This window comes from Cibotium barometz, chromosome 1 (assembly GCF_041138505.1).
Source record: "Cibotium barometz isolate CiBa-2024 chromosome 1, ASM4113850v1, whole genome shotgun sequence".
Classification (NCBI taxonomy): Eukaryota; Viridiplantae; Streptophyta; class Polypodiopsida; order Cyatheales; family Cibotiaceae; genus Cibotium; species Cibotium barometz.
This window is the reverse complement of record NC_141046.1, coordinates 70,370,191-70,442,279: the sequence shown is the minus strand read 5'-3', so window position 1 is coordinate 70,442,279 and position 72,089 is coordinate 70,370,191.

Sequence of the window (72,089 nt, the reverse complement as noted above, 5' to 3'; positions counted from 1 at the left end):
GAATTCATTGATATCATAATCATGTAAGGGATTACATTTCCGCTTCTTCATCTTCTACCCATCTGAATATCAGTTATGCGCCTTCTTATGATCAACTAACTACATCTCTTCATATCTCTCCCTTCTCACGAATTCCTAAGCAACTACCCAAAAGGATCATTCACATACATAGAATTCGGATATTCCAACTTAGGTAAAGTTAACCCCTAACACTCATCCCGATACTACTCAAGTTCTTGCTTGAATTGTGATAAATTGATGAAGAATTGATCTCATAGATCACTTTGGGAATGTAGGAAGAGGTAGGAACCAAGTACACCTTATCCTTTTGCCATAGGAGACCATTACAAAGCTTGTAAATTCTCCATCATCTCCTTGCTAGAATTTCCTGTAAATATAGGTAGCATCTTCATTGTTGATAAGATATTCCACTTGAGTTCCTTTGATCCATTCACACTTCCATAATTGAAGTCACAGTGTAGTTATGTGACCATGGAGATTAGATCATGCTTACCCTTAAGCTATTTGTCTATACAGTAGTATCTGTACAAGCCCACATTCTTGACAATGTGTCCACAACTACATTGTCCTTCCGCGAGTGTGTAGGATATCTCAAAATCATATCCTTGAAGGGTAGCCAACTATCTTTTGTTTGGGAGAAAGATTGGGTTGGGAGAGGAAAAAACTCAGCACCCTATGATCGCTTCTCACCTTGAGATGTGCAACACCATAAAGACAGTGATGCCATTTCTTGATTGCATGAAGTATGGCTAACATTACTTGCTCATAAACGTGCAACCCCATCTCCTCCTCGGAAAGCTTTCTACTCTCGAATGCAATGACACCATGCTCTTGGTTTAAAACTGCCCCAAGCCCTCTTCCACTTGCATCCATTCTCACATAAAATGTCTTTGGAAATCGGGGCAAACAAGAATAGGAGCCGATGTAAGCAAGGTTTGGAGTTCATTGAAACTCTTGTTGGTAGATAGCATCCCAAAAGAAATCTTTCTTCTTGAGTAGATTGGTAAGAGGTTCTCCAATAGAGGCATAGTGCTCCATAAATCTTCTATAGAAAGAAGACAATCCCAAAAATCCTCTCAATTGAGTTGTATTGCTACAGGTTGGCCATCCTTTAATGCATGCTACTTTCTTTGAATCAGCCCTAATGCCCTTCTCTCCCACCAAGTGTCCAATCCACTTCATTGAGACCATGAATGCACATTTTCTCTCCTATACAGCTTATGCTTCCTCATTATCTCAAACACTTGTTTCACATGAGACAAGTGCTCTTCCTTGCTCTTGCTCTACAGATGAAGATATTGTCAAAGAACACTAGCACAAACTTGAATAGAAAGTGGCCAGGGCATTTATAAGGCCAAAGGGCAAAACCATAAAGAGAAACCATCCCCTTTCGATCCTAAATGCTGTCTTCCTCCTTCATTCGTATTTGATGGTAACCTGATCTTGAATCAATCTTGGTGAAGAATTTTGCACCTTTGAGCTCATCAAAAACATCATCAATGTGGGGTATTGGATACCTATTTTTTATAGTGACTTTGTTCAAGTCACGGTAATCAATGCACATACGAAAGGACCCATCCTTCTTCTTCACCAACAATAGAACGGGTGATGCAAATAAAGATTGTGAGGGTTGGATAAGACCCATAGTAAGCAACTCTTGTACTTTCTTTGCCGCTTACTCTCTTTCCACCTTAGACAAATGATAAGGAGGCTTGTTCGCAACCTTTGCATTTGGTTCAAGTATAATAGCATGGTCAATCTCCCTCTTAGGTCTGGCAAACTCTTTGGCACTATAAAATGGTCCTCATACTCTTTGAGAAGAGTCACCATATCTTTATCCATTTTCTCTATGTGTGACAGTCCAATACCATCCATCCCCTCTTGAATATGTAACACATAGATAGTACCAAGAATCTTGAGCCCCTTCTAGAGCATCTTTGGAGTGATCAAAGAGGGCCCTTCCAGCCAATACCACTCTGTCCATCATGCGACCTTGTTCAAGGTTCATGTGGAAATCACCAAGAGAAGCTAACCAATCACATCCCATAATCACATCAATGGGACCCATGTCCAAGACCACCAAATCACCTTCCCAAGCGTATGAAGAAGATAATGTCACTTGTGTAGAAGGGCTAACCAATGTAGCTTTTCTCATAATTCCTATTTGCCACTTGCACTCAGAAGAAGGTTATGGGTAGCTCCGTTGTTGGAGATAGTTTGAGAAAGTTGATGGATTTAGAGTTGATGAAGCTATTTGTACTCCCAGAATTTACCAAAATGTGTGCAACTCTCCCATTAATGGTTCCCACTAATCTCAAATTACTTGGGCTCTTGCACCCTGCCAAAAGCTCTCGAGAAATAGAGCATACGCTAGCTGTGTTTACTGCACTTTTGGGTGTATCACATCACCTCCCAAAATACTCGCATGACTCCCCTCACCGAGGTCAAATGGAAACTCACCCTCTTCTTGGATGAAAGAGGTATCATCATGTGTCTCTTCAATGCAATCTTCATATTCCTCCACCTCATGAGATTTCCTCTTCATCCATAAGAATCATAGTAGCCATCACCTTCTTTGACTTGCAAACATGCCCGGGTAACCACTCCTCTTTGCATTTGAAACATAAACCCTTGCTCCTCAACTCTTCAATATTTGGATCATCCATCCTTTGCATCTTCTTGAAAGGTTAAAAAAGTATTCTTTCTTGTGACAAACCCATTGTCTTTCTTTACATCATTTTGAACTCCTCTCTCGGGATGTCCACCTAGGTCCAAATGATGATGAAAACTTGGAGGTAAAAGTGGGTGCTGTGGAAGGGAAAATTTCACTAATATTTGAAGAAGTATAGGATGGTTTTTGAGAGGGTATGATGGTATGAGATTTCCTATACTTAGTAGGCTCATAAAGCTCGCTAGCCTCATAGCCTCCTTGATGGTGCTAGGTCTTTGTGCCAACACATCCGCCTTGATGTAGGAATCCAACCCATGAATAAACTTCCTCATCTTCATTTTCCCTTTTGAGAAATCTCGTACCATTGCTCATGGTATCTATCAAGCACCAAAGGTGAGATAAAAGTCAAGTTCATCTCCCTTTTCAAATCATCCCATGAGTGTGGTACATTCCCATGATTAAGCATATGTCTCCACCATTGATGAGCATAATCTTCCGAGTGTAAAGATGAAGAGTGCACTTTATCTTGCTCACTCTTAGGGGGGTGAAGTCGGGAATAAGTGTCTAGCTTGGTCATCCACTCCTCCCCAACTCATGCAAAGCGGAACCATCACCCTTGAACTTGGAGAGCCTTGATATCTTTAGAAGCATTGGAAGTAGGATTCTCATTACGTGGCTTGCCCTTTTGTGATTGCATATAAGCATTCGCAAATTGAGCAAAGTCTCCGTACTCCTCAATCCATCCCAGTAAAAGGGAGTCATAAGCAGAATCCATAAACATGAGGATGGATCCAAATCCCTACAAAAGAAAGTCCAGGAATCCATAGACCTGTATACCATAATCCTTGTATACCATAACTCTTACCACATACTCCGTGCTAACCACACACCTTGGAGTAGAGGTGGACTTTATCCATAAAAGCATCATATCCATGAGATATCCAAAGATTGCTTCTCTATAAACTCGGACAGATTCGTCCATAGAAGTTGCTTGTGAAGCCCAATATCTATATAAATCTCGTCCAAGAAAGAAATCTCCATAGATTTCATCACTTTCCTTGAGAAAACAATAATTTCACCGCGCCGCGAATTTTGGTATAAAGAACAATAGCCTCTCTTTCTTAATGTCTTTAAAGTTAACAGTAAAGATTGATAAAATCTTCTTTTAAACAATGACCAGGCTAACTTGGTCATTATTTTTTTGTGGGGGCTGATGGGGCGGTATCTGGAGCAACTTCTTGAGACCCGCCGCCGTTGATGTGCGGCGCTCTCGGGGTGATATTTTGGCGCTTTTGCAAAGGAGCCATTCTGCCTGCCTTCTTGTAGAGCGCGATGCCACGAATCCAAGGCTTCAGTCGGATCACAATTTGGAGCTCGTTTGCTCAAGTTATGAGCAAAAAAACCCCTAGTAGGTCTGAATCACCTCTAAGAGACTAAAATCCTCCCTTACTAAAGTTATCGCTAATGGGGGGGAAGGTGTCCTTAAACTGAATTTGGAGGGAGACGCTTGCAACGAGAGGGAGAGGAGGAGGAGTCCTCCCCTTAAGTCTATTCACACACACACAGGGGAGGGGGAGGGGGAGGGAGAGCAGCTAAGGACACTCTAGCCTGAAGGGTGAGAGGAGGCAAGAAATATCCTCCAGAGGCCTTACTTGGAGGTAGTCAAAAATGGCTTGCTGGAAGGCTACCCGGTATAGTACGGCGGTTCAGTACCACGCAGGGAGCTGGGTGCAAAGACTGGTAGAATAACAAGTACGAGCACAACAGTGGGCTAGGGTGTCTATCGGCCCCACGAGGTATTGGGGGGTTTATATAGGTGTAGGTAGGGGTATGGGTGCAAGGAAAAGGAGAGCAAAGCGTGCGTGCAAAGGACGGCGGGGTCAAAGGCAACATGGGCATCCACGTGGCGGCCTGTGGACCGTACACTAGGGCGGTCGGCCTTTGGTCCTTGCGCAAGAACCCAGGTGTGTGTACGATATTTTAAATTTGTCGTATTTTAAGTGAAAATAACTTTAAAAAAATACGTATAGGCTCAATCATCCAGTGTCTGTTTTGAATGCTGTAAAATCCTACATTAGGGTAAAATCGTGCGTAGATTCTGAATTTGGACTCAAAATTCTAAGATTCTAAGTGGAAGCAGCTCATTTATTAAAATTTTTGATTTTTTTTTAAGATTCTAAGTGGAAGCAGCTCATTTATTAAAATTTTTGATTTTTTTTTTACATCACAAAAGACCTCAAATTCATGGGCAACTAGTGTTATTGAAGATGGACATGTTACATCCTTCCCTACTTTAAGAAGTCAAGATGTCCTCATCTCGTCATGAATTCGGGGTAATCCTTTAAGAGTGTCGCTTCCTCTTCCCACGTTGCGTCTTCTTCAGGGTAATCTTTCCATTGTACTAGATGTTCTACCTGAGTTCTATTACGGAGTTGCCTTTCCCTAGAATCTATGATCCTACTAGGTTGTAACTCAAGGACTCCCTGACTTGGGATTACAACTCGTTCATCATCAAGAATATGACCTAGAGACTAGCTACACAAGGCTTTAATAAACTTACATGAAACACGTTGTGGACCTTGATATGTGCTGGGAGTCATTCTGATAACCAATAAAGCTTGTTGGAGTAGAGCATCGACCCCAGCAATGGACCTCACCAAAACTGTCCAGAAATTACAACACACGTATAATCCCAAGTATTGCCCATTTTCTCCATACAAATCATGCCAATCGGTGAAGCAACACCTTCCTCAAATAGGCCATGTTGTTGTTGTACATACTCTAAAGATTGCCAAGTAGCCTTATTCATGGGTAATTTCTTGCACCTACTAACAAGGAATTCTTTAATGTTTCTATTCCTAAACTCCCTTGTCCTCTTGTCCACAATCCTTTCCGACTCATGTATGATCTCCCCTTCTTCATCCATGGGTTACCGGTAGCTCTTCAATCTCTTGTGGAAGAGTGCCCACAAACCTCTTAAGGTCGGACACACGAAACACATCATGAATTCTTGTAGAAGAAGGCAAATTAAGCTTGTCAGCCAAGTCACCTACCTTCTTGACTACCATGTATGTCACGGACCATAATATCTATGAGCCAATTTTGGATTGGAAGACCCTTTTAGGATGTTATGTTGGCTCTTAGGAAGCTTTAGTAGCACATAGTCACCTTCTTCAAACTCCATCTTATGCCTACGGTCATCCGCGTGTTTGCCTTCATGACCTCTTCATGTTGTCCTTGCAAAGTTGAAGAAGTTATCTCATCCTTTCCAACTCTTCCGTGGCCAAAGGATTAGCCATTTTGTCCTCCATGGAAGACAATATATGTCACATGCACTTGATACTCATCCCGATACTACTCAAGTTCTTGCTTGAATTGTGATAAATTGATGAAGAATTGATCTCATAGATCACTTTGGGAATGTAGGAAGAGGTAGGAACCAAGTACACCTTATCCTTTTGCCATAGGAGACCATTACAAAGCTTGTAAATTCTCCATCATCTCCTTGCTAGAATTTCCTGTAAATATAGGTAGCATCTTCATTGTTGATAAGATATTCCACTTGAGTTCCTTTGATCCATTCACACTTCCATAATTGAAGTCACAGTGTAGTTATGTGACCATGGAGATTAGATCATGCTTACCCTTAAGCTATTTGTCTATACAGTAGTATCTGTGCAAGCCCACATTCTTGACAATGTGTCCACAACTACATTGTCCTTCCCGCGAGTGTGTAGGATATCTCAAAATCATATCCTTGAAGGGTAGCCAACTATCTTTTGTTTGGAAGAAAGATTGGGTTGGGAGAGGAAAAAACTCAGCACCCTATGATCGCTTCTCACCTTGAGATGTGCAACACCATAAAGACAGTGATGCCATTTCTTGATTGCATGAAGTATGGCTAACATTACTTGCTCATAAACGTGCAACCCCATCTCCTCCTCGGAAAGCTTTCTACTCTCGAATGCAATGACACCATGCTCTTGGTTTAAAACTGCCCCAAGCCCTCTTCCACTTGCATCCATTCTCACATAAAATGTCTTTGAGAAATCGGGGCAAACAAGAATAGGAGCCGATGTAAGCAAGGTTTGGAGTTCATTGAAACTCTTGTTGGTAGATAGCATCCCAAAAGAAATCTTTCTTCTTGAGTAGATTGGTAAGAGGTTCTCCAATAGAGGCATAGTGCTCCATAAATCTTCTATAGAAAGAAGACAATCCCAAAAATCCTCTCAATTGAGTTGTATTGCTACAGGTTGGCCATCCTTTAATGCATGCTACTTTCTTTGAATCAGCCCTAATGCCCTTCTCTCCCACCAAGTGTCCAATCCACTTCATTGAGACCATGAATGCACATTTTCTCTCCTATATAGCTTATGCTTCCTCATTATCTCAAACACTTGTTTCACATGAGACAAGTGCTCTTCCTTGCTCTTGCTCTACAGATGAAGATATTGTCAAAGAACACTAGCACAAACTTGAATAGAAAGTGGCCAGGGCATTTATAAGGCCAAAGGGCAAAACCATAAAGAGAAACCATCCCCTTTCGATCCTAAATGCTGTCTTCCTCCTTCATTCGTATTTGATGGTAACCTGATCTTGAGTCAATCTTGGTGAAGAATTTTGCACCTTTGAGCTCATCAAAAACATCATCAATATGGGGTATTGGATACCTATTTTTTATAGTGACTTTGTTCAAGTCACGGTAATCAATGCACATACGAAAGGACCCATCCTTCTTCTTCACCAACAATAGAACGGGTGATGCAAATAAAGATTGTGAGGGTTGGATAAGACCCATAGTAAGCAACTCTTGTACTTTCTTTGCCGCTTACTCTCTTTCCACCTTAGACAAATGATAAGGAGGCTTGTTCGCAACCTTTGCATTTGGTTCAAGTATAATAGCATGGTCAATCTCCCTCTTAGGTGTGGCAAACTCTTTGGCACTATAAAATGGTCCTCATACTCTTTGAGAAGAGTCACCATATCTTTATCCATTTTCTCTATGTGTGACAGTCCAATACCATCCATCCCCTCTTGAACATGTAACACATAGATAGTACCAAGAATCTTGAGCCCCTTCTAGAGCATCTTTGGAGTGATCAAAGAGGGCCCTTCCAGCCAATACCACTCTGTCCATCATGCGACCTTGTTCAAGGTTCATGTGGAAATCACCAAGAGAAGCTAACCAATCACATCCCATAATCACATCAATGGGACCCATGTCCAAGACCACCAAATCACCTTCCCAAGCGTATGAAGAAGATAATGTCACTTGTGTAGAAGGGCTAACCAATGTAGCTTTTCTCATAATTCCTATTTGCCACTTGCACTCAGAAGAAGGTTATGGGTAGCTCCGTTGTTGGAGATAGTTTGAGAAAGTTGATGGATTTAGAGTTGATGAAGCTATTTGTACTCCCAGAATTTACCAAAATGTGTGCAACTCTCCCATTAATGGTTCCCACTAATCTCAAATTACTTGGGCTCTTGCACCTTGCCAAAAGCTCTCGAGAAATAGAGCATACGCTAGCTGTGTTTACTGCACTTTTGGGTGTATCACATCACCTCCCAAAATACTCGCATGACTCCCCTCACCGAGGTCAAATGGAAACTCACCCTCTTCTTGGATGAAAGAGGTATCATCATGTGTCTCTTCAATGCAATCTTCATATTCCTCCACCTCATGAGATTTCCTCTTCATCCATAAGAATCATAGTAGCCATCACCTTCTTTGACTTGCAAACATGCCCGGGTAACCACTCCTCTTTGCATTTGAAACATAAACCCTTGCTCCTCAACTCTTCAATATTTGGATCATCCATCCTTTGCATCTTCTTGAAAGGTTAAAAAAGTATTCTTTCTTGTGACAAACCCATTGTCTTTCTTTACATCATTTTGAACTCCTCTCTCGGGATGTCCACCTAGGTCCAAATGATGATGAAAACTTGGAGGTAAAAGTGGGTGCTGTGGAAGGGAAAATTTCACTAATATTTGAAGAAGTATAGGATGGTTTTTGAGAGGGTATGATGGTATGAGATTTCCTATACTTAGTAGGCTCATAAAGCTCGCTAGCCTCATAGCCTCCTTGATGGTGCTAGGTCTTTGTGCCAACACATCCGCCTTGATGTAGGAATCCAACCCATGAATAAACTTCCTCATCTTCATTTTCCCTTTTGAGAAATCTCGTACCATTGCTCATGGTATCTATCAAGCACCAAAGGTGAGATAAAAGTCAAGTTCATCTCCCTTTTCAAATCATCCCATGAGTGTGGTACATTCCCATGATTAAGCATATGTCTCCACCATTGATGAGCATAATCTTCCGAGTGTAAAGATGAAGAGTGCACTTTATCTTGCTCACTCTTAGGGGGGTGAAGTCGGGAATAAGTGTCTAGCTTGGTCATCCACTCCTCCCCAACTCATGCAAAGCGGAACCATCACCCTTGAACTTGGAGAGCCTTGATATCTTTAGAAGCATTGGAAGTAGGATTCTCATTACGTGGCTTGCCCTTTTGTGATTGCATATAAGCATTCGCAAATTGAGCAAAGTCTCCGTACTCCTCAATCCATCCCAGTAAAAGGGAGTCATAAGCAGAATCCATAAACATGAGGATGGATCCAAATCCCTACAAAAGAAAGTCCAGGAATCCATAGACCTGTATACCATAATCCTTGTATACCATAACTCTTACCACATACTCCGTGCTAACCACACACCTTGGAGTAGAGGTGGACTTTATCCATAAAAGCATCATATCCATGAGATATCCAAAGATTGCTTCTCTATAAACTCGGACAGATTCGTCCATAGAAGTTGCTTGTGAAGCCCAATATCTATATAAATCTCGTCCAAGAAAGAAATCTCCATAGATTTCATCACTTTCCTTGAGAAAACAATAATTTCACCGCGCCGCGAATTTTGGTATAAAGAACAATAGCCTCTCTTTCTTAATGTCTTTAAAGTTAACAGTAAAGATTGATAAAATCTTCTTTTAAACAATGACCAGGCTAACTTGGTCATTATTTTTTTGTGGGGGCTGATGGGGCGGTATCTGGAGCAACTTCTTGAGACCCGCCGCCGTTGATGTGCGGCGCTCTCGGGGTGATATTTTGGCGCTTTTGCAAAGGAGCCATTCTGCCTGCCTTCTTGTAGAGCGCGATGCCACGAATCCAAGGCTTTAGTCGGATCACAATTTGGAGCTCGTTTGCTCAAGTTATGAGCAAAAAAACCCCTAGTAGGTCTGAATCACCTCTAAGAGACTAAAATCCTCCCTTACTAAAGTTATCGCTAATGGGGGGGAAGGTGTCCTTAAACTGAATTTGGAGGGAGACGCTTGCAACGAGAGGGAGAGGAGGAGGAGTCCTCCCCTTAAGTCTATTCACACACACACAGGGGAGGGGGAGGGGGAGGGAGAGCAGCTAAGGACACTCTAGCCTGAAGGGTGAGAGGAGGCAAGAAATATCCTCCAGAGGCCTTACTTGGAGGTAGTCAAAAATGGCTTGCTGGAAGGCTACCCGGTATAGTACGGCGGTTCAGTACCACGCAGGGAGCTGGGTGCAAAGACTGGTAGAATAACAAGTACGAGCACAACAGTGGGCTAGGGTGTCTATCGGCCCCACGAGGTATTGGGGGGTTTATATAGGTGTAGGTAGGGGTATGGGTGCAAGGAAAAGGAGAGCAAAGCGTGCGTGCAAAGGACGGTGGGGTCAAAGGCAACATGGGCATCCACGTGGCGGCCTGTGGACCGTACACTAGGGCGGTCGGCCTTTGGTCCTTGCGCAAGAACCCAGGTGTGTGTACGATATTTTAAATTTGTCGTATTTTAAGTGAAAATAACTTTAAAAAAATACGTATAGGCTCAATCATCCAGTGTCTGTTTTGAATGCTGTAAAATCCTACATTAGGGTAAAATCGTGCGTAGATTCTGAATTTGGACTCAAAATTCTAAGATTCTAAGTGGAAGCAGCTCATTTATTAAAATTTTTGATTTTTTTTTTACATCACAAAAGACCTCAAATTCATGGGCAAGTAGTGTTATTGAAGATGGACATGTTACATCCTTCCCTACTTTAAGAAGTCGAGATGTCCTCATCTCGTCATGAATTCGGGGTAATCCTTTAAGAGTGTCGCTTCCTCTTCCCACGTTGCGTCTTCTTCAGGGTAATCTTTCCATTGTACTAGATGTTCTACCTGAGTTCTATTACGGAGTTGCCTTTCCCTAGAATCTATGATCCTACTAGGTTGTAACTCAAGGACTCCCTGACTTGGGATTACAACTTGTTCATCATCAAGAATATGACCTAGAGACTAGCTACACAAGGCTTTAATAAACTTACATGAAACACGTTGTGGACCTTGATATGTGCTGGGAGTCATTCTGATAACCAATAAAGCTTGTTGGAGTAGAGCATCGACCCCAGCAATGGACCTCACCAAAACTGTCCAGAAATTACAACACACGTATAATCCCAAGTATTGCCCATTTTCTCCATACAAATCATGCCAATCGGTGAAGCAACACCTTCCTCAAATAGGCCATGTTGTTGTTGTACATACTCTAAAGATTGCCAAGTAGCCTTATTCATGGGTAATTTCTTGCACCTACTAACAAGGAATTCTTTAATGTTTCTATTCCTAAACTCCCTTGTCCTCTTGTCCACAATCCTTTCCGACTCATGTATGATCTCCCCTTCTTCATCCATGGGTTACCGGTAGCTCTTCAATCTCTTGTGGAAGAGTGCCCACAAACCTCTTAAGGTCGGACACACGAAACACATCATGAATTCTTGTAGAAGAAGGCAAATTAAGCTTGTCAGCCAAGTCACCTACCTTCTTGACTACCATGTATGTCACGGACCATAATATCTATGAGCCAATTTTGGATTGGAAGACCCTTTTAGGATGTTATGTTGGCTCTTAGGAAGCTTTAGTAGCACATAGTCACCTTCTTCAAACTCCATCTTATGCCTACGGTCATCCGCGTGTTTGCCTTCATGACCTCTTCATGTTGTCCTTGCAAAGTTGAAGAAGTTATCTCATCCTTTCCAACTCTTCCGTGGCCAAAGGATTAGCCATTTTGTCCTCCATGGAAGACAATATATGTCACATGCACTTGATACTCATCCCGATACTACTCAAGTTCTTGCTTGAATTGTGATAAATTGATGAAGAATTGATCTCATAGATCACTTTGGGAATGTAGGAAGAGGTAGGAACCAAGTACACCTTATCCTTTTGCCATAGGAGACCATTACAAAGCTTGTAAATTCTCCATCATCTCCTTGCTAGAATTTCCTGTAAATATAGGTAGCATCTTCATTGTTGATAAGATATTCCACTTGAGTTCCTTTGATCCATTCACACTTCCATAATTGAAGTCACAGTGTAGTTATGTGACCATGGAGATTAGATCATGCTTACCCTTAAGCTATTTGTCTATACAGTAGTATCTGTGCAAGCCCACATTCTTGATTATGTGTCCACAACTACATTGTCCTTCCCGCGAGTGTGTAGGATATCTCAAAATCATATCCTTGAAGGGTAGCCAACTATCTTTTGTTTGGGAGAAAGATTGGGTTGGGAGAGGAAAAAACTCAGCACCCTATGATCGCTTCTCACCTTGAGATGTGCAACACCATAAAGACAGTGATGCCATTTCTTGATTGCATGAAGTATGGCTAACATTACTTGCTCATAAACGTGCAACCCCATCTCCTCCTCGGAAAGCTTTCTACTCTCGAATGCAATGACACCATGCTCTTGGTTTAAAACTGCCCCAAGCCCTCTTCCACTTGCATCCATTCTCGCATAAAATGTCTTTGAGAAATCGGGGCAAACAAGAATAGGAGCCGATGTAAGCAAGGTTTGGAGCTCATTGAAACTCTTGTTGGTAGATAGCATCCCAAAAGAAATCTTTCTTCTTGAGTAGATTGGTAAGAGGTTCTCCAATAGAGGCATAGTGCTCCATAAATCTTCTATAGAAAGAAGACAATCCCAAAAATCCTCTCAATTGAGTTGTATTGCTACAGGTTGGCCATCCTTTAATGCATGCTACTTTCTTTGAATCAGCCCTAATGCCCTTCTCTCCCACCAAGTGTCCAATCCACTTCATTGAGACCATGAATGCACATTTTCTCTCCTATACAGCTTATGCTTCCTCATTATCTCAAACACTTGTTTCACATGAGACAAGTGCTCTTCCTTGCTCTTGCTCTACAGATGAAGATATTGTCAAAGAACACTAGCACAAACTTGAATAGAAAGTGGCCAGGGCATTTATAAGGCCAAAGGGCAAAACCATAAAGAGAAACCATCCCCTTTCGATCCTAAATGCTGTCTTCCTCCTTCATTCGTATTTGATGGTAACCTGATCTTGAATCAATCTTGGTGAAGAATTTTGCACCTTTGAGCTCATCAAAAACATCATCAATGTGGGGTATTGGATACCTATTTTTTATAGTGACTTTGTTCAAGTCACGGTAATCAATGCACATACGAAAGGACCCATCCTTCTTCTTCACCAACAATAGAACGGGTGATGCAAATAAAGATTGTGAGGGTTGGATAAGACCCATAGTAAGCAACTCTTGTACTTTCTTTGCCGCTTACTCTCTTTCCACCTTAGACAAATGATAAGGAGGCTTGTTCGCAACCTTTGCATTTGGTTCAAGTATAATAGCATGGTCAATCTCCCTCTTAGGTGTGGCAAACTCTTTGGCACTATAAAATGGTCCTCATACTCTTTGAGAAGAGTCACCATATCTTTATCCATTTTCTCTATGTGTGACAGTCCAATACCATCCATCCCCTCTTGAACATGTAACACATAGATAGTACCAAGAATCTTGAGCCCCTTCTAGAGCATCTTTGGAGTGATCAAAGAGGGCCCTTCCAGCCAATACCACTCTGTCCATCATGCGACCTTGTTCAAGGTTCATGTGGAAATCACCAAGAGAAGCTAACCAATCACATCCCATAATCACATCAATGGGACCCATGTCCAAGACCACCAAATCACCTTCCCAAGCGTATGAAGAAGATAATGTCACTTGTGTAGAAGGGCTAACCAATGTAGCTTTTCTCATAATTCCTATTTGCCACTTGCACTCAGAAGAAGGTTATGGGTAGCTCCGTTGTTGGAGATAGTTTGAGAAAGTTGATGGATTTAGAGTTGATGAAGCTATTTGTACTCCCAGAATTTACCAAAATGTGTGCAACTCTCCCATTAATGGTTCCCACTAATCTCAAATTACTTGGGCTCTTGCACCCTGCCAAAAGCTCTGGAGAAATAGAGCATACGCTAGCTGTGTTTACTGCACTTTTGGGTGTATCACATCACCTCCCAAAATACTCGCATGACTCCCCTCACCGAGGTCAAATGGAAACTCACCCTCTTCTTGGATGAAAGAGGTATCATCATGTGTCTCTTCAATGCAATCTTCATATTCCTCCACCTCATGAGATTTCCTCTTCATCCATAAGAATCATAGTAGCCATCACCTTCTTTGACTTGCAAACATGCCCGGGTAACCACTCCTCTTTGCATTTGAAACATAAACCCTTGCTCCTCAACTCTTCAATATTTGGATCATCCATCCTTTGCATCTTCTTGAAAGGTTAAAAAAGTATTCTTTCTTGTGACAAACCCATTGTCTTTCTTTACATCATTTTGAACTCCTCTCTCGGGATGTCCACCTAGGTCCAAATGATGATGAAAACTTGGAGGTAAAAGTGGGTGCTGTGGAAGGGAAAATTTCACTAATATTTGAAGAAGTATAGGATGGTTTTTGAGAGGGTATGATGGTCTGAGATTTCCTATACTTAGTAGGCTCATAAAGCTCGCTAGCCTCATAGCCTCCTTGATGGTGCTAGGTCTTTGTGCCAACACATCCGCCTTGATGTAGGAATCCAACCCATGAATAAACTTCCTCATCTTCATTTTCCCTTTTGAGAAATCTCGTACCATTGCTCATGGTATCTATCAAGCACCAAAGGTGAGATAAAAGTCAAGTTCATCTCCCTTTTCAAATCATCCCATGAGTGTGGTACATTCCCATGATTAAGCATATGTCTCCACCATTGATGAGCATAATCTTCCGAGTGTAAAGATGAAGAGTGCACTTTATCTTGCTCACTCTTAGGGGGGTGAAGTCGGGAATAAGTGTCTAGCTTGGTCATCCACTCCTCCCCAACTCATGCAAAGCGGAACCATCACCCTTGAACTTGGAGAGCCTTGATATCTTTAGAAGCATTGGAAGTAGGATTCTCATTACGTGGCTTGCCCTTTTGTGATTGCATATAAGCATTCGCAAATTGAGCAAAGTCTCCGTACTCCTCAATCCATCCCAGTAAAAGGGAGTCATAAGCAGAATCCATAAACATGAGGATGGATCCAAATCCCTAGAAAAGAAAGTCCAGGAATCCATAGACCTGTATACCATAATCCTTGTATACCATAACTCTTACCACATACTCCGTGCTAACCACACACCTTGGAGTAGAGGTGGACTTTATCCATAAAAGCATCATATCCATGAGATATCCAAAGATTGCTTCTCTATAAACTCGGACAGATTCGTCCATAGAAGTTGCTTGTGAAGCCCAACATCTATATAAATCTCGTCCAAGAAAGAAATCTCCATAGATTTCATCACTTTCCTTGAGAAAACAATAATTTCACCGCGCCTGTAAGATCCCTGTTCCCACCGAGCAACAGATTCGGAGTACTGGCAGCGGAAGTGGCGCTTCTCGCGCGGAACAGGGGTCTCACACTCGGGGCCTCGCCCACGGATATCCGAATAAGTGACTAATCCGTCGGTTGTTCCAGAACCGAACCCGAAAAAACTTCCTTTACCGGAAAGCACGGGCGATTCCACCAGGATAACTTTTTACTCTAACGTAGTCAAGATCATTTCTGATCGAGATGATCCAATTACTTCTATAAGATACTTAGTCAGTTCAAGGAAGAAACTTGCACTTGGATCATTGGGATCAACGCTTTTTTTCCCATTCAAGAGGCACAGCCGTTGATTCCTATCCATAGAACAGTTACTGTCCGGGATTTTTATTTTTATTTTTTTCTATCGTAAAAACAAAAGTTTGAGTCTCGATTTACGGATCCATCAGCCCAGCCTAACCCCATCCAGTCCCATGGGTTAGCCAACCGCCCAACCACTGTAGTGATGGGATCCAATTAAGAATTTGGTTAGGTTTTGTCCCGGGTACCAAGGAAAAGAGTTCCAAGGCCCCCTAGCCGGATGTTCATGCAAAATAAAACTAGTCACACCACTCACACACCCAATATGAAATTACCTTTTTCAACCAGATTCAGCCAGTTTAAAACAATCCTTTAATAAAACCATAGTATCACTGATCACAATCTTCCAATTTATCCCATTGATTCTTAATATCCCATCATTCTTTCATCAGAGTATATATGGCATCATTGGCAACTAGAACGCTCAGGGGCCGTTTCGATAGTTCCTAGCCCTTAATACTCGGCAATATAATCACTTATCAAGATGGACTCTCGTTGAAGATCAGCAAGATCAACCAACAGATCCATATAAGGAGCCATGGACTCATCCATTGAAGACCAGCAAGGTCAATCAACCAGATCCATGCTCGATTTCAGAAAACAACTCCAACTCAGTTCCAATATCTTCCTCGACGCACGCGTGGGTATCCTAGGCGACCCAGAGCCCGAGCACCGTATGGTCAGCACCCTCTAGGATCCTTCGCAGGTAACCTAGCGCTTCACGCATAGGCCGCTTCCTTGGCCCCTCATCCACCGTACCGGAAGCTCACCATTTTAATCGCACCGAGGCTGGTCAAGACCTCGGCCGACCTTGCTATGCGAGACGTCCTTCATTGACTCCCCGTCAGCAGTTGCAACTTTCTCATCACGACCTTAATCACAAGACGGTCAAAATGCTCCCCCCAGCATTCTTGACATAAAACAATCATTTACAAACAGCATTTACAAATAGTTTACAATACAATTTCTATTTTAACTTTCATTTTTCCACATTATCCCTCCTCAATCTACATTACTTATTCCATATTCCATTTATATGTATACTCATCCCATCACATCATTTCCATCTCATCACTTCAGATTCCCTCACATCACAATCGTATATTCACATCCATACATCCACAACTATATGCGTACATTCACATCTACATGCATACATCTACATCCCTATGCATACATCCACATCCACATTCACATTCACCTCCATACATCTACATCTACATGCATACATCCACTCCACATTCACATCCACATCTATACATCTACATCTACATGCATACATCCACCTCTACATCCACATCTACGTCTATACACCTACATCTACATGCATACATCCACATCTCCATTCACATCTACATCTATACATCTACATCTACATGTATACATCCACATCTCCATTCCCATCTACATCTATACATCTACATCTACATGTATACATCCACATCTCTATTCACATCTACATCTATACATCTACATCTACATATATACATCCACATCTCCATTCTCATCTACATCTATACATCTACATCTTCATGCATCCACCCACCTCCACATCCACATTTACATCTATACATCTACATCTACATGTATACATCCACATCTCTATTCACATCTACATCTATACATCTACATCTACATGTATACATCCACATCTCCATTCGCACCTACACCTATACATCTACATCTACATGCATCCACCCACCTCCACATCCACATCTACATCTATACATCTACATCTACATGCATACATCCACCTCCACATTCACACTCACATCCATACCTCTACATCTACATGCAAACATCCATATCTCCATGCATAATAATATTCTTTTAATTAATCTAGGATGATAGTTCCTAGGATATGGTAGGAAGTCCTCTTTTTATACTTTGAATGAATTTATTTTATGCGTGATTTCTATAAAAATTTTGCCATAGCTCCGCTACTATGACTGATAAATCTCAAATTTTTTTTTTCTAAGGGATAAAGCTTATCATTAAGGAAATAATTAGAATGGTCTCTAATTGGATCATCAATCCATAATGGATTGAATCATCAATGTGCATAAACTAAAAGCATAGCAAAAAGCCATTAATTTGGCCTCAAGCATAGCTTAATTTTGGATTAAGGAAAAGCCTTATGAAAAGCTTTATGAAAAGCTTCATTTGGATTGGGAATGGGTCATGAGTATGGCTATTTCTTGAGTGAGAGAGAGTAATTACATAAAAAACCATTAGAATTTAAACACAAAGGGAAATTAACTTCAATAGCATTTATTAAATTATGTAACTCTTCACTACTTTTCACCAATTAACTTCAATAGCATTTAAAAAAACCATACCAATTAAACTTCTCAAGCTTGAGAGGGGTTGAGAAGAGAGAATCATTGAGAAATTATAGAAAAGATCAAAATTCAATATACTTACCTTACGGTTTGCTTGATTCTTTATTCACGGTAGAGGCCCCCAACCAATCAATTGGTTTAGTATGTTGATGGAGCCACCAATGGGGATTGAAGAAAGAGAGAAGTATCAAAAACTAGTGAATTATTAAAGAATTCACAGTTCTTGGCTTAGGTAGAGTAGAGTAACAATGCCTAAGACACTCTATATTTTGGCTTAGGTGGAGTAGAGTAATAAAGCATAAGACACTATATATTTTGGCTTAGGTCGAGTAGAGTAACAAGCATAAGACACTATATATTTTGGCTTAGGTGGAGTAGAGCAACAAGCATAAGACACTATATATTTTGGCTTAGGTTGAGTAGAGTAACAAGCATAAGACACTATATATTTTGGCTTAGGTGGAGTAGAGTAACAAGCATAAGACACTATATATTTTGGCTTAGGTGGAGTAGAGTAACAAGCATAAGACACTATATATTTTGGCTTAGGTGGAGTAGAGTAACAAAGCATAAGACACTATATTTTTTCAACAAGGGGAGGCTTCTATTTATAGGAAAATTTGAGCTCCTAACCAAACAAACTGATTCTAGAATTTTCCAAGTCAGTTTGGTTGAATTTGGACTAGATTTGGACCTAGTTTGGTTACTTTTTGATTCGGTTTGGTTCCATTTTGATTTGGTTTGGTTCAAGAGAGGTGAGAGATAAAAATATCACATTATTTTTGAGTTTAAAACTCATTCAAGCATGTGAAATATGCACCTCCTTTAAAGAATTCCCCTTCCTTACATAGGTGTCAAAATTTTATTGCTCATAGTTTTTTACTAATAAACCTTGTACATTTTCAACTTCTCATCTTATGTGAAATATGCACCTCCTTTAAAGAACTCCTTTTCCTTACATATGTGTCATAGTTTTTTTACTAATAAACCTTGTACATTTTCAACTCTTCATCTTATGTGAAATATGCACCTCTTTAAAGAACTCCCCTTCCTTACATATGTGAAATATGCACCTCTTTAAAGAACTCCCCTTCCTTACATATGTGTTTATTTACTAATAAACCTTGTACATTTTCAACTCTTCATCTTATGTGAGCATTTACTCATTTTTGGATACCCAAAATATCTCATATTTTTAATATTGCTCATAGTTTTTTACTAATAAACCTTGTACATTTTCAACTCTTCATCTTATGTGAAATATGCACCTCCTTTAAAGAACTCCCCTTCCTTACATATGTGTCATAATGGAATCATTTTAATACTGCTCATAGTTTTTTACTAATAAACCTTGTACATTTTCAACTCTTCACCTCATGTGAGCATTTACTCATTTTTGGGTATTTTTTTTTACAATTTGGATTTATCTCCTCCCTACACATGGATTGATGCTATTGGCCCATAGAAACCTTAATTGGACCATAGTCTAAAGATTTCTGAAAATCTAGACCCTTAGGCTAAGGTTCTTTATATCTATTTCCAATTAATTTCAATTGCACATTGGAAAATTCTTTTTAAATTTCTGTTTCAGGGGAATTCATCTGAATTATAAGAGATATTTTTCTATCCAAAAATATTCAAAATCTGAATATTCTCTCTCTAGAATATTTTCTCTCTCTAGGTTAAAACAGCCACAAACAAGATCTCTTATATTTTAGAAAAGGAATTGATTACAGGGGAATATACTAGACATCAAAAAGGGTTGGGGAGGAATCTTACATTCTACCCCACTTAAAAAACGCGAGATGTCCTCATCTCGCAACTTGGGATAATTTCGCAAGATGCACGAATATGAGACTTAGAGGAAAATTTTAATCAAGATTAACCACCAAGAAAAGTCTTAAAGAGGGCAAGATAAGAACAAGATTTAAACTTTATTCATTCTCGGAACTTATACAGTAAAGATAGAAGAACTCTTTACACTTCCATGAGCCCGTCCATCATATGGTCACAAAAGCAGTCCTCACAAGCTGCACAAGTATAGGGTAACTCATCTATGGGAATGATTCTGCTGGTTATTGCCGCACCTATCTCAGTGGTATGAGGTGATCTAACAAAAGGACCTCTGAGAGGCAAGCCAAAAACGGGGTAAAGGCATATCTTCTCATGAGGAAGAAAACACGCCAGTAAGAAGACCCGCTCAGAAAACCCAAGATGCCTTGATCTCATGACACAGTAGTATCGGGGACCCAAACCCAAAGCTTCAATAACCATGGCCAAGCGGACATTGTTACGAAAGTGCTGCTGACCCCAGGGTGTTACCCTAGTTATGTTTTGATAGGTCCGCCATTTGGTCTGCGCTACAGAAGTTCCTAGGTGAGGAAAAAGTGAGCGCTCATACTGTTCTATAAAGTCTTTCTTCACAGACTCTCTTGCGTCTTGAAGGTGAGAAATCATCAGGGATAAAACTAATTCCTGTTGCCAAGCCATGAAGGAGATTAAGAAAGAAAGGAGATTGATGGGAGTAAGATTACTGTGAGCGACAAGTAAAAGTTACGACTTATATAAAGGAAGGAGCTAGCGTAACCTAGAAGCCAATGGTAACTTGCCACTGAAGTTTTACCGTCTTTCCATGATTTGTGTTTGACACAATTTTTCTATAGAAGGCATTAAAGAATTTTGAGATGAGGAGATAAAAGAAACTTGTAGGCTAAGTCACCTACTTTCATTGAATTCAGATATAAGGGTCACAATATCTGGGGGATAACTTCTTATACTCCCCAAGAGATAAAGAACTTCTTTTGGGCCGTACTCGAATGAAAACCAAAACCTTGGTATCCAAAACACCGATTCTCACTTCTAAACTCATTGTTCTGAATCCTTAAAATAGGCGTGACTCCTAAGAGTATTCTAGGAAAAGGGTCTTCCTTTTTTAAACAGAAACTTTCTTTTATTTTAGAGAGGCAATAATTATAAGATCAGAAAGGGAGATTCTTACTCCTGTATACCTCGAAGGCTGGGGAGGAATCTTACAGCGCCGCGAATTTTGGTATAAAGAACAATAGCCTCTCTTTCTTAATGTCTTTAAAGTTAACAGTAAAGATTGATAAAATCTTCTTTTAAACAATGACCAGGCTAACTTGGTCATTATTTTTTTGTGGGGGCTGATGGGGCGGTATCTGGAGCAACTTCTTGAGACCCGCCGCCGTTGATGTGCGGCGCTCTCGGGGTGATATTTTGGCGCTTTTGCAAAGGAGCCATTCTGCCTGCCTTCTTGTAGAGCGCGATGCCACGAATCCAAGGCTTCAGTCGGATCACAATTTGGAGCTCGTTTGCTCAAGTTATGAGCAAAAAAACCCCTAGTAGGTCTGAATCACCTCTAAGAGACTAAAATCCTCCCTTACTAAAGTTATCGCTAATGGGGGGGAAGGTGTCCTTAAACTGAATTTGGAGGGAGACGCTTGCAACGAGAGGGAGAGGAGGAGGAGTCCTCCCCTTAAGTCTATTCACACACACACAGGGGAGGGGGAGGGGGAGGGAGAGCAGCTAAGGACACTCTAGCCTGAAGGGTGAGAGGAGGCAAGAAATATCCTCCAGAGGCCTTACTTGGAGGTAGTCAAAAATGGCTTGCTGGAAGGCTACCCGGTATAGTACGGCGGTTCAGTACCACGCAGGGAGCTGGGTGCAAAGACTGGTAGAATAACAAGTACGAGCACAACAGTGGGCTAGGGTGTCTGTCGGCCCCACGAGGTATTGGGGGGTTTATATAGGTGTAGGTAGGGGTATGGGTGCAAGGAAAAGGAGAGCAAAGCGTGCGTGCAAAGGACGGTGGGGTCAAAGGCAACATGGGCATCCACGTGGCGGCCTGTGGACCGTACACTAGGGCGGTCGGCCTTTGGTCCTTGCGCAGGAACCCAGGTGTGTGTACGATATTTTAAATTTGTCGTATTTTAAGTGAAAATAACTTTAAAAAAATACGTATAGGCTCAATCATCCAGTGTCTGTTTTGAATGCTGTAAAATCCTACATTAGGGTAAAATCGTGCGTAGATTCTGAATTTGGACTCAAAATTCTAAGATTCTAAGTGGAAGCAGCTCATTTATTAAAATTTTTGATTTTTTTTTACATCACAAAAGACCTCAAATTCATGGGCAAGTAGTGTTATTGAAGATGGACATGTTACATCCTTCCCTACTTTAAGAAGTCGAGATGTCCTCATCTCGTCATGAATTCGGGGTAATCCTTTAAGAGTGTCGCTTCCTCTTCCCACGTTGCGTCTTCTTCAGGGTAATCTTTCCATTGTACTAGATGTTCTACCTGAGTTCTATTACGGAGTTGCCTTTCCCTAGAATCTATGATCCTACTAGGTTGTAACTCAAGGACTCCCTGACTTGGGATTACAACTTGTTCATCATCAAGAATATGACCTAGAGACTAGCTACACAAGGCTTTAATAAACTTACATGAAACACGTTGTGGACCTTGATATGTGCTGGGAGTCATTCTGATAACCAATAAAGCTTGTTGGAGTAGAGCATCGACCCCAGCAATGGACCTCACCAAAACTGTCCAGAAATTACAACACACGTATAATCCCAAGTATTGCCCATTTTCTCCATACAAATCATGCCAATCGGTGAAGCAACACCTTCCTCAAATAGGCCATGTTGTTGTTGTACATACTCTAAAGATTGCCAAGTAGCCTTATTCATGGGTAATTTCTTGCACCTACTAACAAGGAATTCTTTAATGTTTCTATTCCTAAACTCCCTTGTCCTCTTATCCACAATCCTTTCCGACTCATGTATGATCTCCCCTTCTTCATCCATGGGTTACCGGTAGCTCTTCAATCTCTTGTGGAAGAGTGCCCACAAACCTCTTAAGGTCGGACACACGAAACACATCATGAATTCTTGTAGAAGAAGGCAAATTAAGCTTGTCAGCCAAGTCACCTACCTTCTTGACTACCATGTATGTCACGGACCATAATATCTATGAGCCAATTTTGGAATGGAAGACCCTTTTAGGATGTTATGTTGGCTCTTAGGAAGCTTTAGTAGCACATAGTCACCTTCTTCAAACTCCATCTTATGCCTACGGTCATCCGCGTGTTTGCCTTCATGACCTCTTCATGTTGTCCTTGCAAAGTTGAAGAAGTTATCTCATCCTTTCCAACTCTTCCGTGGCCAAAGGATTAGCCATTTTGTCCTCCATGGAAGACAATATATGTCACATGCACTTGATACTCATCCCGATACTACTCAAGTTCTTGCTTGAATTGTGATAAATTGATGAAGAATTGATCTCATAGATCACTTTGGGAATGTAGGAAGAGGTAGGAACCAAGTACACCTTATCCTTTTGCCATAGGAGACCATTACAAAGCTTGTAAATTCTCCATCATCTCCTTGCTAGAATTTCCTGTAAATATAGGTAGCATCTTCATTGTTGATAAGATATTCCACTTGAGTTCCTTTGATCCATTCACACTTCCATAATTGAAGTCACAGTGTAGTTATGTGACCATGGAGATTAGATCATGCTTACCCTTAAGCTATTTGTCTATACAGTAGTATCTGTGCAAGCCCACATTCTTGACAATGTGTCCACAACTACATTGTCCTTCCCGCGAGTGTGTAGGATATCTCAAAATCATATCCTTGAAGGGTAGCCAACTATCTTTTGTTTGGGAGAAAGATTGGGTTGGGAGAGGAAAAAACTCAGCACCCTATGATCGCTTCTCACCTTGAGATGTGCAACACCATAAAGACAGTGATGCCATTTCTTGATTGCATGAAGTATGGCTAACATTACTTGCTCATAAACGTGCAACCCCATCTCCTCCTCGGAAAGCTTTCTACTCTCGAATGCAATGACACCATGCTCTTGGTTTAAAACTGCCCCAAGCCCTCTTCCACTTGCATCCATTCTCGCATAAAATGTCTTTGAGAAATCGGGGCAAACAAGAATAGGAGCCGATGTAAGCAAGGTTTGGAGCTCATTGAAACTCTTGTTGGTAGATAGCATCCCAAAAGAAATCTTTCTTCTTGAGTAGATTGGTAAGAGGTTCTCCAATAGAGGCATAGTGCTCCATAAATCTTCTATAGAAAGAAGACAATCCCAAAAATCCTCTCAATTGAGTTGTATTGCTACAGGTTGGCCATCCTTTAATGCATGCTACTTTCTTTGAATCAGCCCTAATGCCCTTCTCTCCCACCAAGTGTCCAATCCACTTCATTGAGACCATGAATGCACATTTTCTCTCCTATACAGCTTATGCTTCCTCATTATCTCAAACACTTGTTTCACATGAGACAAGTGCTCTTCCTTGCTCTTGCTCTACAGATGAAGATATTGTCAAAGAACACTAGCACAAACTTGAATAGAAAGTGGCCAGGGCATTTATAAGGCCAAAGGGCAAAACCATAAAGAGAAACCATCCCCTTTCGATCCTAAATGCTGTCTTCCTCCTTCATTCGTATTTGATGGTAACCTGATCTTGAATCAATCTTGGTGAAGAATTTTGCACCTTTGAGCTCATCAAAAACATCATCAATGTGGGGTATTGGATACCTATTTTTTATAGTGACTTTGTTCAAGTCACGGTAATCAATGCACATACGAAAGGACCCATCCTTCTTCTTCACCAACAATAGAACGGGTGATGCAAATAAAGATTGTGAGGGTTGGATAAGACCCATAGTAAGCAACTCTTGTACTTTCTTTGCCGCTTACTCTCTTTCCACCTTAGACAAATGATAAGGAGGCTTGTTCGCAACCTTTGCATTTGGTTCAAGTATAATAGCATGGTCAATCTCCCTCTTAGGTGTGGCAAACTCTTTGGCACTATAAAATGGTCCTCATACTCTTTGAGAAGAGTCACCATATCTTTATCCATTTTCTCTATGTGTGACAGTCCAATACCATCCATCCCCTCTTGAACATGTAACACATAGATAGTACCAAGAATCTTGAGCCCCTTCTAGAGCATCTTTGGAGTGATCAAAGAGGGCCCTTCCAGCCAATACCACTCTGTCCATCATGCGACCTTGTTCAAGGTTCATGTGGAAATCACCAAGAGAAGCTAACCAATCACATCCCATAATCACATCAATGGGACCCATGTCCAAGACCACCAAATCACCTTCCCAAGCGTATGAAGAAGATAATGTCACTTGTGTAGAAGGGCTAACCAATGTAGCTTTTCTCATAATTCCTATTTGCCACTTGCACTCAGAAGAAGGTTATGGGTAGCTCCGTTGTTGGAGATAGTTTGAGAAAGTTGATGGATTTAGAGTTGATGAAGCTATTTGTACTCCCAGAATTTACCAAAATGTGTGCAACTCTCCCATTAATGGTTCCCACTAATCTCAAATTACTTGGGCTCTTGCACCCTGCCAAAAGCTCTCGAGAAATAGAGCATACGCTAGCTGTGTTTACTGCACTTTTGGGTGTATCACATCACCTCCCAAAATACTCGCATGACTCCCCTCACCGAGGTCAAATGGAAACTCACCCTCTTCTTGGATGAAAGAGGTATCATCATGTGTCTCTTCAATGCAATCTTCATATTCCTCCACCTCATGAGATTTCCTCTTCATCCATAAGAATCATAGTAGCCATCACCTTCTTTGACTTGCAAACATGCCCGGGTAACCACTCCTCTTTGCATTTGAAACATAAACCCTTGCTCCTCAACTCTTCAATATTTGGATCATCCATCCTTTGCATCTTCTTGAAAGGTTAAAAAAGTATTCTTTCTTGTGACAAACCCATTGTCTTTCTTTACATCATTTTGAACTCCTCTCTCGGGATGTCCACCTAGGTCCAAATGATGATGAAAACTTGGAGGTAAAAGTGGGTGCTGTGGAAGGGAAAATTTCACTAATATTTGAAGAAGTATAGGATGGTTTTTGAGAGGGTATGATGGTATGAGATTTCCTATACTTAGTAGGCTCATAAAGCTCACTAGCCTCATAGCCTCCTTGATGGTGCTAGGTCTTTATGCCAACACATCCGCCTTGATGTAGGAATCCAACCCATGAATAAACTTCCTCATCTTCATTTTCCCTTTTGAGAAATCTCGTACCATTGCTCATGGTATCTATCAAGCACCAAAGGTGAGATAAAAGTCAAGTTCATCTCCCTTTTCAAATCATCCCATGAGTGTGGTACATTCCCATGATTAAGCATATGTCTCCACCATTGATGAGCATAATCTTCCGAGTGTAAAGATGAAGAGTGCACTTTATCTTGCTCACTCTTAGGGGGGTGAAGTCGGGAATAAGTGTCTAGCTTGGTCATCCACTCCTCCCCAACTCATGCAAAGCGGAACCATCACCCTTGAACTTGGAGAGCCTTGATATCTTCAGAAGCATTGGAAGTAGGATTCTCATTACGTGGCTTGCCCTTTTGTGATTGCATATAAGCATTCACAAATTGAGCAAAGTCTCCGTACTCCTCAATCCATCCCAGTAAAAGGGAGTCATAAGCAGAATCCATAAACATGAGGATGGATCCAAATCCCTACAAAAGAAAGTCCAGGAATCCATAGACCTGTATACCATAATCCTTGTATACCATAACTCTTACCACATACTCCGTGCTAACCACACACCTTGGAGTAGAGGTGGACTTTATCCATAAAAGCATCATATCCATGAGATATCCAAAGATTGCTTCTCTATAAACTCGGACAGATTCGTCCATAGAAGTTGCTTGTGAAGCCCAATATCTATATAAATCTCGTCCAAGAAAGAAATCTCCATAGATTTCATCACTTTCCTTGAGAAAACAATAATTTCACCGCACCGCGAATTTTGGTATAAAGAACAATAGCCTCTCTTTCTTAATGTCTTTAAAGTTAACAGTAAAGATTGATAAAATCTTCTTTTAAACAATGACCAGGCTAACTTGGTCATTATTTTTTTGTGGGGGCTGATGGGGCGGTATCTGGAGCAACTTCTTGAGACCCGCCGCCGTTGATGTGCGGCGCTCTCGGGGTGATATTTTGGCGCTTTTGCAAAGGAGCCATTCTGCCTGCCTTCTTGTAGAGCGCGATGCCACGAATCCAAGGCTTCAGTCGGATCACAATTTGGAGCTCGTTTGCTCAAGTTATGAGCAAAAATACCCCTAGTAGGTCTGAATCACCTCTAAGAGACTAAAATCCTCCCTTACTAAAGTTATCGCTAATGGGGGGGAAGGTGTCCTTAAACTGAATTTGGAGGGAGACGCTTGCAACGAGAGGGAGAGGAGGAGGAGTCCTCCCCTTAAGTCTATTCACACACACACAGGGGAGGGGGAGGGGGAGGGGGAGGGAGAGCAGCTAAGGACACTCTAGCCTGAAGGGTGAGAGGAGGCAAGAAATATCCTCCAGAGGCCTTACTTGGAGGTAGTCAAAAATGGCTTGCTGGAAGGCTACCCGGTATAGTACGGCGGTTCAGTACCACGCAGGGAGCTGGGTGCAAAGACTGGTAGAATAACAAGTACGAGCACAACAGTGGGCTAGGGTGTCTGTCGGCCCCACGAGGTATTGGGGGGTTTATATAGGTGTAGGTAGGGGTATGGGTGCAAGGAAAAGGAGAGCAAAGCGTGCGTGCAAAGGACGGTGGGGTCAAAGGCAACATGGGCATCCACGTGGCGGCCTGTGGACCGTACACTAGGGCGGTCGGCCTTTGGTCCTTGCGCAGGAACCCAGGTGTGTGTACGATATTTTAAATTTGTCGTATTTTAAGTGAAAATAACTTTAAAAAAATACGTATAGGCTCAATCATCCAGTGTCTGTTTTGAATGCTGTAAAATCCTACATTAGGGTGAAATCGTGCGTAGATTCTGAATTTGGACTCAAAATTCTAAGATTCTAAGTGGAAGCAGCTCATTTATTAAAATTTTTGATTTTTTTTTACATCACAAAAGACCTCAAATTCATGGGCAAGTAGTGTTATTGAAGATGGACATGTTACATCCTTCCCTACTTTAAGAAGTCGAGATGTCCTCATCTCGTCATGAATTCGGGGTAATCCTTTAAGAGTGTCGCTTCCTCTTCCCACGTTGCGTCTTCTTCAGGGTAATCTTTCCATTGTACTAGATGTTCTACCTGAGTTCTATTACGGAGTTGCCTTTCCCTAGAATCTATGATCCTACTAGGTTGTAACTCAAGGACTCCCTGACTTGGGATTACAACTTGTTCATCATCAAGAATATGACCTAGAGACTAGCTACACAAGGCTTTAATAAACTTACATGAAACACGTTGTGGACCTTGATATGTGCTGGGAGTCATTCTGATAACCAATAAAGCTTGTTGGAGTAGAGCATCGACCCCAGCAATGGACCTCACCAAAACTGTCCAGAAATTACAACACACGTATAATCCCAAGTATTGCCCATTTTCTCCATACAAATCATGCCAATCGGTGAAGCAACACCTTCCTCAAATAGGCCATGTTGTTGTTGTACATACTCTAAAGATTGCCAAGTAGCCTTATTCATGGGTAATTTCTTGCACCTACTAACAAGGAATTCTTTAATGTTTCTATTCCTAAACTCCCTTGTCCTCTTGTCCACAATCCTTTCCGACTCATGTATGATCTCCCCTTCTTCATCCATGGGTTACCGGTAGCTCTTCAATCTCTTGTGGAAGAGTGCCCACAAACCTCTTAAGGTCGGACACACGAAACACATCATGAATTCTTGTAGAAGAAGGCAAATTAAGCTTGTCAGCCAAGTCACCTACCTTCTTGACTACCATGTATGTCACGGACCATAATATCTATGAGCCAATTTTGGATTGGAAGACCCTTTTAGGATGTTATGTTGGCTCTTAGGAAGCTTTAGTAGCACATAGTCACCTTCTTCAAACTCCATCTTATGCCTACGGTCATCCGCGTGTTTGCCTTCATGACCTCTTCATGTTGTCCTTGCAAAGTTGAAGAAGTTATCTCATCCTTTCCAACTCTTCCGTGGCCAAAGGATTAGCCATTTTGTCCTCCATGGAAGACAATATATGTCACATGCACTTGATACTCATCCCGATACTACTCAAGTTCTTGCTTGAATTGTGATAAATTGATGAAGAATTGATCTCATAGATCACTTTGGGAATGTAGGAAGAGGTAGGAACCAAGTACACCTTATCCTTTTGCCATAGGAGACCATTACAAAGCTTGTAAATTCTCCATCATCTCCTTGCTAGAATTTCCTGTAAATATAGGTAGCATCTTCATTGTTGATAAGATATTCCACTTGAGTTCCTTTGATCCATTCACACTTCCATAATTGAAGTCACAGTGTAGTTATGTGACCATGGAGATTAGATCATGCTTACCCTTAAGCTATTTGTCTATACAGTAGTATCTGTGCAAGCCCACATTCTTGACAATGTGTCCACAACTACATTGTCCTTCCCGCGAGTGTGTAGGATATCTCAAAATCATATCCTTGAAGGGTAGCCAACTATCTTTTGTTTGGGAGAAAGATTGGGTTGGGAGAGGAAAAAACTCAGCACCCTATGATCGCTTCTCACCTTGAGATGTGCAACACCATAAAGACAGTGATGCCATTTCTTGATTGCATGAAGTATGGCTAACATTACTTGCTCATAAACGTGCAACCCCATCTCCTCCTCGGAAAGCTTTCTACTCTCGAATGCAATGACACCATGCTCTTGGTTTAAAACTGCCCCAAGCCCTCTTCCACTTGCATCCATTCTCGCATAAAATGTCTTTGAGAAATCGGGGCAAACAAGAATAGGAGCCGATGTAAGCAAGGTTTGGAGCTCATTGAAACTCTTGTTGGTAGATAGCATCCCAAAAGAAATCTTTCTTCTTGAGTAGATTGGTAAGAGGTTCTCCAATAGAGGCATAGTGCTCCATAAATCTTCTATAGAAAGAAGACAATCCCAAAAATCCTCTCAATTGAGTTGTATTGCTACAGGTTGGCCATCCTTTAATGCATGCTACTTTCTTTGAATCAGCCCTAATGCCCTTCTCTCCCACCAAGTGTCCAATCCACTTCATTGAGACCATGAATGCACATTTTCTCTCCTATACAGCTTATGCTTCCTCATTATCTCAAACACTTGTTTCACATGAGACAAGTGCTCTTCCTTGCTCTTGCTCTACAGATGAAGATATTGTCAAAGAACACTAGCACAAACTTGAATAGAAAGTGGCCAGGGCATTTATAAGGCCAAAGGGCAAAACCATAAAGAGAAACCATCCCCTTTCGATCCTAAATGCTGTCTTCCTCCTTCATTCGTATTTGATGGTAACCTGATCTTGAATCAATCTTGGTGAAGAATTTTGCACCTTTGAGCTCATCAAAAACATCATCAATGTGGGGTATTGGATACCTATTTTTTATAGTGACTTTGTTCAAGTCACGGTAATCAATGCACATACGAAAGGACCCATCCTTCTTCTTCACCAACAATAGAACGGGTGATGCAAATAAAGATTGTGAGGGTTGGATAAGACCCATAGTAAGCAACTCTTGTACTTTCTTTGCCGCTTACTCTCTTTCCACCTTAGACAAATGATAAGGAGGCTTGTTCGCAACCTTTGCATTTGGTTCAAGTATAATAGCATGGTCAATCTCCCTCTTAGGTGTGGCAAACTCTTTGGCACTATAAAATGGTCCTCATACTCTTTGAGAAGAGTCACCATATCTTTATCCATTTTCTCTATGTGTGACAGTCCAATACCATCCATCCCCTCTTGAACATGTAACACATAGATAGTACCAAGAATCTTGAGCCCCTTCTAGAGCATCTTTGGAGTGATCAAAGAGGGCCCTTCCAGCCAATACCACTCTGTCCATCATGCGACCTTGTTCAAGGTTCATGTGGAAATCACCAAGAGAAGCTAACCAATCACATCCCATAATCACATCAATGGGACCCATGTCCAAGACCACCAAATCACCTTCCCAAGCGTATGAAGAAGATAATGTCACTTGTGTAGAAGGGCTAACCAATGTAGCTTTTCTCATAATTCCTATTTGCCACTTGCACTCAGAAGAAGGTTATGGGTAGCTCCGTTGTTGGAGATAGTTTGAGAAAGTTGATGGATTTAGAGTTGATGAAGCTATTTGTACTCCCAGAATTTACCAAAATGTGTGCAACTCTCCCATTAATGGTTCCCACTAATCTCAAATTACTTGGGCTCTTGCACCCTGCCAAAAGCTCTCGAGAAATAGAGCATACGCTAGCTGTGTTTACTGCACTTTTGGGTGTATCACATCACCTCCCAAAATACTCGCATGACTCCCCTCACCGAGGTCAAATGGAAACTCACCCTCTTCTTGGATGAAAGAGGTATCATCATGTGTCTCTTCAATGCAATCTTCATATTCCTCCACCTCATGAGATTTCCTCTTCATCCATAAGAATCATAGTAGCCATCACCTTCTTTGACTTGCAAACATGCCCGGGTAACCACTCCTCTTTGCATTTGAAACATAAACCCTTGCTCCTCAACTCTTCAATATTTGGATCATCCATCCTTTGCATCTTCTTGAAAGGTTAAAAAAGTATTCTTTCTTGTGACAAACCCATTGTCTTTCTTTACATCATTTTGAACTCCTCTCTCGGGATGTCCACCTAGGTCCAAATGATGATGAAAACTTGGAGGTAAAAGTGGGTGCTGTGGAAGGGAAAATTTCACTAATATTTGAAGAAGTATAGGATGGTTTTTGAGAGGGTATGATGGTATGAGATTTCCTATACTTAGTAGGCTCATAAAGCTCACTAGCCTCATAGTCTCCTTGATGGTGCTAGGTCTTTATGCCAACACATCCGCCTTGATGTAGGAATCCAACCCATGAATAAACTTCCTCATCTTCATTTTCCCTTTTGAGAAATCTCGTACCATTGCTCATGGTATCTATCAAGCACCAAAGGTGAGATAAAAGTCAAGTTCATCTCCCTTTTCAAATCATCCCATGAGTGTGGTACATTCCCATGATTAAGCATATGTCTCCACCATTGATGAGCATAATCTTCTGAGTGTAAAGATGAAGAGTGCACTTTATCTTGCTCACTCTTAGGGGGGTGAAGTCGGGAATAAGTGTCTAGCTTGGTCATCCACTCCTCCCCAACTCATGCAAAGCGGAACCATCACCCTTGAACTTGGAGAGCCTTGATATCTTCAGAAGCATTGGAAGTAGGATTCTCATTACGTGGCTTGCCCTTTTGTGATTGCATATAAGCATTCACAAATTGAGCAAAGTCTCCGTACTCCTCAATCCATCCCAGTAAAAGGGAGTCATAAGCAGAATCCATAAACATGAGGATGGATCCAAATCCCTACAAAAGAAAGTCCAGGAATCCATAGACCTGTATACCATAATCCTTGTATACCATAACTCTTACCACATACTCCGTGCTAACCACACACCTTGGAGTAGAGGTGGACTTTATCCATAAAAGCATCATATCCATGAGATATCCAAAGATTGCTTCTCTATAAACTCGGACAGATTCGTCCATAGAAGTTGCTTGTGAAGCCCAATATCTATATAAATCTCGTCCAAGAAAGAAATCTCCATAGATTTCATCACTTTCCTTGAGAAAACAATAATTTCACCGCACCGCGAATTTTGGTATAAAGAACAATAGCCTCTCTTTCTTAATGTCTTTAAAGTTAACAGTGAAGATTGATAAAATCTTCTTTTAAACAATGACCAGGCTAACTTGGTCATTATTTTTTTGTGGGGGCTGATGGGGCGGTATCTGGAGCAACTTCTTGAGACCCGCCGCCGTTGATGTGCGGCGCTCTCGGGGTGATATTTTGGCGCTTTTGCAAAGGGGCCATTCTGCCTGCCTTCTTGTAGAGCGCGATGCCACGAATCCAAGGCTTCAGTCGGATCACAATTTGGAGCTCGTTTGCTCAAGTTATGAGCAAAAATACCCCTAGTAGGTCTGAATCACCTCTAAGAGACTAAAATCCTCCCTTACTAAAGTTATCGCTAATGGGGGGGAAGGTGTCCTTAAACTGAATTTGGAGGGAGACGCTTGCAACGAGAGGGAGAGGAGGAGGAGTCCTCCCCTTAAGTCTATTCACACACACACAGGGGAGGGGGAGGGGGAGGGGGAGGGAGAGCAGCTAAGGACACTCTAGCCTGAAGGGTGAGAGGAGGCAAGAAATATCCTCCAGAGGCCTTACTTGGAGGTAGTCAAAAATGGCTTGCTGGAAGGCTACCCGGTATAGTACGGCGGTTCAGTACCACGCAGGGAGCTGGGTGCAAAGACTGGTAGAATAACAAGTACGAGCACAACAGTGGGCTAGGGTGTCTGTCGGCCCCACGAGGTATTGGGGGGTTTATATAGGTGTAGGTAGGGGTATGGGTGCAAGGAAAAGGAGAGCAAAGCGTGCGTGCAAAGGACGGTGGGGTCAAAGGCAACATGGGCATCCACGTGGCGGCCTGTGGACCGTACACTAGGGCGGTCGGCCTTTGGTCCTTGCGCAGGAACCCAGGTGTGTGTACGATATTTTAAATTTGTCGTATTTTAAGTGAAAATAACTTTAAAAAAATACGTATAGGCTCAATCATCCAGTGTCTGTTTTGAATGCTGTAAAATCCTACATTAGGGTGAAATCGTGCGTAGATTCTGAATTTGGACTCAAAATTCTAAGATTCTAAGTGGAAGCAGCTCATTTATTAAAATTTTTGATTTTTTTTTACATCACAAAAGACCTCAAATTCATGGGCAAGTAGTGTTATTGAAGATGGACATGTTACATCCTTCCCTACTTTAAGAAGTCGAGATGTCCTCATCTCGTCATGAATTCGGGGTAATCCTTTAAGAGTGTCGCTTCCTCTTCCCACGTTGCGTCTTCTTCAGGGTAATCTTTCCATTGTACTAGATGTTCTACCTGAGTTCTATTACGGAGTTGCCTTTCCCTAGAATCTATGATCCTACTAGGTTGTAACTCAAGGACTCCCTGACTTGGGATTACAACTTGTTCATCATCAAGAATATGACCTAGAGACTAGCTACACAAGGCTTTAATAAACTTACATGAAACACGTTGTGGACCTTGATATGTGCTGGGAGTCATTCTGATAACCAATAAAGCTTGTTGGAGTAGAGCATCGACCCCAGCAATGGACCTCACCAAAACTGTCCAGAAATTACAACACACGTATAATCCCAAGTATTGCCCATTTTCTCCATACAAATCATGCCAATCGGTGAAGCAACACCTTCCTCAAATAGGCCATGTTGTTGTTGTACATACTCTAAAGATTGCCAAGTAGCCTTATTCATGGGTAATTTCTTGCACCTACTAACAAGGAATTCTTTAATGTTTCTATTCCTAAACTCCCTTGTCCTCTTGTCCACAATCCTTTCCGACTCATGTATGATCTCCCCTTCTTCATCCATGGGTTACCGGTAGCTCTTCAATCTCTTGTGGAAGAGTGCCCACAAACCTCTTAAGGTCGGACACACGAAACACATCATGAATTCTTGTAGAAGAAGGCAAATTAAGCTTGTCAGCCAAGTCACCTACCTTCTTGACTACCATGTATGTCACGGACCATAATATCTATGAGCCAATTTTGGATTGGAAGACCCTTTTAGGATGTTATGTTGGCTCTTAGGAAGCTTTAGTAGCACATAGTCACCTTCTTCAAACTCCATCTTATGCCTACGGTCATCCGCGTGTTTGCCTTCATGACCTCTTCATGTTGTCCTTGCAAAGTTGAAGAAGTTATCTCATCCTTTCCAACTCTTCCGTGGCCAAAGGATTAGCCATTTTGTCCTCCATGGAAGACAATATATGTCACATGCACTTGATACTCATCCCGATACTACTCAAGTTCTTGCTTGAATTGTGATAAATTGATGAAGAATTGATCTCATAGATCACTTTGGGAATGTAGGAAGAGGTAGGAACCAAGTACACCTTATCCTTTTGCCATAGGAGACCATTACAAAGCTTGTAAATTCTCCATCATCTCCTTGCTAGAATTTCCTGTAAATATAGGTAGCATCTTCATTGTTGATAAGATATTCCACTTGAGTTCCTTTGATCCATTCACACTTCCATAATTGAAGTCACAGTGTAGTTATGTGACCATGGAGATTAGATCATGCTTACCCTTAAGCTATTTGTCTATACAGTAGTATCTGTGCAAGCCCACATTCTTGACAATGTGTCCACAACTACATTGTCCTTCCCGCGAGTGTGTAGGATATCTCAAAATCATATCCTTGAAGGGTAGCCAACTATCTTTTGTTTGGGAGAAAGATTGGGTTGGGAGAGGAAAAAACTCAGCACCCTATGATCGCTTCTCACCTTGAGATGTGCAACACCATAAAGACAGTGATGCCATTTCTTGATTGCATGAAGTATGGCTAACATTACTTGCTCATAAACGTGCAACCCCATCTCCTCCTCGGAAAGCTTTCTACTCTCGAATGCAATGACACCATGCTCTTGGTTTAAAACTGCCCCAAGCCCTCTTCCTCCACTTGCATCCATTCTCACATAAAATGTCTTTGAGAAATCGGGGCAAACAAGAATAGGAGCCGATGTAAGCAAGGTTTGGAGTTCATTGAAACTCTTGTTGGTAGATAGCATCCCAAAAGAAATCTTTCTTCTTGAGTAGATTGGTAAGAGGTTCTCCAATAGAGGCATAGTGCTCCATAAATCTTCTATAGAAAGAAGACAATCCCAAAAATCCTCTCAATTGAGTTGTATTGCTACAGGTTGGCCATCCTTTAATGCATGCTACTTTCTTTGAATCAGCCCTAATGCCCTTCTCTCCCACCAAGTGTCCAATCCACTTCATTGAGACCATGAATGCACATTTTCTCTCCTATACAGCTTATGCTTCCTCATTATCTCAAACACTTGTTTCACATGAGACAAGTGCTCTTCCTTGCTCTTGCTCTACAGATGAAGATATTGTCAAAGAACACTAGCACAAACTTGAATAGAAAGTGGCCAGGGCATTTATAAGGCCAAAGGGCAAAACCATAAAGAGAAACCATCCCCTTTCGATCCTAAATGCTGTCTTCCTCCTTCATTCGTATTTGATGGTAACCTGATCTTGAATCAATCTTGGTGAAGAATTTTGCACCTTTGAGCTCATCAAAAACATCATCAATGTGGGGTATTGGATACCTATTTTTTATAGTGACTTTGTTCAAGTCACGGTAATCAATGCACATACGAAAGGACCCATCCTTCTTCTTCACCAACAATAGAACGGGTGATGCAAATAAAGATTGTGAGGGTTGGATAAGACCCATAGTAAGCAACTCTTGTACTTTCTTTGCCGCTTACTCTCTTTCCACCTTAGACAAATGATAAGGAGGCTTGTTCGCAACCTTTGCATTTGGTTCAAGTATAATAGCATGGTCAATCTCCCTCTTAGGTGTGGCAAACTCTTTGGCACTATAAAATGGTCCTCATACTCTTTGAGAAGAGTCACCATATCTTTATCCATTTTCTCTATGTGTGACAGTCCAATACCATCCATACCCTCTTGAACATGTAACACCTAGATAGTACCAAGAATCTTGAGCCCCTTCTAGAGCATCTTTGGAGTGATCAAAGAGGGCCCTTCCAGCCAATACCACTCTGTCCATCATGCGACCTTGTTCAAGGTTCATGTGGAAATCACCAAGAGAAGCTAACCAATCACATCCCATAATCACATCAATGGGACCCATGTCCAAGACCACCAAATCACCTTCCCAAGCGTATGAAGAAGATAATGTCACTTGTGTAGAAGGGCTAACCAATGTAGCTTTTCTCATAATTCCTATTTGCCACTTGCACTCAGAAGAAGGTTATGGGTAGCTCCGTTGTTGGAGATAGTTTGAGAAAGTTGATGGATTTAGAGTTGATGAAGCTATTTGTACTCCCAGAATTTACCAAAATGTGTGCAACTCTCCCATTAATGGTTCCCACTAATCTCAAATTACTTGGGCTCTTGCACCCTGCCAAAAGCTCTCGAGAAATAGAGCATACGCTAGCTGTGTTTACTGCACTTTTGGGTGTATCACATCACCTCCCAAAATACTCGCATGACTCCCCTCACCGAGGTCAAATGGAAACTCACCCTCTTCTTGGATGAAAGAGGTATCATCATGTGTCTCTTCAATGCAATCTTCATATTCCTCCACCTCATGAGATTTCCTCTTCATCCATAAGAATCATAGTAGCCATCACCTTCTTTGACTTGCAAACATGCCCGGGTAACCACTCCTCTTTGCATTTGAAACATAAACCCTTGCTCCTCAACTCTTCAATATTTGGATCATCCATCCTTTGCATCTTCTTGAAAGGTTAAAAAAGTATTCTTTCTTGTGACAAACCCATTGTCTTTCTTTACATCATTTTGAACTCCTCTCTCGGGATGTCCACCTAGGTCCAAATGATGATGAAAACTTGGAGGTAAAAGTGGGTGCTGTGGAAGGGAAAATTTCACTAATATTTGAAGAAGTATAGGATGGTTTTTGAGAGGGTATGATGGTCTGAGATTTCCTATACTTAGTAGGCTCATAAAGCTCGCTAGCCTCATAGCCTCCTTGATGGTGCTAGGTCTTTGTGCCAACACATCCGCCTTGATGTAGGAATCCAACCCATGAATAAACTTCCTCATCTTCATTTTCCCTTTTGAGAAATCTCGTACCATTGCTCATGGTATCTATCAAGCACCAAAGGTGAGATAAAAGTCAAGTTCATCTCCCTTTTCAAATCATCCCATGAGTGTGGTACATTCCCATGATTAAGCATATGTCTCCACCATTGATGAGCATAATCTTCCGAGTGTAAAGATGAAGAGTGCACTTTATCTTGCTCACTCTTAGGGGGGTGAAGTCGGGAATAAGTGTCTAGCTTGGTCATCCACTCCTCCCCAACTCATGCAAAGCGGAACCCTCACCCTTGAACTTGGAGAGCCTTGATATCTTTAGAAGCATTGGAAGTAGGATTCTCATTACGTGGCTTGCCCTTTTGTGATTGCATATAAGCATTCGCAAATTGAGCAAAGTCTCCGTACTCCTCAATCCATCCCAGTAAAAGGGAGTCATAAGCAGAATCCATAAACATGAGGATGGATCCAAATCCCTACAAAAGAAAGTCCAGGAATCCATAGACCTGTATACCATAATCCTTGTATACCATAACTCTTACCACATACTCCGTGCTAACCACACACCTTGGAGTAGAGGTGGACTTTATCCATAAAAGCATCATATCCATGAGATATCCAAAGATTGCTTCTCTATAAACTCGGACAGATTCGTCCATAGAAGTTGCTTGTGAAGCCCAATATCTATATAAATCTCGTCCAAGAAAGAAATCTCCATAGATTTCATCACTTTCCTTGAGAAAACAATAATTTCACCGCGCCGCGAATTTTGGTATAAAGAACAATAGCCTCTCTTTCTTAATGTCTTTAAAGTTAACAGTAAAGATTGATAAAATCTTCTTTTAAACAATGACCAGGCTAACTTGGTCATTATTTTTTTGTGGGGGCTGATGGGGCGGTATCTGGAGAAACTTCTTGAGACCCGTTGATGTGCGGCGCTCTCGGGGTGATATTTTGGCGCTTTTGCAAAGGAGCCATTCTGCCTGCCTTCTTGTAGAGCGCGATGCCACGAATCCAAGGCTTCAGTCGGATCACAATTTGGAGCTCGTTTGCTCAAGTTATGAGCAAAAATACCCCTAGTAGGTCTGAATCACCTCTAAGAGACTAAAATCCTCCCTTACTAAAGTTATCGCTAATGGGGGGGAAGGTGTCCTTAAACTGAATTTGGAGGGAGACGCTTGCAACAAGAGGGAGAGGAGGAGGAGTCCTCCCCTTAAGTCTATTCACACACACACAGGGGAGGGGGAGGGGGAGGGGGAGGGAGAGCAGCTAAGGACACTCTAGCCTGAAGGGTGAGAGGAGGCAAGAAATATCCTCCAGAGGCCTTACTTGGAGGTAGTCAAAATGGCTTGCTGGAAGGCTACCCGGTATAGTACGGTGGTTCAGTACCACGTAGGGAGCTGGGTGCAAAGACTAGTAGAATAACAAGTACGAGCACAACAGTGGGCTAGGGTGTCTGTCGGCCCCACGAGGTATTGGGGGGTTTATATAGGTGTAGGTAGGGGTATGGGTGCAAGGAAAAGGAGAGCAAAGCGTGCGTGCAAAGGACGGTGGGGTCAAAGGCAACATGGGCATCCACATGGCGGCCTGTGGACCGTACACTAGGGCGGTCGGCCTTTGGTCCTTGCGTAGGAACCCAGGTGTGTGTACGATATTTTAAATTTGTCGTATTTTAAGTGAAAATAACTTTAAAAAAATACGTATAGGCTCAATCATCCAGTGTCTGTTTTGAATGCTGTAAAATCCTACATTAGGGTAAAATCGTGCGTAGATTCTGAATTTGGACTCAAAATTCTAAGATTCTAAGTGGAAACAGCTCATTTATTAAAAATTTTGATTTTTTTTTACATCACAAAAGACCTCAAATTCATGGGCAAGTAGTGTTATTGAAGATGGACATGTTACATCCTTCCCTACTTTAAGAAATCGAGATGTCCTCATCTCGTCATGAATTCGGGGTAATCCTTTAAGAGTGTCGCTTCCTCTTCCCACGTTGCGTCTTCTTCAGGGTAATCTTTCCATTGTACTAGATGTTCTACCTGAGTTCTATTACGGAGTTGCCTTTCCCTAGAATCTATGATCCTACTAGGTTGTAACTCAAGGACTCCCTGACTTGGGATTACAACTTGTTCATCATCAAGAATATGACCTAGAGACTAGCTACATAAGGCTTTAATAAACTTACATGAAACACGTTGTGGACCTTGATATGTGCTGGGAGTCATTCTGATAACCAATAAAGCTTGTTGGAGTAGAGCATCGACCCCAGCAATGGACCTCACCAAAACTGTCCAGAAATTACAACACACGTATAATCCCAAGTATTGCCCATTTTCTCCATACAAATCATGCCAATCGGTGAAGCAACACCTTCCTCAAATAGGCCATGTTGTTGTTGTACATACTCTAAAGATTGCCAAGTAGCCTTATTCATGGGTAATTTCTTGCACCTACTAACAAGGAATTCTTTAATGTTTCTATTCCTAAACTCCCTTGTCCTCTTGTCCACAATCCTTTCCGACTCATGTATGATCTCCCCTTCTTCATCCATGGGTTACCGGTAGCTCTTCAATCTCTTGTGGAAGAGTGCCCACAAACCTCTTAAGGTCGGACACACGAAACACATCATGAATTCTTGTAGAAGAAGGCAAATTAAGCTTGTCAGCCAAGTCACCTACCTTCTTGACTACCATGTATGTCACGGACCATAATATCTATGAGCCAATTTTGGATTGGAAGACCCTTTTAGGATGTTATGTTGGCTCTTAGGAAGCTTTAGTAGCACATAGTCACCTTCTTCAAACTCCATCTTATGCCTACGGTCATCCGCGTGTTTGCCTTCATGACCTCTTCATGTTGTCCTTGCAAAGTTGAAGAAGTTATCTCATCCTTTCCAACTCTTCCGTGGCCAAAGGATTAGCCATTTTGTCCTCCATGGAAGACAATATATGTCACATGCACTTGATACTCATCCCGATACTACTCAAGTTCTTGCTTGAATTGTGATAAATTGATGAAGAATTGATCTCATAGATCACTTTGGGAATGTAGGAAGAGGTAGGAACCAAGTACACCTTATCCTTTTGCCATAGGAGACCATTACAAAGCTTGTAAATTCTCCATCATCTCCTTGCTAGAATTTCCTGTAAATATAGGTAGCATCTTCATTGTTGATAAGATATTCCACTTGAGTTCCTTTGATCCATTCACACTTCCATAATTGAAGTCACAGTGTAGTTATGTGACCATGGAGATTAGATCATGCTTACCCTTAAGCTATTTGTCTATACAGTAGTATCTGTGCAAGCCCACATTCTTGACAATGTGTCCACAACTACATTGTCCTTCCCGCGAGTGTGTAGGATATCTCAAAATCATATCCTTGAAGGGTAGCCAACTATCTTTTGTTTGGGAGAAAGATTAGGTTGGGAGAGGAAAAAACTCAGCACCCTATGATCGCTTCTCACCTTGAGATGTGCAACACCATAAAGACAGTGATGCCATTTCTTGATTGCATGAAGTATGGCTAACATTACTTGCTCATAAACGTGCAACCCCATCTCCTCCTCGGAAAGCTTTCTACTCTCGAATGCAATGACACCATGCTCTTGGTTTAAAACTGCCCCAAGCCCTCTTCCACTTGCATCCATTCTCACATAAAATGTCTTTGAGAAATCGGGGCAAACAAGAATAGGAGCCGATGTAAGCAAGCAAGGTTTGGAGTTCATTGAAACTCTTGTTGGTAGATAGCATCCCAAAAGAAATCTTTCTTCTTGAGTAGATTGGTAAGAGGTTCTCCAATAGAGGCATAGTGCTCCATAAATCTTCTATAGAAAGAAGACAATCCCAAAAATCCTCTCAATTGAGTTGTATTGCTACAGGTTGGCCATCCTTTAATGCATGCTACTTTCTTTGAATCAGCCCTAATGCCCTTCTCTCCCACCAAGTGTCCAATCCACTTCATTGAGACCATGAATGCACATTTTCTCTCCTATACAGCTTATGCTTCCTCATTATCTCAAACACTTGTTTCACATGAGACAAGTGCTCTTCCTTGCTCTTGCTCTACAGATGAAGATATTGTCAAAGAACACTAGCACAAACTTGAATAGAAAGTGGCCAGGGCATTTATAAGGCCAAAGGGCAAAACCATAAAGAGAAACCATCCCCTTTCGATCCTAAATGCTGTCTTCCTCCTTCATTCGTATTTGATGGTAACTTGATCTTGAATCAATCTTGGTGAAGAATTTTGCACCTTTGAGCTCATCAAAAACATCATCAATGTGGGGTATTGGATACCTATTTTTTATAGTGACTTTGTTCAAGTCACGGTAATCAATGCACATACGAAAGGACCCATCCTTCTTCTTCACCAACAATAGAACGGGTGATGCAAATAAAGATTGTGAGGGTTGGATAAGACCCATAGTAAGCAACTCTTGTACTTTCTTTGCCGCTTACTCTCTTTCCACCTTAGACAAATGATAAGGAGGCTTGTTCGCAACCTTTGCATTTGGTTCAAGTATAATAGCATGGTCAATCTCCCTCTTAGGTGTGGCAAACTCTTTGGCACTATAAAATGGTCCTCATACTCTTTGAGAAGAGTCACCATATCTTTATCCATTTTCTCTATGTGTGACAGTCCAATACCATCCATACCCTCTTGAACATGTAACACATAGATAGTACCAAGAATCTTGAGCCCCTTCTAGAGCATCTTTGGAGTGATCAAAGAGGGCCCTTCCAGCCAATACCACTCTGTCCATCATGCGACCTTGTTCAAGGTTCATGTGGAAATCACCAAGAGAAGCTAACCAATCACATCCCATAATCACATCAATGGGACCCATGTCCAAGACCACCAAATCACCTTCCCAAGCGTATGAAGAAGATAATGTCACTTGTGTAGAAGGGCTAACCAATGTAGCTTTTCTCATAATTCCTATTTGCCACTTGCACTCAGAAGAAGGTTATGGGTAGCTCCGTTGTTGGAGATAGTTTGAGAAAGTTGATGGATTTAGAGTTGATGAAGCTATTTGTACTCCCAGAATTTACCAAAATGTGTGCAACTCTCCCATTAATGGTTCCCACTAATCTCAAATTACTTGGGCTCTTGCACCCTGCCAAAAGCTCTTGAGAAATAGAGCATACGCTAGCTGTGTTTACCGCACTTTTGGGTGTATCACATCACCTCCCAAAATACTCGCATGACTCCCCTCACCGAGGTCAAATGGAAACTCACCCTCTTCTTGGATGAAAGAGGTATCATCATGTGTCTCTTCAATGCAATCTTCATATTCCTCCACCTCATGAGATTTCCTCTTCATCCATAAGAATCATAGTAGCCATCACCTTCTTTGACTTGCAAACATGCCCGGGTAACCACTCCTCTTTGCATTTGAAACATAAACCCTTGCTCCTCAACTCTTCAATATTTGGATCATCCATCCTTTGCATCTTCTTGAAAGGTTAAAAAAGTATTCTTTCTTGTGACAAACTCATTGTCTTTCTTTACATCATTTTGAACTCCTCTCTCGGGATGTCCACCTAGGTCCAAATGATGATGAAAACTTGGAGGTAAAAGTGGGTGCTGTGGAAGGGAAAATTTCACTAATATTTGAAGAAGTATAGGATGGTTTTTGAGAGGGTATGATGGTCTGAGATTTCCTATACTTAGTAGGTTCATAAAGCTCGCTAGCCTCATAGCCTCCTTGATGGTGCTAGGTCTTTGTGCCAACACATCCGCCTTGATGTAGGAATCCAACCCATGAATAAACTTCCTCATCTTCATTTTCCCTTTTGAGAAATCTCGTACCATTGCTCATGGTATCTATCAAGCACCAAAGGTGAGATAAAAGTCAAGTTCATCTCCCTTTTCAAATCATCCCATGAGTGTGGTACATTCCCATGATTAAGCATATGTCTCCACCATTGATGAGCATAATCTTCCGAGTGTAAAGATGAAGAGTGCACTTTATCTTGCTCACTCTTAGGGGGGTGAAGTCGGGAATAAGTGTCTATCTTGGTCATCCACTCCTCCCCAACTCATGCAAAGCGGAACCATCACCCTTGAACTTGGAGAGCCTTGATATCTTTAGAAGCATTGGAAGTAGGATTCTCATTACGTGGCTTGCCCTTTTGTGATTGCATATAAGCATTCGCAAATTGAGCAAAGTCTCCGTACTCTTCAATCCATCCCAGTAAAATGGAGTCATAAGCAGAATCCATAAAAATGAGGATGGATCCAAACCCCTAGAAAAAAAAGTCCAGGAATCCATAGACCTGTATACCATAATCCTTGTATACCATAACTCTTACCACATACTCCGTGCTAACCACACACCTTGGAGTAGAGGTGGACTTTATCCATAAAAGCATCATATCCATGAGATATCCAAAGATTGCTTCTCTATAAACTCGGACAGATTCGTCCATAGAAGTTGCTTGTGAAGCCCAATATCTATATAAATCTCGTCCAAGAAAGAAATCTCCATAGATTTCATCACTTTCCTTGAGAAAACAATAATTTCACCGCGCCGCGAGTTTTGGTATAAAGAACAATAGCCTCTCTTTCTTAATGTCTTTAAAGTTAACAGTAAAGATTGATAAAATCTTCTTTTAAACAATGACCAAGCTAACTTGGTCATTATTTTTTTGTGGGGGCTGATGGGGCGATATCTGGAGCAACTTCTTGAGACCCGTTGATGTGCGGCGCTCTCGGGGTGATATTTTGGCACTTTTGCAAAGGAGCCATTCTGCCTGCCTTCTTGTAGAGCGCGATGCCACGAATCCAAGGCTTCAGTCGGATCACAATTTGGAGCTCGTTTGCTCAAGTTATGAGCAAAAAAACCCCTAGGTCTGAATCACCTCTAAGAGACTAAAATCCTCCCTTACTAAAGTTATCGCTAATGGGGGGGGGAAGGTGTCCTTAAACTGAATTTGGAGGGAGATGCTTGCAACAAGAGGGAGAGGAGGAGGAGTCCTCCCCTTAAGTCTATTCACACACACACAGGGGAGGGGGAGGGGGAGGGGGAGGGGGAGGGGGAGGGAGAGCAGCTAAGGACACTCTAGCCTGAAGGGTGAGAGGAGGCAAGAAATATCCTCCAGAGGCCTTACTTGGAGGTAGTCAAAAATGGCTTGCTGGAAGGCTACCCGGTATAGTACGGCGGTTCAGTACCACGTAGGGAGCTGGGTGCAAAGACTAGTAGAATAACAAGTACGAGCACAACAGTGGGCTAGGGTGTCTGTCGGCCCCACGAGGTATTGGGGGGTTTATATAGGTGTAGGTAGGGGTATGGGTGCAAGGAAAAGGAGAGCAAAGCGTGCGTGCAAAGGACGGTGGGGTCAAAGGCAACATGGGCATCCACGTGGCGGCCTGTGGACCGTACACTAGGGCGGTCGGCCTTTGGTCCTTGCGTAGGAACCCAAGTGTGTGTATGATATTTTAAATTTATCGTATTTTAAGTGAAAATAACTTTAAAAAAATACGTATAGGCTCAATCATCCAGTGTCTATTTTGAATGCTGTAAAATCCTACATTAGGGTAAAATCGTGCGTAGATTCTGAATTTGGACTCAAAATTCTAAGATTCTAAGTAGAAACAGCTCATTTATTAAAATTTTTGATTTTTTTTTACATCACAAAAGACCTCAAATTCATGGGCAAGTAGTGTTATTGAAGATGGACATGTTACATCCTTCCCTACTTTAAGAAGTCGAGATGTCCTCATCTCGTCATGAATTCGGGGTAATCCTTTAAGAGTGTCGCTTCCTCTTCCCACGTTGCGTCTTCTTCAGGGTAATCTTTCCATTGTACTAGATGTTCTACCTGAGTTCTATTACGGAGTTGCCTTTCCCTAGAATCTATGATCCTACTAGGTTGTAACTCAAGGACTCCCTGACTTGGGATTACAACTTGTTCATCATCAAGAATATGACCTAGAGACTAGCTACATAAGGCTTTAATAAACTTACATGAAACACGTTGTGGACCTTGATATGTGATGGGAGTCATTCTGATAACCAATAAAGCTTGTTGGAGTAGAGCATCGACCCCAGCAATGGACCTCACCAAAACTGTCCAGAAATTACAACACACGTATAATCCCAAGTATTGCCCATTTTCTCCATACAAATCATGCCAATCGGTGAAGCAACACCTTCCTCAAATAGGCCATGTTGTTGTTGTACATACTCTAAAGATTGCCAAGTAGCCTTATTCATGGGTAATTTCTTGCACCTACTAACAAGGAATTCTTTAATGTTTCTATTCCTAAACTCCCTTGTCCTCTTGTCCACAATCCTTTCCGACTCATGTATGATCTCCCCTTCTTCATCCATGGGTTACCGGTAGCTCTTCAATCTCTTGTGGAAGAGTGCCCACAAACCTCTTAAGGTCGGACACACGAAACACATCATGAATTCTTGTAGAAGAAGGCAAATTAAGCTTGTCAGCCAAGTCACCTACCTTCTTGACTACCATGTATGTCACGGACCATAATATCTATGAGCCAATTTTGGATTGGAAGACCCTTTTAGGATGTTATGTTGGCTCTTAGGAAGCTTTAGTAGCACATAGTCACCTTCTTCAAACTCCATCTTATGCCTACGGTCATCCGCGTGTTTGCCTTCATGACCTCTTCATGTTGTCCTTGCAAAGTTGAAGAAGTTATCTCATCCTTTCCAACTCTTCCGTGGCCAAAGGATTAGCCATTTTGTCCTCCATGGAAGACAATATATGTCACATGCACTTGATACTCATCCCGATACTACTCAAGTTCTTGCTTGAATTGTGATAAATTGATGAAGAATTGATCTCATAGATCACTTTGGGAATGTAGGAAGAGGTAGGAACCAAGTACACCTTATCCTTTTGCCATAGGAGACCATTACAAAGCTTGTAAATTCTCCATCATCTCCTTGCTAGAATTTCCTGTAAATATAGGTAGCATCTTCATTGTTGATAAGATATTCCACTTGAGTTCCTTTGATCCATTCACACTTCCATAATTGAAGTCACAGTGTAGTTATGTGACCATGGAGATTAGATCATGCTTACCCTTAAGCTATTTGTCTATACAGTAGTATCTGTGCAAGCCCACATTCTTGACAATGTGTCCACAACTACATTGTCCTTCCCGCGAGTGTGTAGGATATCTCAAAATCATATCCTTGAAGGGTAGCCAACTATCTTTTGTTTGGGAGAAAGATTGGGTTGGGAGAGGAAAAAACTCAGCACCCTATGATCGCTTCTCACCTTGAGATGTGCAACACCATAAAGACAGTGATGCCATTTCTTGATTGCATGAAGTATGGCTAACATTACTTGCTCATAAACGTGCAACCCCATCTCCTCCTCGGAAAGCTTTCTACTCTCGAATGCAATGACACCATGCTCTTGGTTTAAAACTGCCCCAAGCCCTCTTCCACTTGCATCCATTCTCGCATAAAATGTCTTTGAGAAATCGGGGCAAACAAGAATAGGAGCCGATGTAAGCAAGGTTTGGAGCTCATTGAAACTCTTGTTGGTAGATAGCATCCCAAAAGAAATCTTTCTTCTTGAGTAGATTGGTAAGAGGTTCTCCAATAGAGGCATAGTGCTCCATAAATCTTCTATAGAAAGAAGACAATCCCAAAAATCCTCTCAATTGAGTTGTATTGCTACAGGTTGGCCATCCTTTAATGCATGCTACTTTCTTTGAATCAGCCCTAATGCCCTTCTCTCCCACCAAGTGTCCAATCCACTTCATTGAGACCATGAATGCACATTTTCTCTCCTATACAGCTTATGCTTCCTCATTATCTCAAACACTTGTTTCACATATACAGGTTGGCTATCCTTTAATGCATGCTACTTTCTTTGAATCAGCCCTAATGCCCTTCTCTCCCACCAAGTGTCCAATCCACTTCATTGAGACCATGAATGCACATTTTCTCTCCTATACAGCTTATGCTTCCTCATTATCTCAAACACTTGTTTCACATGAGACAAGTGCTCTTCCTTGCTCTTGCTCTACAGATGAAGATATTGTCAAAGAACACTAGCACAAACTTGAATAGAAAGTGGCCAGGGAATTTATAAGGCCAAAGGGCAAAACCATAAAGAGAAACCATCCCCTTTCGATCCTAAATGCTGTCTTCCTCCTTCATTCGTATTTGATGGTAACCTGATCTTGAATCAATCTTGGTGAAGAATTTTGCACCTTTGAGCTCATCAAAAACATCATCAATGTGGGGTATTGGATACCTATTTTTTATAGTGACTTTGTTCAAGTCACGGTAATCAATGCACATACGAAAGGACCCATCCTTCTTCTTCACCAACAATAGAACGGGTGATGCAAATAAAGATTGTGAGGGTTGGATAAGACCCATAGTAAGCAACTCTTGTACTTTCTTTGCCGCTTACTCTCTTTCCACCTTAGACAAATGATAAGGAGGCTTGTTCACAACCTTTGCATTTGGTTCAAGTATAATAGCATGGTCAATCTCCCTCTTAGGTGTGGCAAACTCTTTGGCACTATAAAATGGTCCTCGTACTCTTTGAGAAGAGTCACCATATCTTTATCCATTTTCTCTATGTGTGACAGTCCAATACCATCCATCCCCTCTTGAACATGTAACACATAGATAGTACCAAGAATCTTGAGCCCCTTCTAGAGCATCTTTGGAGTGATCAAAGAGGGCCCTTCCAGCCAATACCACTCTGTCCATCATGCGACCTTGTTCAAGGTTCATGTGGAAATCACCAAGAGAAGCTAACCAATCACATCCCATAATCACATCAATGGGACCCATGTCCAAGACCACCAAATCACCTTCCCAAGCGTATGAAGAAGATAATGTCACTTGTGTAGAAGGGCTAACCAATGTAGCTTTTCTCATAATTCCTATTTGCCACTTGCACTCAGAAGAAGGTTATGGGTAGCTCCGTTGTTGGAGATAGTTTGAGAAAGTTGATGGATTTAGAGTTGATGAAGCTATTTGTACTCCCAGAATTTACCAAAATGTGTGCAACTCTCCCATTAATGGTTCCCACTAATCTCAAATTACTTGGGCTCTTGCACCCTGCCAAAAGCTCTTGAGAAATAGAGCATACGCTAGCTGTGTTTACTGCACTTTTGGGTGTATCACATCACCTCCCAAAATACTCGCATGACTCCCCTCACCGAGGTCAAATGGAAACTCACCCTCTTCTTGGATGAAAGAGGTATCATCATGTGTCTTTTCAATGCAATCTTCATATTCCTCCACCTCATGAGATTTCCTCTTCATCCATAAGAATCATAGTAGCCATCACCTTCTTTGACTTGCAAACATGCCCGGGTAACCACTCCTCTTTGCATTTGAAACATAAACCCTTGCTCCTCAACTCTTCAATATTTGGATCATCCATCCTTTGCATCTTCTTGAAAGGTTAAAAAAGTATTCTTTCTTGTGACAAACCCATTGTCTTTCTTTACATCATTTTGAACTCCTCTCTCGGGATGTCCACCTAGGTCCAAATGATGATGAAAACTTGGAGGTAAAAGTGGGTGCTGTGGAAGGGAAAATTTCACTAATATTTGAAGAAGTATAGGATGGTTTTTGAGAGGGTATGATGGTCTGAGATTTCCTATACTTAGTAGGCTCATAAAGCTCGCTAGCCTCGTAGCCTCCTTGATGGTGCTAGGTCTTTGTGCCAACACATCCGCCTTGATGTAGGAATCCAACCCATGAATAAACTTCCTCATCTTCATTTTCCCTTTTGATAAATCTCGTACCATTGCTCATGGTATCTATCAAGCACCAAAGGTGAGATAAAAGTCAAGTTCATCTCCCTTTTCAAATCATCCCATGAGTGTGATACATTCCCATGATTAAGCATATGTCTCCACCATTGATGAGCATAATCTTCCGAGTGTAAAGATGAAGAGTGCACTTTATCTTGCTCACTCTTAGGGGGGTGAAGTCGGGAATAAGTGTCTAGCTTGGTCATCCACTCCTCCCCAACTCATGCAAAGCGGAACCATCAACCTTGAACTTGGAGAGCCTTGATATCTTTAGAAGCATTGGAAGTAGGATTCTCATTACGTGGCTTGCCCTTTTGTGATTGCATATAAGCATTCGCAAATTGAGCAAAGTCTCCGTACTCCTCAATCCATCCCAGTAAAAGGGAGTCATAAGCAGAATCCATAAACATGAGGATGGATCCAAATCCCTAGAAAAAAAAGTCCAGGAATCCATAGACCTGTATACCATAATCCTTGTATACCATAACTCTTACCACATACTCCGTGCTAACCACACACCTTGGAGTAGAGGTGGACTTTATCCATAAAAGCATCATATCCATGAGATATCCAAAGATTGCTTCTCTATAAACTCGGACAGATTTGTCCATAGAAGTTGCTTGTGAAGCCCAATATCTATATAAATCTCGTCCAAGAAAGAAATCTCCATAGATTTCATCACTTTCCTTGAGAAAACAATAATTTCACCGCGCCGCGAATTTTGGTATAAAGAACAATAGCCTCTCTTTCTTAATGTCTTTAAAGTTAACAGTAAAGATTGATAAAATCTTCTTTTAAACAATGACCAAGCTAACTTGGTCATTATTTTTTTGTGGGGGCTGATGGGGCGGTATCTGGAGCAACTTCTTGAGACCCGCCATTGATGTGCGGCGCTCTCGGGGTGATATTTTGGCACTTTTGCAAAGGAGCCATTCTGCCTGCCTTCTTGTAGAGCGCGATGCCACGAATCCAAGGCTTCAGTCGGATCACAATTTGGAGCTCGTTTGCTCAAGTTATGAGCAAAAAACCCCTAGTAGGTCTGAATCACCTCTAAGAGACTAAAATCCTCCCTTACTATAGTGATCGCTAATGGAGGGGAAGGTGTCCTTAAACTGAATTTGGAGGGAGATGCTTGCAACCAGAGGGAGAGGAGGAGGAGTCCTCCCCTTAAGTCTATTCACACACACACAGGGGAGGGGGAGGGGGAGGGAGAGCAGCTAAGGACACTCTAGCCTGAAGGGTGAGAGGAGGCAAGAAATATCCTCCAGAGGCCTTACTTGGAGGTAGTCAAAAATGGCTTGCTGGAAGGCTACCCGGTATAGTACGGCGGTTCAGTACCACGCAGGGAGCTGGGTGCAAAGACTGGTAGAATAACAAGTACGAGCACAACAGTGGGCTAGGGTGTCTGTCGGCCCCACGAGGTATTGGGGGGTTTATATAGGTGTAGGTAGGGGTATGGGTGCAAGGAAAAGGAGAGCAAAGCGTGCGTGCAAAGGACGGTGGGGTCAAAGGCAACATGGGCATCCACGTGGCGGCCTGTGGACCGTACACTAGGGCGGTCGGTCTTTGGTCCTTGTGCAGGAACCCAGGTGTGTGTACGATATTTTAAATTTGTCGTATTTTAAGTGAAAATAACTTTAAAAAAATACATATAGGCTCAATCATCCAGTGTCTGTTTTGAATGCTGTAAAATCCTACATTAGGGTAAAATCGTGCATAGATTCTGAATTTGGACTCAAAATTCTAAGATTCTAAGTGGAAACAGCTCATTTATTAAAATTTTTGATTTTTTTTTACATCACAAAAGACCTCAAATTCATGGGCAAGTAGTGTTATTGAAGATGGACATGTTACATCCTTCCCTACTTTAAGAAGTCGAGATGTCCTCATCTCGTCATGAATTCGGGGTAATCCTTTAAGAGTGTCGCTTCCTCTTCCCACGTTGCGTCTTCTTCAGGGTAATCTTTCCATTGTACTAGATGTTCTACCTGAGTTCTATTACGGAGTTGCCTTTCCCTAGAATCTATGATCCTACTAGGTTGTAACTCAAGGACTCCCTGACTTGGGATTACAACTTGTTCATCATCAAGAATATGACCTAGAGACTAGCTACATAAGGCTTTAATAAACTTACATGAAACACGTTGTGGACCTTGATATGTGCTGGGAGTCATTCTGATAACCAATAAAGCTTGTTGGAGTAGAGCATCGACCCCAGCAATGGACCTCACCAAAACTGTCCAGAAATTACAACACACGTATAATCCCAAGTATTGCCCATTTTCTCCATACAAATCATGCCAATCGGTGAAGCAACACCTTCCTCAAATAGGCCATGTTGTTGTTGTACATACTCTAAAGATTGCCAAGTAGCCTTATTCATGGGTAATTTCTTGCACCTCCTAACAAGGAATTCTTTAATGTTTCTATTCCTAAACTCCCTTGTCCTCTTGTCCACAATCCTTTCCGACTCATGTATGATCTCCCCTTCTTCATCCATGGGTTACCGGTAGCTCTTCAATCTCTTGTGGAAGAGTGCCCACAAACCTCTTAAGGTCGGACACACGAAACACATCATGAATTCTTGTAGAAGAAGGCAAATTAAGCTTGTCAGCCAAGTCACCTACCTTCTTGACTACCATGTATGTCACGGACCATAATATCTATGAGCCAATTTTGGATTGGAAGACTCTTTTAGGATGTTATGTTGGCTCTTAGGAAGCTTTAGTAGCACATAGTCACCTTCTTCAAACTCCATCTTATGCCTACGGTCATCCGCGTGTTTGCCTTCATGACCTCTTCATGTTGTCCTTGCAAAGTTGAAGAAGTTATCTCATCCTTTCCAACTCTTCCGTGGCCAAAGGATTAGCCATTTTGTCCTCCATGGAAGACAATATATGTCACATGCACTTGATACTCATCCCGATACTACTCAAGTTCTTGCTTGAATTGTGATAAATTGATGAAGAATTGATCTCATAGATCACTTTGGGAATGTAGGAAGAGGTAGGAACCAAGTACACCTTATCCTTTTGCCATAGGAGACCATTACAAAGCTTGTAAATTCTCCATCATCTCCTTGCTAGAATTTCCTGTAAATATAGGTAGCATCTTCATTGTTGATAAGATATTCCACTTGAGTTCCTTTGATCCATTCACACTTCCATAATTGAAGTCACAGTGTAGTTATGTGACCATGGAGATTAGATCATGCTTACCCTTAAGCTATTTGTCTATACAGTAGTATCTGTGCAAGCCCACATTCTTGACAATGTGTCCACAACTACATTGTCCTTCCCGAGTGTGTAGGATATCTCAAAATCATATCCTTGAAGGGTAGCCAACTATCTTTTGTTTGGGAGAAAGATTGGGTTGGGAGAGGAAAAAACTCAGCACCCTATGATCGCTTCTCACCTTGAGATGTGCAACACCATAAAGACAGTGATGCCATTTCTTGATTGCATGAAGTATGGCTAACATTACTTGCTCATAAACGTGCAACCCCATCTCCTCCTCGGAAAGCTTTCTACTCTCGAATGCAATGACACCATGCTCTTGGTTTAAAACTGCCCCAAGCCCTCTTCCACTTGCATCCATTCTCACATAAAATGTCTTTGAGAAATCGGGGCAAACAAGAATAGGAGCCGATGTAAGCAAGGTTTGGAGTTCATTGAAACTCTTGTTGGTAGATAGCATCCCAAAAGAAATCTTTCTTCTTGAGTAGATTGGTAAGAGGTTCTCCAATAGAGGCATAGTGCTCCATAAATCTTCTATAGAAAGAAGACAATCCCAAAAATCCTCTCAATTGAGTTGTATTGCTACAGGTTGGCCATCCTTTAATGCATGCTACTTTCTTTGAATCAACCCTAATGCCCTTCTCTCCCACCAAGTGTCCAATCCACTTCATTGAGACCATGAATGCACATTTTCTCTCCTATACAGCTTATGCTTCCTCATTATCTCAAACACTTGTTTCACATGAGACAAGTGCTCTTCCTTGCTCTTGCTCTACAGATGAAGATATTGTCAAAGAACACTAGCACAAACTTGAATAGAAAGTGGCCAGGGCATTTATAAGGCCAAAGGGCAAAACCATAAAGAGAAACCATCCCCTTTCGATCCTAAATGCTGTCTTCCTCCTTCATTCGTATTTGATGGTAACCTGATCTTGAATCAATCTTGGTGAAGAATTTTGCACCTTTGAGCTCATCAAAAACATCATCAATGTGGGGTATTGGATACCTATTTTTTATAGTGACTTTGTTCAAGTCACGGTAATCAATGCACATACGAAAGGACCCATCCTTCTTCTTCACCAACAATAGAACGGGTGATGCAAATAAAGATTGTGAGGGTTGGATAAGACCCATAGTAAGCAACTCTTGTACTTTCTTTGCCGCTTACTCTCTTTCCACCTTAGACAAATGATAAGGAGGCTTGTTCACAACCTTTGCATTTGGTTCAAGTATAATAGCATGGTCAATCTCCCTCTTAGGTGTGGCAAACTCTTTGGCACTATAAAATGGTCCTCGTACTCTTTGAGAAGAGTCACCATATCTTTATCCATTTTCTCTATGTGTGACAATCCAATACCATCCATCCCCTCTTGAACATGTAACACATAGATAGTACCAAGAATCTTGAGCCCCTTCTAGAGCATCTTTGGAGTGATCAAAGAGGGCCCTTCCAGCCAATACCACTCTGTCCATCATGCGACCTTGTTCAAGGTTCATGTGGAAATCACCAAGAGAAGCTAACCAATCACATCCCATAATCACATCAATGGGACCCATGTCCATGTGAGATCCCTGTTCCCACCGCGCAACGGATTCGGGGTACTAGCAGCGGAAGTAGCACTTCTTGCGCGAGGCAGGGTCCCACACTCGGGGCCTCGTCCACGAATATCCGGACAAAAGACTAATCTGTCGGTTTTTCCAAAACCAGACCCGGAAAAACTTCCCTTATCCGGAAAGCACGGGCGATTCCACCAGGATAATTTTTACTCTAACGTAGTCAAAACTCTTACTGATCAAACAGATCCGACTGCATCTATAAAGATACTTGGTCAGATCAAGGAAGAAACTTGCACTTGGATCATTGGGATCAACGCTTTTTTCCCCACCAAGGAGGCACAGCCGTTGATTCCTATCCATAGAACAATTACTATCCGGGATTTACTTTATCTATCGTAATAACAGAAATTGAGTCTCGATTTACGGATCCATCAGTCCAGCCTAACCCCATCCGATCCCATGGGTTAGCCAACCGCCCAACCACTGTAGTGATGGGATCCAATTTGGAATTTGGTTAGGTTTTGTCCCGGGTACCAAGGAAAAGAGTTCCAAGGCCCCCTAGCCGGAATTTCATGCAAACATAAAACTAGCCACACCACTTACACACCCAATATGAAAATTGCCTTTTTCTTAGTATTAGCTAACTTTAAAACAATCCTTTAATGAAACCATAGTACCACTGATCACAATCTCCCAATTTATCCAGTTGATTCATAATTTCCCATCATTCCTTCATCAGAGTATCTATGGCATCATTGGCAACTAGAACGCTCACCACCTATCCACACAGGGGCCGTTTCAATAGTTCCTAGCCCATAATACTCAACAATATAATCACTTATCAAGATGGACTCTCGTTGAAGATCAGCAAGATCAACCAACAGATCCATATAAAAGAGCCATGGACTCATCCGTTGAGGACCAGCAAGGTCAGTCAACCAGATCCATGCCCGGTTCCAGAAAACAACTCTTACTCCTTATTCCAATATCTTCCTCGACGCACGCGTGGGTATCCTAGGCGACCCAGAGCCCGAGCACCGTATGGTCAGCACCCTCTAGGATCCTTCGCAGGTGACCTAGCGCTTCACTCATAGGCCGCTTCCTTGGTCCCTCATCCACCGTACCGGAAGCTCACCATTTTAATCGAACCGAGGCTGGTCAAGACCTCGGCCGACCTTGCTACGCGAGACGTCCTCCATTGACTCTCCGTCAGCAGTTGCAACTTTATCAGTTAGGTCTCCACGACCTTAATCACAAGACGGTCAAAATGCTTTCCCAGCATTCTTGACATAAAACAGCCATTTACAAACAGCATTTACAAACAGTTTACAAATACAATTTCTATATTAACTCTAATTTTTCCACATTATCCCTCATATAATCCACATTACTTACTCCTCATTCCATTTATATGTGTACTCATCCAATCACATCATTTTCCATCTCTTCACTTCAGATTCCTTCACATCACATATCATATATTCACATCCATACATCCACATCCACATCCACATTCACATCCATACATCCACATCTACATGCTTACCTCCATTTTCACATCCTCATTTATACATCCACATCCCATATCCACATTCATACATACACATCCATATCCACATCCATACATCCACATCCACATGCATACATCCACTATCATGTCCTCATTCATACATCCACATCCACATGCATACATCCACTATCACGTCCTCATTCATACATCCATATCCACATACATACATACATCCACATTCACATTCCCATTCACATCTATACATCCACATCTACATCCACATGCATACATCTACTATCACGTCCTCATTCATACATCCACATCCTCGTGCATACATCCACTATCACGTCCTCATTCATACATCCATATCCACATACATACATACATCCACATCCACATTCCCATTCACATCTATACATCCACATCTACATCCACATACATACATACATCCACATCCACATTCCACATTCACATCTATACATCCACATCTACATCCATATACATACATACATCCACATCCACATTCCACATTCACATCTATACATCCACATCTACATCCACATTCACATATATCCACATCCACATTCCCATTCACATCTATACATACACATCTACATCCACATACATACATACATCCACATCCACGTTCCACATTCACATCTATACAACCACATCTACATCCACATTCACATACATCCACATCTACATTCACATTCACATCTATATCCACATCTATATTCCCATTCACATCTATACATCCACATCTACATCCACATACATACATACATCCATATCCACATTCCACATTCACTTCTATACAACCACGTCTACATCCACATTCACATCTATGCATATACATCTTCATGCATACATCCATTTTCACATGCATACATCCACACTCCCATCTCCACATCCACACATCCACATACATACATCCATTTTCACATTCCCCTTCATATAACCCCATATGCCTTCATATCTAATCTTTTATATCACATCCATTCTCACCCTATCACAACCCATATACATCTTATCTCATCTCATACACTTCTTATCTCATCCCATACACATCTTATCACATCTTAACTCATCTTATATGCATCTTATCATATCTTATCACTTCCCATATCTTTTATGCATACTTCTATGCATGAAATTCAATTATGCTAAAAGTAACACTTTTATAATAAAATAATCATCTCTTATGCATACCTCTATGCATGAAATTCAATTATGTTAAAAGTAACACTTTTATAATAAAATATTCATCTCTTATGCATACCTCTATGCATGAATTTTAATTATTGTAAAAGTAACACTTTTATAATAAAATATTCATCTCTTATGCATACCTCTATGCATGAAATTCAATTATGCTAAAAGTAACACTTTTGATATAAAAATTTATCCATTATGCATACTTCTATGCATGTAAATAAAAATGATAAAAGTAACACTTTTGATATAAAAATTTATCCATTATGCATACTTCTATGCATGTAAATAAAAATGATAAAAGTAACACTTTTGATATAAAAACTTATTCTTTATGCATAATATAAAAATTCAATTTCTCTATGATTATAATGAAATTCTTTCAATTAGTCTAGGATGATAATTCCTAGAATATGGTAGGAAGTCCTCTTTTTATGCTTTGAATGAAATTATTTTATGCATAATTTTTATAAAATTTTTGCCATAGCTCCGCTGCTATGACTGATAAATCTCAATTTTTCTAAGGGATAAAGCTTATCATTAAGGAAATAATTAAAATGATCTCTAATTGGATCATTAATCCATAATGGATTGAATCATCAATATGCATAAACTAAAAGCATAGAAAAAGAAACCATTAATTTGGCCTCAAGCATAGCTTAATCTTGGATTAAGGAAAAGCTTTATGAAAAGCTTCTTTTGGATTGAGAATGGGTCATGAGTATGACCATTTCTTGAGTGAGAGAGAGAAATTACATAAAAACCATTAGAATTTAAACATAAATGAAAATTAACTTCAATAGCATTTATTAAATTATGTAACTCTTCACTACTATTCACCAATTAACTTCAATAGCATTTAAAAAACCATACCAATTAAGCTTCTCAAGCTTGAGAGGGGTTGAGAAGAGAGAAACATTGAGAAATTATAGAAAAGAGCAATATTCACTAATTACCTTACAAGTTGCTTGATTCTTTGTTCACGGTAGAGGCCCCCAACCAATCAATTGGTTAAGTATGTTGATGGAGCCACTAATGGGGATTGAAGAAAGAGGGAAGCTCCAAAAACTAGTGAATTATTAAATGAATTCACAGTTCTTGGCTTAGGTGGAGTAGAGTAACGATGCATAAACACTATATATTTTTCAACAAGGGGGAGGCTTCTATTTATAGGAAAAATTGAGCTCCTAACCAAACAAACTGATTCTAGAATTTTCCAAATCAGTTTGGTCAATTTTTGACCATTTTTAGGTCAGTTAAGCTAATTTTTTGGAACTAGACTTGAATGAGGAGAGAGGAGAGATGAAATATCTCAATTTTTATGAGTTTAAAACTCATTCAAGCATGTGAAATATGCACCTCCTTTAAAGAACTCCCCTTCCTTACATATGTGTCATAATGGAATCATTTTAATATTGCTCATAGTTTTTTTTACTAATAAACCTTGTACATTTTCAACTCTTCATCTTATGTGAAATATGCACCTTCTTTAAAGAATTCCCCTTCCTTACATATGTGTCATAATGGAATCATTTTAATATTGCTCATAGTTTTTTACTAATAAACCTTGTACATTTTCAACTCTTCATCTTATGTGAAATATGCACCTCCTTTAAAGAATTCCCCTTCCTTACATATGTGTCATAATGGCATCATTTTAATATTGCTCATAGTTTTTTACTAATAAACCTTGTACATTTTCAACTCTTCATCTTATGTGAGCATTTACTCATTTTTGGATACCCAAAATATCTCATATTTTTAATATTGCTCATAGTTTTTTACTAATAAACCTTGTACATTTTCAACTCTTCATCTTATGTGAAATATGCACCTCCTTTAAAGAACTCCCCTTCCTTACATATGTCATACTTTTAATATTGCTCATAATTTTTTTACTAATAAACCTTGTACATTTTCAACTCTTCATCTTATGTGAGCATTTACTAATTTTTGGGTATCTTCTTTTACAAATTGGATTTATCTCCTCCCTACACATGGATTGATGCTATTGGCCCATAGGAACCTTAATTGGACCATAATCCAAAAATTTCTGAAAATCTAGACCCTTAGACTAAGGTCCTTTATACACATTTCCAATTAATTCCAATTGCACATTGGAAAGTTCTTTTTGAATTTCTGTTTCAGGGGAACTTATTTTAATAAGATGAGATAATTTTCTATCCAAAAATATTAAAAATCTGAATATTCTCTCTCTAGAATATTTTCTCTCTCTAGGTTAAAACAGTTAGAAACAAGTCTTTTATATTTCTGAAGAGGGATTGATTATAGAAGAAGATACTAGACATCAAAAGGGGGTTTGGGGGAGGAATCTTACATTCTACCCCACTTAAAAAACGCGAGATGTCCTCATCTCGCAAACTGGGATAATTTCGCAAGATTCACGAATATGAGACTTAGAGAAAATTTTTAATCAAGATTAACCACCAAGAAATGTCTTAAAGAGAGCAAGATTCAAAATAAGAACAAGATTTAAACTTTATTCATTCTCGGAACTTATACAGTAAAGATAGAAGAACTCTTTACACTTCCATAAGCCCGTCCATCATATGATCACAAAAGCAGTCCTCACAAGCTGCACAAGTATAAGGTAACTCATCTATGGGAATGATTCTGTGGGTTATTGCTGCGCCTATCTCAGTGGTATGAGGTGTTCTAATAAAAGGACCTCTGAGAGGCAAGCCAAAAACGGGGTAAAGGCATATCTTCTCATGAGGAAGAAAACATGCCAGTAAGAAGACCCGCTCAGAAAACCCAAGATGCCTTGATCTCATGACGCAGTAGTATCGGGGACCCAAACCCAAAGCTTCAATAACCATGGCCAAGCGGACATTGTTACGAAAGTGCTGCTGACCCCAGGGTGTTACCCTAGTTATGTCTTGATAGGTCCGCCATTTTGTCTGCGCTACAGAAGTTCCCAAGTGAGGGAAAAGTGAGCGCTCATACTGCTCTATAAAATCTTTCTTCACAGACTCCCTTGCGTCTTGAAGGTGAGAAATCATTAGGGATAAAACTAGTTCTTGTTGCCAAGCCATGAAGGAGATTAAGAAAGAAAGGAGATCGATGGAAGTAAGATTACTGTGAGCGACAAGTAAAAGTTACGACTTATATAAAGGAAGGAGCTAGCGTAACTTAGAAGCCAACGGTAACTTGCCACTGAAGTTTTACCGTCTTTCCATGATTTGGGTTTGACACATTTTTCTATAGAAGGCATTAAGAATTTTGAGATGAAGAGATAAAAGAAGCTTGTAGGCTAAGTCACCTACTTTCATTGAATTCAGATATAAGGCTCACAATATCTGGGGGATAACTTCATATACTCCCCAAGAGATAAAGAACTTCTTTTGGGCCGTACTCGAATGAAGACCAAAACCTTGATATCCAAAACATCGATTCTCACTTCTGAACTCATTGTTCTGAATCCTTAAAACAGGTGGGACTCTTGAGAAGTATTCTAGGAAAAGGCTCTTCCTTTGTTAAACAGAACTTTCTTTTATTTTAGAGAGGGAATAATTATAAGATCAGAAAGGGAGATTCTTACTCCTGTATACCTCGAAGGCTGGGGAGGAATCTTACATTCTACCCCACTTAAAAAGTGCGAGATGTCCTCATCTCGCAAGGTAGAGGACAACTCTTTTTCTTAACATCCAATTTTATTTCGGGGTTCCTTATATTCTGGTCAACCCAGCAGAACACTGGGATAAATATCCCTTATATAGAACTCATCATTAATATTCAGATCATATCATTCATATCTTTAACATGATAATGGTCCATTAGACCGAAAAAATTTCTTCTGAACATTCCTCCACGGGAATTTCAGTCAAGCAAGTTCTCAATTTGTCATCCCTTAACTTGATCTACTGATCAAGTGTTAATAGTAACAATTTGACAGCACAACCCACTAATCTCATAGTGATTTGCTGAATTCATTATCATCATTCCAGTTATGAATATCATCACTGGGACTCGTCCCATTCATCCTCATTGTGGTTTTGTTCAGATTTTTATATTTCAACTAATTTCAAAAATCATCATTTTTCAATCAGAATTTTCAATCAGAATCCAATTCAATTCATCAATTCTTAAACAGAATTAAAAATCATATCGACCACATTCGAATTCATCATCTGGATAGCATTAACGCTTATAATTTCAAGTCTTAGATTTACTCGTATATACTGTCAGTAAAGAGCTGCAGTATACTCTCGGTATATACGGGTAGTCGTGGCTCTTGGAATTATAAGGTAAATACCATCATGTCTAAGCCTCAAGCAAGTCAGGGATTCTATATAATTGCGGTACTTCTATCTGAAGACCCAATTACCAAATTACGAATTTCAGTTTGAATATCAAATTGTATGAATTATATCACACAATTACAACCTTTTTGTGTTTCTACATAAATTTTTGACATATTTGTCTTCTCAGTTGATCTTTATTAACCAATTCGCTCTGATACCAACTGTGAGATCCCTGTTCCCACCGCGCAACGGATTCGGGGTACTAGCAGCGGAAGTAGCACTTCTTGCGCGAGGCAGGGTCCCACACTCGGGGCCTCGTCCACGAATATCCGGACAAAAGACTAATCTGTCGGTTTTTCCAAAACCAGACCCGGAAAAACTTCCCTTATCTGGAAAGCACGGGCGATTCCACCAGGATAATTTTTACTCTAACGTAGTCAAAACTCTTACTGATCAAACAGATCCGACTGCATCTATAAAGATACTTGGTCAGATCAAGGAAGAAACTTGCACTTGGATCATTGGGATCAACGCTTTTTTCCCCACCAAGGAGGCACAGCCGTTGATTCCTATCCATAGAACAATTACTATCCGGGATTTACTTTATCTATCGTAATAACAGAAATTGAGTCTCGATTTACGGATCCATCAGTCCAGCCTAACCCCATCCGATCCCATGGGTTAGCCAACCGCCCAACCACTGTAGTGATGGGATCCAATTTGGAATTTGGTTAGGTTTTGTCCCGGGTACCAAGGAAAAGAGTTCCAAGGCCCCCTAGCCGGAATTTCATGCAAACATAAAACTAGCCACACCACTTACACACCCAATATGAAAATTGCCTTTTTCTTAGTATTAGCTAACTTTAAAACAATCCTTTAATGAAACCATAGTACCACTGATCACAATCTCCCAATTTATCCAGTTGATTCATAATTTCCCATCATTCCTTCATCAGAGTATCTATGGCATCATTGGCAACTAGAACGCTCACCACCTATCCACACAGGGGCCGTTTCAATAGTTCCTAGCCCATAATACTCAACAATATAATCACTTATCAAGATGGACTCTCGTTGAAGATCAGCAAGATCAACCAACAGATCCATATAAAAGAGCCATGGACTCATCCGTTGAGGACCAGCAAGGTCAGTCAACCAGATCCATGCCCGGTTCCAGAAAACAACTCTTACTCCTTATTCCAATATCTTCCTCGACGCACGCGTGGGTATCCTAGGCGACCCAGAGTATGGTCAGCACCCTCTAGGATCCTTCGCAGGTGACCTAGCGCTTCACTCATAGGCCGCTTCCTTGGTCCCTCATCCACCGTACCGGAAGCTCACCATTTTAATCGAACCGAGGCTGGTCAAGACCTCGGCCGACCTTGCTACGCGAGACGTCCTCCATTGACTCTCCGTCAGCAGTTGCAACTTTATCAGTTAGGTCTCCACGACCTTAATCACAAGACGGTCAAAATGCTTTCCCAGCATTCTTGACATAAAACAGCCATTTACAAACAGCATTTACAAACAGTTTACAAATACAATTTCTATATTAACTCTAATTTTTCCACATTATCCCTCATATAATCCACATTACTTACTCCTCATTCCATTTATATGTGTACTCATCCAATCACATCATTTTCCATCTCTTCACTTCAGATTCCTTCACATCACATATCATATATTCACATCCATACATCCACATCCACATCCATACATCCACATCTACATGCTTACCTCCATTTTCACATCCTCATTTATACATCCACATCCCATATCCACATTCATACATACACATCCATATCCACATCCATACATCCACATCCACATGCATACATCCACTATCATGTCCTCATTCATACATCCACATCCACATGCATACATCCACTATCACGTCCTCATTCATACATCCATATCCACATACATACATACATCCACATCCACATTCCCATTCACATCTATACATCCACATCTACATCCACATGCATACATCCACTATCACGTCCTCATTCATACATCCACATCCTCGTGCATACATCCACTATCACGTCCTCATTCATACATCCATATCCACATACATACATACATCCACATCCACATTCCCATTCACATCTATACATCCACATCTACATCCACATACATACATACATCCACATCCACATTCCACATTCACATCTATACATCCACATCTACATCCATATACATACATACATCCACATCCACATTCCACATTCACATCTATACATCCACATCTACATCCACATTCACATATATCCACATCCACATTCCCATTCACATCTATACATACACATCTACATCCACATACATACATACATCCACATCCACGTTCCACATTCACATCTATACAACCACATCTACATCCACATTCACATACATCCACATCTACATTCACATTCACATCTATATCCACATCTATATTCCCATTCACATCTATACATCCACATCTACATCCACATACATACATACATCCATATCCACATTCCACATTCACTTCTATACAACCACGTCTACATCCACATTCACATCTATGCATATACATCTTCATGCATACATCCATTTTCACATGCATACATCCACACTCCCATCTCCACATCCACACATCCACATACATACATCCATTTTCACATTCCCCTTCATATAACCCCATATGCCTTCATATCTAATCTTTTATATCACATCCATTCTCACCCTATCACAACCCATATACATCTTATCTCATCTCATACACTTCTTATCTCATCCCATACACATCTTATCACATCTTAACTCATCTTATATGCATCTTATCATATCTTATCACTTCCCATATCTTTTATGCATACTTCTATGCATGAAATTCAATTATGCTAAAAGTAACACTTTTATAATAAAATAATCATCTCTTATGCATACCTCTATGCATGAAATTCAATTATGTTAAAAGTAACACTTTTATAATAAAATATTCATCTCTTATGCATACCTCTATGCATGAATTTTAATTATTGTAAAAGTAACACTTTTATAATAAAATATTCATCTCTTATGCATACCTCTATGCATGAAATTCAATTATGCTAAAAGTAACACTTTTGATATAAAAATTTATCCATTATGCATACTTCTATGCATGTAAATAAAAATGATAAAAGTAACACTTTTGATATAAAAATTTATCCATTATGCATACTTCTATGCATGTAAATAAAAATGATAAAAGTAACACTTTTGATATAAAAACTTATTCTTTATGCATAATATAAAAATTCAATTTCTCTATGATTATAATGAAATTCTTTCAATTAGTCTAGGATGATAATTCCTAGAATATGGTAGGAAGTCCTCTTTTTATGCTTTGAATGAAATTATTTTATGCATAATTTTTATAAAATTTTTGCCATAGCTCCGCTGCTATGACTGATAAATCTCAATTTTTCTAAGGGATAAAGCTTATCATTAAGGAAATAATTAAAATGATCTCTAATTGGATCATTAATCCATAATGGATTGAATCATCAATATGCATAAACTAAAAGCATAGAAAAAGAAACCATTAATTTGGCCTCAAGCATAGCTTAACCTTGGATTAAGGAAAAGCTTTATGAAAAGCTTCTTTTGGATTGAGAATGGGTCATGAGTATGACCATTTCTTGAGTGAGAGAGAGAAATTACATAAAAACCATTAGAATTTAAACATAAATGAAAATTAACTTCAATAGCATTTATTAAATTATGTAACTCTTCACTACTATTCACCAATTAACTTCAATAGCATTTAAAAAACCATACCAATTAAGCTTCTCAAGCTTGAGAGGGGTTGAGAAGAGAGAAACATTGAGAAATTATAGAAAAGAGCAATATTCACTAATTACCTTACAAGTTGCTTGATTCTTTGTTCACGGTAGAGGCCCCCAACCAATCAATTGGTTAAGTATGTTGATGGAGCCACTAATGGGGATTGAAGAAAGAGGGAAGCTCCAAAAACTAGTGAATTATTAAATGAATTCACAGTTCTTGGCTTAGGTGGAGTAGAGTAACGATGCATAAACACTATATATTTTTCAACAAGGGGGAGGCTTCTATTTATAGGAAAAATTGAGCTCCTAACCAAACAAACTGATTCTAGAATTTTCCAAATCAGTTTGGTCAATTTTTGACCATTTTTAGGTCAGTTAAGCTAATTTTTTGGAACTAGACTTGAATGAGGAGAGAGGAGAGATGAAATATCTCAATTTTTATGAGTTTAAAACTCATTCAAGCATGTGAAATATGCACCTCCTTTAAAGAACTCCCCTTCCTTACATATGTGTCATAATGGAATCATTTTAATATTGCTCATAGTTTTTTTTACTAATAAACCTTGTACATTTTCAACTCTTCATCTTATGTGAAATATGCACCTTCTTTAAAGAATTCCCCTTCCTTACATATGTGTCATAATGGAATCATTTTAATATTGCTCATAGTTTTTTACTAATAAACCTTGTACATTTTCAACTCTTCATCTTATGTGAAATATGCACCTCCTTTAAAGAATTCCCCTTCCTTACATATGTGTCATAATGGCATCATTTTAATATTGCTCATAGTTTTTTACTAATAAACCTTGTACATTTTCAACTCTTCATCTTATGTGAGCATTTACTCATTTTTGGATACCCAAAATATCTCATATTTTTAATATTGCTCATAGTTTTTTACTAATAAACCTTGTACATTTTTAACTCTTCATCTTATGTGAAATATGCACCTCCTTTAAAGAACTCCCCTTCCTTACATATGTCATACTTTTAATATTGCTCATAATTTTTTTACTAATAAACCTTGTACATTTTCAACTCTTCATCTTATGTGAGCATTTACTCATTTTTGGGTATCTTCTTTTACAAATTGGATTTATCTCCTCCCTACACATGGATTGATGCTATTGGCCCATAGGAACCTTAATTGGACCATAATCCAAAAATTTCTGAAAATCTAGACCCTTAGACTAAGGTCCTTTATACACATTTCCAATTAATTCCAATTGCACATTGGAAAGTTCTTTTTGAATTTCTGTTTCAGGGGAACTTATTTTAATAAGATGAGATAATTTTCTATCCAAAAATATTAAAAATCTGAATATTCTCTCTCTAGAATATTTTCTCTCTCTAGGTTAAAACAGTTAGAAACAAGTCTTTTATATTTCTGAAGAGGGATTGATTATAGAAGAAGATACTAGACATCAAAAGGGGGTTTGGGGGAGGAATCTTACAGTCCAAGACCACCAAATCACCTTCCCAAGCGTATGAAGAAGATAATGTCACTTGTGTAGAAGGGCTAACCAATGTAGCTTTTCTCATAATTCCTATTTGCCACTTGCACTCAGAAGAAGGTTATGGGTAGCTCCGTTGTTGGAGATAGTTTGAGAAAGTTGATGGATTTAGAGTTGAAGAAGCTATTTGTACTCCCAAAATTTACCAAAATGTGTGCAACTCTCCCATTAATGGTTCCCACTAATCTCAAATTACTTGGGCTCTTGCACCCTGCCAAAAGCTCTTGAGAAATAGAGCATACGCTAGCTGTGTTTACTGCACTTTTGGGTGTATCACATCACCTCCCAAAATACTCGCATGACTCCCCTCACCGAGGTCAAATGGAAACTCACCCTCTTCTTGGATGAAAGAGGTATCATCATGTGTCTCTTCAATGCAATCTTCATATTCCTCCACCTCATGAGATTTCCTCTTCATCCATAAGAATCATAGTAGCCATCACCTTCTTTGACTTGCAAACATGCCCGGGTAACCACTCCTCTTTGCATTTGAAACATAAACCCTTGCTCCTCAACTCTTCAATATTTGGATCATCCATCCTTTGCATCTTCTTGAAAGGTTAAAAACGTATTCTTTCTTGTGACAAACCCATTGTCTTTCTTTACATCATTTTGAACTCCTCTCTCGGGATGTCCACCTAGGTCCAAATGATGATGAATACTTGGAGGTAAAAGTGGGTGCTGTGGAAGGGAAAATTTCACTGATATTTGAAGAAGTATAGGATGGTTTTTGAGAGGGTATGATGGTCTGAGATTTCCTATACTTAGTAGGCTCATAAAGCTCGCTAGCCTCATAGCCTCCTTGATGGTGCTAGGTTTTTGTGCCAACACATCCGCCTTGATGTAGGAATCCAACCCATGAATAAACTTCCTCATCTTCATCTTCCCTTTTGAGAAATCTCGTACCATTGCTCATGGTATCTATCAAGCACCAAAGGTGAGATAAAAGTCAAGTTCATCTCCCTTTTCAAATCATCCCATGAGTGTGGTACATTCCCATGATTAAGCATATGTCTCCACCATTGATGAGCATAATCTTCCGAGTGTAAAGATGAAGAGTGCGCTTTATCTTGCTCACTCTTAGGGGGGTGAAGTCGGGAATAAGTGTCTAGCTTGGTCATCCACTCCTCCCCAACTCATGCAAAACGGAACCATCACCCTTGAACTTGGAGAGCCTTGATATCTTTAGAAGCATTGGAAGTAGGATTCTCATTACGTGGCTTGCCCTTTTGTGATTGCATATAAGCATTCGCAAATTGAGCAAAGTCTCTGTACTCCTCAATCCATCCCAGTAAAAGGGAGTCATAAGCAAAATCCATAATTATGAGGATGGATCCAAATCCCTAGAAAAAAAAGTCCAGGAATCCATAGACCTGTATACCATAATCCTTGTATACCATAACTCTTACCACATACTCCGTGCTAACCACACACCTTGGAGTAGAGGTGGACTTTATCCATAAAAGCATCATATCCATGAGATATCCAAAGATTGCTTCTCTATAAACTCGGACAGATTCGTCCATAGAAGTTGCTTGTGAAGCCCAATATCTATATAAATCTCGTCCAAGAAAGAAATCTCCATAGATTTCATCACTTTCCTTGAGAAAACAATAATTTCACCGCGCCGCGAATTTTGGTATAAAGAACAATAGCCTCTCTTTCTTAATGTCTTTAAAGTTAACAGTAAAGATTGATAAAATCTTCTTTTAAACAATGACCAAGCTAACTTGGTCATTATTTTTTTGTGGGGGCTGATGGGGCGGTATCTGGAGCAACTTCTTGAGACCCGCCGTTGATGTGCGGCGCTCTCGGGGTGATATTTTGGCACTTTTGCAAAGGAGCCATTCTGCCTGCCTTCTTGTAGAGCGCGATGCCACGAATCCAAGGCTTCAGTCGGATCACAATTTGGAGCTCGTTTGCTCAAGTTATGAGCAAAAAAACCCCTAGTAGGTCTGAATCACCTCTAAGAGACTAAAATCCTCCCTTACTAAAGTTATCGCTAATGGGGGGGAAGGTGTCCTTAAACTGAATTTGGAGGGAGACGCTTGCAACGAGAGGGAGAGGAGGAGGAGTCCTCCCCTTAAGTCTATTCACACACACACAGGGGAGGGGGAGGGGGAGGGAGAGCAGCTAAGGACACTCTAGCCTGAAGGGTGAGAGGAGGCAAGAAATATCCTCCAGAGGCCTTACTTGGAGGTAGCCAAAAATGGCTTGCTGGAAGGCTACCCGGTATAGTACGGCGGTTCAGTACCACGCAGGGAGCTGGGTGCAAAGACTGGTAGAATAACAAGTACGAGCACAACAGTGGGCTAGGGTGTCTGTCGGCCCCACGAGGTATTGGGGGGTTTATATAGGTGTAGGTAGGGGTATGGGTGCAAGGAAAAGGAGAGCAAAGCATGCGTGCAAAGGACGGTGGGGTCAAAGGCAACATGGGCATCCACGTGGCGGCCTGTGGACCGTACACTAGGGTGGTCGGCCTTTGGTCCTTGCGCAGGAACCCAGGTGTGTGTACGATATTTTAAATTTGTCGTATTTTAAGTGAAAATAACTTTAAAAAAATACGTATAGGCTCAATCATCCAGTGTCTGTTTTGAATGCTGTAAAATCCTACATTAGGGTAAAATCGTGTGTAGATTCTGAATTTGGACTCAAAATTCTAAGATTCTAAGTGGAAGCAGCTCATTTATTAAAAATTTTGATTTTTTTTTACATCACAAAAGACCTCAAATTCATGGGCAAGTAGTGTTATTGAAGATGGACATGTTACATCCTTCCCTACTTTAAGAAGTCGAGATGTCCTCATCTCGTCATGAATTCGGGGTAATCCTTTAAGAGTGTCGCTTCCTCTTCCCACGTTGCGTCTTCTTCAGGGTAATCTTTCCATTGTACTAGATATTCTACCTGAGTTCTATTACGGAGTTGCCTTTCCCTAGAATCTATGATCCTACTAGGTTGTAACTCAAGGACTCCCTGACTTGGGATTACAACTTGTTCATCATCAAGAATATGACCTAGAGACTAGCTACACAAGGCTTTAATAAACTTACATGAAACACGTTGTGGACCTTGATATGTGCTGGGAGTCATTCTGATAACCAATAAAGCTTGTTGGAGTAGAGCATCGACCCCAGCAATGGACCTCACCAAAACTGTCCAGAAATTACAACACACGTATAATCCCAAGTATTGCCCATTTTCTCCATACAAATCATGCCAATCGGTGAAGCAACACCTTCCTCAAATAGGCCATGTTGTTGTTGTACATACTCTAAAGATTGCCAAGTAGCCTTATTCATGGGTAATTTCTTGCACCTACTAACAAGGAATTCTTTAATGTTTCTATTCCTAAACTCCCTTGTCCTCTTGTCCACAATCCTTTCCGACTCATGTATGATCTCCCCTTCTTCATCCATGGTTACCGATAGCTCTTCAATCTCTTGTGGAAGAGTGCCCACAAACCTCTTAAGGTCGGACACATGAAACACATCATGAATTCTTGTAGAAGAAGGCAAATTAAGCTTGTCAGCCAAGTCACCTACCTTCTTGACTACCATGTATGTCACGGACCATAATATCTATGAGCCAATTTTGGATTGGAAGACCCTTTTAGGATGTTATGTTGGCTCTTAGGAAGCTTTAGTAGCACATAGTCACCTTCTTCAAACTCCATCCTATGCCTACGGTCATCCGGATGTTTGCCTTCATGACCTCTTCATGTTGTCCTTGCAAAGTTGAAGAAGTTATCTCATCCTTTCCAACTCTTCCGTGGCCAAAGGATTAGCCATTTTGTCCTCCATGGAAGACAATATATGTCACATGCACTTGATACTCATCCCGATACTACTCAAGTTCTTGCTTGAATTGTGATAAATTGATGAAGAATTGATCTCATAGATCACTTTGGGAATGTAGGAAGAGGAAGGAACCAAGTACACCTTTCCTAACCAGTATGATAGCATGCAAAGGGTGTTTGGGAGGGGGTAAGGCACATGAGAGGGAGCTGAAACAAACTAAGGGAATGTGGTGAGGAAGAAACGAAGAAGAGATTACATTGAGCAGTTATGGAGACATCTCTAGAGAAGAGGTGTCTCCATGCTCTTAGTAGTGATTAAAATATAGAGACTTTAGGATTTGTGGAGACACCTCTAGGGAAGAGGTCCATGCTCTTTGTAGAGATTTATAGAGACTTTAGGATTTGATATAGTTGTGGCTCACCTCAGCATTAAATGTGTCCAAGCAAGGCTTAAAGAGGCTCAATTGCAAACCGAAGCAAGAGGGATGTTAGGAAGACCACTCTATGGTTGACTGGGGATATCTGAGATACCATTGTACCATAATGATATATTGTATTGTTGGTGATGCCATATTAATACTGATAGGCTCGTATTATTAGTATATGCGTTTGGGTCGTGTTAGTGTTATTGGCCACTATCATATGGGGAATGCCATATTAATATTGACATGCTTATATTATTATTATATGCATTTGTTGGGGCCATGTTAGTGTTATTGGTATTGTGGGTGATTTACTATGTTTATGAATATTGAGATAGTGTATTACTGGTGTTGTGTTTCTACCTATGAATATAATCATGTTCATACTAATATTGACAGGCTCGTATTATTAGTATATGCATTTGTTGGGGCCATTTTAGTGTTATTAGTATTGTGCGTGATATACCATGTTGATGAATATTGAGCTGGCGTATTACTGGTGTTGTGTAGAAATTCTACCTATGAACATAATCATGTAGATAAATATTGAGCTAGTGTATTACTAGTGTTGTGTTTCTACCTATGAACATATTGTGATTAATTATTAAGGAGTCCAATTAATTATTCTAACCAATGTGATTAATGCTTATGAGAGTAATGGATGTTGAGCAGTGCAAGGATACTGATTCAAGTGTCATACATGGATGACAGTCTAAGCATGGTGTGGGGTGCCAATCAAGGTGTCATGTAGAGTAGTTATGGCAGTGTGCAAATTTTTATATTTATCATGTTGATGAATATTGAGCTAGTGTATTATTGGTGTTGTGTTTCTGCCAATGAAAATCTTAATTGTTGAGGATTCCAATTAATTATTCTAACCAATGTGCTTATAACGCTTATGAGTAATGTGTGTTGTCGCACATGGATGATGGTCTAAGCATGGTGTGGAGTGCCAATCATGGTGTCATGTAGATTATTTATGGTAGTGTGCAAATGTCTATATTTAATTAACGCCATATTTAAGCTTTGTCCGTTGAATGTTGTAGTTATAATTGCAATGTATTCTATGTTTTCACATCTTAGATGTGTAGGAGATTAATTTATTTATTGTTAAGGTATTGCATAAGGTACTAAGGTTTAATTTGAAAAATAAGACCCATATTTGGATGTACTCAATCCTATTATTGCCTCCATGGGTCTATTTTTGGAATAAAAGATATAAATACTACAGATGGGAAGGGGAGCCACCATCTACAAGGGACACATTAGACCCAATGCAGTGTTGTGAGTTTTTCTTCCTTATTTTTGCACTTTCTATTGGT